The sequence below is a fragment of the Mastigoproctus giganteus genome, chromosome 9 (genome assembly GCF_048544385.1).
Source record: "Mastigoproctus giganteus isolate SK-2022 chromosome 9, ASM4854438v1, whole genome shotgun sequence".
Lineage (NCBI taxonomy): Eukaryota > Metazoa > Arthropoda > Arachnida > Uropygi > Thelyphonidae > Mastigoproctus > Mastigoproctus giganteus.
The window spans coordinates 65,995,605-66,067,693 of NC_143583.1; positions in this window are offsets into that span (position 1 = coordinate 65,995,605).

The window sequence follows — 72,089 nt, forward strand, 5'->3', positions numbered from 1 at the left end:
AAACGTAAGCCTTTCTTCGTAAGGGCAACCCTTTGTTCCATTCACTAATCTTGTTGCCCTTCTCTGTACTCGTTCCAGCAGCTCTACATCCTTCTTGAAATGAGGCCTCCAGACTTGTACAGAGTACCCAAGGTGTGGCCTGACCATTGCCTTATACAAGGGAATATTCACCTCCTTATCCCTGCTAGAAAAATTCCTGTATATCATTGACAAGACACCATGAGCTACTCTTGCAGCCCGTCTGCACTGCTCAGAGAACTTCATATTTGCCTGCACAATTACCTCCAGGTCCTTTTCATTCTCTACCACTGTCAGTGTAGTACCACAGAGTTGATATGTTGCTCTGGAGTTACTGTTTCCCATATGTAGTACTTTACATTTGTCAATGTTAAACTTCATTTGCCACTTCTCAGCCCATCTGCTCAACCTTTCCAGATCCTGTTGCAGCAGCATAGCGTCAGTAGTGTCCTTAACGACCCTGCCAACCTTTGTGTCGTCTGCAAACTTGGACATTAAGTTTGATATACCATCATCAATATCATTTATAAATACAGAAAACAACAATGGACCCAACAGTGAACCCTGAGGAACTCCACTAATAACATTAGTCCACGATGAGCAGTGTCCATTGATTACCACTCTCTGTCTTCTCCCTCTCAACCACCCCTTTATCCATAGCAGCAATTTTCCTCCAATGCCACACTGCTCCAATTTGTGCAGCAGTCTTCCATGTGCAACAGTATCAAAAGCCTTTCTAAGATCCCAGTATATAATATCAAAGTTATTCCCACCATCCAGTTCTTTTGTGACTACATCATAGTATCCAATCAAATTTGTCAGGCAAGACTTCCCCTTAACAAAACCATGCTGTGTCCGAGCTATAACTGAAGTCTTGTCTAGATGAACCTACAGTGCTTCTTTAACCGGTGCCTCCATTAATTTTCCTGGAACAGAAGTTAAACTCACAGGTCTATAATTACTTGTGTCAGCATTTGATCATTCTTTGTGAATTGGGGTCAAATTTGCACATCACCAGTGTATAGGTACTTCCCCTGAGTCCATAGAAGCTCTCATAATTATGGCTAAGAGTTTGCTTACTTCCTTTCTGTCTCCTTTAATATAACTGGATAGATCCTATCCACCCCAGGTGCCTTTCTTATGTTTATCCTCAACAATTTCTCCTCCACTTTCCTCTCAGTTATTACAAAATCATCTAGCTCACTGTCAGAATTTACTTCACCTCTGGTATTCCCCTCCCTGAATAACTCCTCATGTGTGAACGTAGACGCAAAATACTCGTTTAGTTTGTAAGCCACCTGAGCAGGATCATCAACAGTTGAACCATCTGATTCATCCAATGGACCAATCTGATTCATCCCCTTCCTTCTGGAGTTTACATAGTAAAGAACTCTTTGTTGTTTTTCTTTGCATCCTTTGCCAAAGTTTTCTCATAATCTGCCTTTACCTGCCTAACTTCCTTTGTGATTTGGTTATAGACCAGCTTATATCTATCATAGGCTTCTGTGTCACGTGTTAATTTATATGTACCCCATGCATTTTTCTTCTCTGCCACATGTCTCATTAGTTCATCTGACATCCATTTAGGCCTAAACCTGGAACAATATTTCTTAGTTGGTATGTAAAGCCTAGTACCTTACAAGATAAGTTCTTTGAATGCTTCCCATTTTGAATTTGCTGTTGGTAACATCATCAGTTGGTCCCACTGTATAGAATTTAAATACTGTCTCAATCCATTGTAATCGCCTTTACGAAAGCAAAAACCCTTCCCTTCAACCCTGATGGTAGTTACCTCTTTGAGTAAATCCCACTTCAGCACACTGTGATCACTGCCACCTAGTGGTTCATTTATCTGCAGATTCTTAATGCATGAAGAATCACTACTGATAATCAAATCAAGAGTATTACTCCCTCTAGTTGCCTCCCGAACATGCTGATGTAGAAAACAATCATCCAATAAATCCACAAAAGCCTTGCTAGTGTGTGAGTGACCAACCCCCAAATTCCAGTCAATATCTGGGAAATTAAAATCCCCCATTATAAGACTCTCTGATTTACTGGCCCACTCTATTTCCCTGTACAGTTCATTATTATACTCATCAGAGTCATTAGGCCTATAGCACACTCCTACTCTCAATTTTGATCTCCCAATGCTTATGTTACACCAAACTGACTCGACACTGCACTGTCCAGCGATGTCGACTGGCTTCACTTCCTTGGATTTTATGTGTTTCTTAACTAATGGCATAACCCCTCCTCCCTTCCTATCCTGTCTATCCTTTCTGTAAACATTGTACTCCCCAAATTCCAGTTCTGCATTCCTTATATCTGTGTGACACCACGTCTCTGATATCCCAACAATATCTGCCTTTGATGTATTGAGCAATACCTCAAAATTCACAAAATTTATTTACCAGACTCCTAGCATTATTGTACACGCAAGTATACATGCACCTGTTCCTATTCTTAGCTACCCTAACACAACCCATGTGTTTACTTGTACCGCAATGGCTCCCAGCAGTCTCTGACATATTCTGCATCTTGTTTTCCAGGCTTCTGCTCATTCCAATAGAAGCAGTGCAAGAATCACTTTCACCTCTGCCAGTGGCTACTGTTAATCTATTAGTCCTTGTATCCCCTCAATCTAGCAGTTTTCCGACCCACCTAACACTGCCTCGATAGTATCAGCAAATATTCTTGCACCCTTTCTATTTAAGTGTATCCCATCCCTGTAGAAGTAATCTCTCCTGTTAACAAGTACAGTCCAGGCTGAAAAAAATTCTACCCCTTGAGCCTTGCACAACCTTTCCAGGGTCGAATTGATCGACAAGGCTCTCATCGTATACTCCCTCCTATCGTGTCTGGGTAGAATTGCTAACACTTTCAAATTCAACCCTAATTCACGGCTTTTTTTTCAACAGTGACCGGTTGAAATAGAAAATAGCTAAGCTTTATCTGATGTTGTTATTGGTTGGGTTTTAGGAGCATTAGCCATGTTGCTTCTCGTATATTGTCTGTAAATTGCGTGTGTTCTGAGATTGATTTTCTGTTTACTGGACAGAAAACCACAGTTTTCGGGAGAAAAACCATGTTGCCCTCTCCTGAGACCGACTAACTCAGCCATGTTCTGAAACATACTCGTAAAAATTCCTCAAATCATCTACGAGATTCGAACTCAGGCCTTTTCTACCCAGTGTGGGAAGACAGCGATCCTGCCAACTGTGTTATTGAGGAGGGCAGATTTATCTGAGAATTTCTACTTGAAACAATAGTGACATTTGGAACTGTACAGAACGATCTAAAATTGACTTGCAATGAGCTAATAGGTACTGGGGAAAGATACTTTCGACACCACCTGTAAATAATGATATGATATGTGAATAATGATAAATTTATTTAAAGAATTAAAGAAAAGCTTTTTGTACAGTTTTCTGGCGCTATACATCTTACAAAGTGCGAGTTGGAGTTATGACTTTTGCAGCTTATTATAATATATCAGGTCTGTAGCCTTATTGGAGCAAAATTTGTTATTCAATATAGGAAAAATAAGGATATCTATTGCGTTTGATGGAACCTTCCTAGTTAGCCTTTTCAGAGTAGTCAGTTTGGAGCGTAGTGGTCCTGTTTCAAACTTCGCTGGAATGTCTCTGATGCTATGGGTTAGAAATGATACCAAGCAGATATGGCGCATCGAATCTAGACGTTAATAATTTTTCCAGGATCTTGATGATTATAAGTATATATAGATTATACTGACCGCTATATGTTTCTTCTCCATATTTACATACAGAATTCCTCTTAATACTCTGACGGACATACCACTATGCCATGTTTGCTTACTAGTCTAAGGGCCTTACCGATGACTTCATTCAACCACGTAAGTAATCAATGTTTTGTTTAAGAAGATGTATGTTTCAAGGCAATAAAATCAAAGTGATGAAGATGAAATTGCCAAAGTGTAAAAGCGACTAGCGCAACACATCTCAGAATGTTTTCCTTCACAAGTTTAACTTGTGAAAATTGGTTTTACTATTTCAATTCTGCTAGCTTTGGAACCAGCCCATAATTCGCCTTTATTCCTCCTATGAAACTGCCAGAGCTGTTTTGGAAGAAAGGCAGAGCATAACCCGGAGCTTCGGTTGTCTCGCTGGTGTTTAATTGGATTTAGGCCCATCGAAAGGTTTTATGTCACTGTGGACAGTGGTGTCCAAATTTTCTTCCACATACCAGTCCTATATAACCCTCGCTGCATGCCATGGAGCGTTTCCGTAATGACAGGGCTCCTTTCCTTAGTATTGCTACAGTGTATGTTGCGCATAATTGTACAAGTTCGCGATCGACTTCATCTTTTCAAGCGCTAATATCAACGGATCAGGTCCGAACCAGCTGCAACGGCCCCCATTCCACCCGACTACCTCCACCGGATGTCACGGTCGAACTGCATAGTCTCCCAGAAATTTCAACACTCAAACAGGACCATACAGTGAAACATCGATTGTGTGGTAAGATTCGTCACCTCTTCTGGCTATTCTAGAGTCCATAAATGTCCGGAACAACATTACAGTACTTGAAACGCTGTTTTGCATTGGAGGCTATGCTATTGGGTTTTTTGAGCAGTCCTTCCCAAGGGCTATGAAACTCCCTGCGAATGGTTGACGGTACTAATGGATATTCCTGTGGCTTCTTTGACTTATCCTTAATATTTTGCGCAGATGGCATGCGTGAATCACGAAAATACTCTTCTGTTTATGGTTGGTGGAACAAGTTCTATTCAGACGTTTTTTTTTTTTTTTTTTTTGTTTGTTTGTTGAGGTGTCATGCATAGTCTTCGGTCTTCGAATAACATCTGTTGCCTTGAATTTTAGAAGGTTCCGAGGTTCACAATTACATGCACAGACAGGTTACTGATATGGCATTCGACCACCATCTCACGTTGAAAGTCTCTAATTTCAAGTGACTTTCAACGTGGGATGGTGGGACGCAAGCTCAAGGGACTTCTGGCACATTACACAATACTTGTGGAGGATATCCAAATTCCTTTGGTCATATAGTGTAAATTGCTTCTCTTCTTTTCGGATATAACAAATGGTGTGCCCCATTATGTTGGGCCCATTGTTGTTTTGTGTATTTATCAATGATATCGATAAAGGTATATCAGGCTTAATGTCGAAGTTTGCAGATGATGCAAAGGTTGGCAGGGTTGTTAATGATACTAAAGACAGTATGCTACTGCACTGGATCTAGAAAAGTTAGACAGATGGGCTGAGAAGTTGTAACTGAAGTTTAGTATTGACAAATGCAAAGTACTCCATATGGGTAGCAGTAACCCAAGAGAAACGTAGCAACTGTGTGGTACTGTGCAGTCAGATATGAAGTTTTCTTAACAGTGCAGACAGGCTGCCAGAGCAGGTCATGGAGTTTTGTCAATGATATATAGGAATTTTGCTAGCAGAGACAAGGGGGTGATTATCCCTTTGTATAAGGCAATGGTCAGGCCACACCTTGAGTACTGCGTACAAGTTTGGAGGCCTCATTTTAGGAAGGATGTAGAGCTGTTGGAACGAGTACAGAGACGGGCAACAAGATTAGTGAGAGGAACAAAGGGGTGCGCTTACGGAGAAAGGCTTAAGTTCTGCAAGTTGCGGCATCTGGAGACTAGGCATCTGCAAGGTGATCTGATCGAGGTGTATGTCTTCAATGGTTTGAGCAGGCTCAATGCTATCCACGAGACCTGTCAACGAAGCATTCATTAATAAGCTGCAAGAGAGGTTTCAAAGTTTTGAGACTTCCAATGACCAAATTCCACATTGTACAGAAAAGCGGAGAGGAATTAGCGAGCACTTATATTTCCTTGTGATTGCCTAGTAGCACATGCAGAAAGTATTGATTCATTATCCATCGCATTCTATGCATTTTCGGGCATATTCTTTCAATGTGGTGGTGGAACCTGAGTTTGACATCAAAGATTATTTTCAAGCATATCATCTATTGCAATGTTTTCCTTGGATCATTGTAGTAATCTGCGATGGTTTCTGCTTCAAGAAGAAAATTATCTGTGGTTATTTGTTTGGATTTATCCTGAATAAGTGTTCAGTGAAGAGGTCCAGGGTGTCACTGAGGCACCCTGGACACCATCAAAAGACAAATTTCAATCTATTCAGCATGGGATGTCTGTAAAAAAAAAACATTACAAACAAACATATTTCATAAATCATAAAAGAATTAAGTAAACTGGACTTGGAAGGAAGCTTAACCTAAAATTACTACTGTATATATATTCCTGTACGTAGCATTAAGGAGTAATTTCCAGATTGAATGATTTCAACATATGCGATGAACGACGGGCTATGGATGTCAAGCTGCAGGACTGTGACCTTGAGAGGCACCTTAAGAAAATGCCATATATCTCTTTACCATATAAAATTCTTCACAGAATTTAAATAGTGCATCGCCCCTAACACTATCAAAAGAAGCCTGGATGTCAAAATATGTTATAGCTGTTTCTCCATTAGTTTCAAAGTCCCCAAGGATTCTGGAAGTTATAGAGCAGGTTGGTAGAGATGATCTTTTTTTTTATGGAATAATGTATTCGGGAAGGATGATTTGGAAGAAACTAAGAAGTGAAGATCCGTTGCAACGTTTTTTAATATGTAGTTTAATAATGTAGTCTGAAGACAGGATGTCCCTGCTCTAGTCCCAAGGGTTTGTGCAGAAATTTTGGAGAGAGGTTTGAATATTTAATTGAATTATTTCACTCTGGTGGGACATAGTGTTGAGCTAGAATATAACTATACAATATGAGCGAACCACTGAGCAGATATATAAATTCTTAAGAATAAACACTGGCATATTATCTAAATCAGTAGTTGCTGACAGTAAGAGTGAATTGATGGCTGCAGCCAGATTTTGCCGTGTCATTCACACAGATGACAGGATGTTCTCGTATTCAAAGCTTTCAGCTGTTGAAACGAAGATTTTCAGTTTGCACAGAACTTTGAAACGTGTTAAAAGCTAGTCTGCAGGATATACAGATCCAGGAAATTTTCTGATTCTATCTATGAACCCCAGGAGCTCACATCTGGTGAGTATGGGCTTGGCACACCCAGGATCCTGAGCTGGATATCATCATCCTTCTCTTCCTTGGTGATTTCCTTCTACTTCTGACTCTTGTTCTCTCTCTCTCTCTCTCTCTCTCTCTCTCTCTCTCTCTCTCTCTCTCTCTCTCTCTCAGGGTAACTCAGAAATTTATTTTTTTTGGCTGGTGCAGCAAAAGCCTCAGACTTCCTTGCACCATATGGCTAATGATAATAATGAAAGGATGCTTATCTTTGTCAATGGAGGTTTCATCTTATTGATTGGGATTTATTCTATTGATGGTTATGCTGGTTCTTGAAAAGCAAACTTCTCTTGGATATTGCCTAACGATTTCCATTTTTGGCACAGTTTGCTTAAATTAAAGTTTAAAAGAAGATTTATTTTTAAAAAGTAAAGCTTGAACTTTAAAAAAAAATTAAAAATTTCAAAGTTAAAAAAATAAACTTGAACTATAACGCATTTGATCTCGCTCAGATCTTAAAGCATCTATATTTTCAACAAAGTTTAGTCACGTTTGTAAATGGGCCGACTGCAACCTCCACATCTGTGTGTTCCATCACATGCCGAGGAATTACAGCAACACAGCTGCATTTATTGATGTCCAAAGTGTATAATCGCACAGGCAGTAATTTTTCTGGTCTTCCGTTGCTGGTCATACTGTCACAAGAAAACCATCAGTTCTGATTTGAATTTATGTAGACCCTATCCATGCCACGCTGGGAAGCGACTTACTCAATCCACCGTTTGACCAACCACTACCCATAGGCGAATTTCATCAGGTTCAGCAGTCTGCTGTTCTCTGAGATTGTACACTGAAAGGGCAGAATGGGCAACGCGATGCTCTCACCCCTCTCGCTAGTGGACGAACCCACCACTTGGCAGGTATATAGGTACACTGCATTCACGTAGACGGTAATTCGATGGTAGTATGGAAAAACGCCGTGAGTTAACAGACTTTGAAAGAAGGATGATAGTAGATGCCCGACGCATGGGTCAACCTATCGCGGAGGTACAGATATTGCCCTATTTCCGTTCCACAGTATCATGAGTGTGTCGGGAATACGCCATTTCCGGAATAACAACTCATCGTGGGCAGCGCTGTGGGCGGAGGAAGGTGGTGGATGAACATTGCTGTCCTCCTCCCCGACATCTGTTTCGCATTATTTCAGCCAACTGGAGAGTAACAGTGGCACAAATCACCGCCTAATTCAATGAGGGAGTAGCCAGAAACATTTCCACCAAGGCCATCAGGCAATCATTGTCCGCAATAGGTTATGGGAGCCGCCGATCTATCAGAGTCCCATTGCTAACATTACGACACAGGACTCTACACTTCAATTGCACGAAAGAACATCGGCACTGCTGGACCTTGGATGATTGGAGACGGGTCTCCTGGTCCGATTAATTCCGTTTCCAGTTATTACGAGCGGACGGGAAGATGCGTATCTGGCGGAAACCGCACGAAGATATGCACCCGTCATGGCAACAAGGAACTGTTCAGGCAGGAGAACGGTCGGTAATGGTCTGGAGCGTGTTCAACTGGCACTATTGGGACCTCTATTATGTCTAGACGCATCTCTGAACGGTCCAGGTTACGTGTCCATCCTTGCAGACCACCTGCATCCCTTCATGGTCACCGTGAACCCACAGGGCAAAGGACCCTTCTAGCAGGACAATGTGCCTTCCCACAGAGCCATGGTGACTAGAACATGGTTCGAAGAGCATTCCGCAGATTTTACCACCATGGAATGGCTTCCCCTTTCACCGGACGAACCCTGTGGAGCATCTTTGGGATGCTGTGGAAAGGTCAGTTCGAGCTTTGGATCATTCACCCAGGAATGCTACGGAATTATGGACAGCGGTGCAGCAAGCATGGATGGAAACACCTGTGGAACGCTTTTGTGAACTAGTGAACTCAATGCCTCGCCTTGTGACTGCCCTTATTCGGGTGAAAGTTCGGCCTACCTAGATAGGTATCCGATTAATTCTGTCCACTCAGTGTATATATATTTTTATTTTTAGTATGCACTGATCCGTTTTTCCATCGCTCCATTTTAAAGGTTGTCCTTCTTACTTTCATTTTATTTTTTTACTGTTTCGGCAATCATTTGCAGTCCTTGCTGAGCGCTGAATATTTTCTGTATTTGGTTTTTCAGAAGCGGTCTTGGTTTGTGATGCCGATGTCAATTACATTAAGCATTCATTTTGTTTGGTTTCGTGTTTCTTCCATGTTTTGCTTCAATTCATTTCTGATAATTTTAGCTTCTTGAAATGTTTATATTGCTATTATCAAGATTTTTTGTAGTTATTATCTTGGTCTGCTTTGTGGATTAATCGCCTCTGTGATTTGTTTTTCGTTAGAGTGATATCACAGTGTGAAAAATCGTCAATCCAATTTATTTTTTCTTCTTTAGTTTTTTTTTTTTAATCGTAATGATATCATGAGATAATTTTGGTAAAAATTTCTCTACAGTTTTCTCTAATGTTATAAATAGCTTTTGCCCGTGCGTCCCTACTTCTGTTCGGCGATAGCCTAATAATAATGTGTTGTATCTAAAAATTTGTGCCACAATCTGATGTAGTTGTGGATGCACAATCAGAACACCGTGCATTATTAACACCAAGGGAATAACTTGCATCATAACAAATAACAGACCGATTTTCAAAGTGATCTTCAAGATTTTCTCAAGTAGAAGCTTTATTGGAAGCTGGCAGAGACAGCCAAACAGGTGAAGGCATGTAATATGCCATGAGAACTTTTCTGGAGAGAGAGAGAGAGAGAGAGAATGTGCGATCCTTTTGCTGGAACTGACTTCAACTGCATTAGGCAAGTTACACACGAGCGAATGAAGGATTGGACAGAGAGATGTATTGGTACACTTGCTGCAGAGATCACGACAGCATGTAAGGGTGTTAAGCGTCAAAGCAACTAAGGCTATGAGATGAAAGTATATATATATATATATATATATATATACAGAAAAGAGGCAATGCAACCCTCTCCTGAGAGAGAGACTAACTCTGCCAAGTTGCGAAAGAAATCAGGTCTTTTCACTCGGTATGGAGAGAAAGGTGAGATATCCACCGTGCTGTTCGCAAGGGCTCATGAGAGAAAGATGGGAAATCGACTCACACGGACAGAGTAGGATCAAGTGAACTTCCGCGAGGGCGAGAATTTCGCTTAAAGGCAGTGTCATGTTGAGAGAACGAGAGTACCAGAGTCAAGGTCACCGGATGTGGAAGTTCTTTATATGGTCAGTAAGCTATCTGAGAGTCATTTGTAAGCAACTATCAATGGCGAAATGGAAGTGACTGGTAACGGCTATTTACAACGAAAATTATCTGATTAAAATGTAGTCAGGAACTCTTGTGGGACATCATAGGTTTCCTATAGACTAGACCATGCAATGGTATCTATATATGGATTATCTTGTTTCAGCATATATGGATTATCTTGTTTCATTGTTAAATCCAATCTGAGCTACGCCGTCATACCAATTCTCTTAAGTGGTTTTACCACTGTCTGTCACGCTTTTGCAGAAGTTTGGAAGTTGAAGTAACACGCCAGCAGCTTAATCATTAGGAAAACAAGTCGCCAAGTTGTAAACTTGCCTAATGGTTCAACCATTTCTGAGTGTATTTAAACTGTCCACGTAATAAAAGCCTCACTGCATCATCCTGTCGTAATTCCAGTCTCAGCGGTATTATTTTATCATGATTTCTGAGCACATCGTAACTTAGAGTGATGTGAGCCAGCAATGTTGATAAGTGAGAGAAGCGAACAGGCTTTCTTCTTCTTTCTTCTTAGCAGTGGACTGTTAAATCTCTATTTAAGTACTGTACAAGGAAACCACTACTCTACATTACCTGCTATTTCTTATCTTAAAGGTTTATAATTTCCTCTTCTGTCTTGTCTTGTTTGTTCTCTCTGTGTTCTAAATTAGGTTCATTTTCTCCCTCAAGCAACGTCCTGATTATCTTGTGTGGAAGTCAGACCAGACAAATGATTTAAAATGTTCCAGTTGATGACCGTTGACAGAACAAAAAAAAAGTGATATCGCGTGCCTCGGTACTAACCCCAGCTGCTATAGTATTAATGAGGGACCATATTCTAGGACGGAATGCGGGGAAAGGGTAAATTAATTGCAATATGCTGCTCATTAGTGATGTCCCTGGTTGAATTCACCTTGAAGTGAAAAAAGGTCGATTTGGAAGAGAGACAGAGAGAGAGAAAGAAAGAAAGAAAGAAAGAGAAAAATAAAACGAAAACAACAGGCAGATGCTGGTAGAAGCGAAAAACTGTGAGACGAATAGAAGTCTTAAGTATGTCACTGTTCTCGAATGTGCAATAAAAAAAAATTGGGATTCCTATGCTCGTCCGTCAACGACAGGACTTGCTCAAGGGGTTTGGAGATCGCTCTGCTCTCACAAATTATCAAGGGAGCATTCGCTTCTAGAATTCAAGTAAAGATATTTCGGCTTCGTTTGAAGTCGGGAAGCAGTTGTATTTTCTTCATAGACAGCTCCTTTCGGCCCCTAAATATTTCTGGAATCTGTTTCCCGAGATTTCAACCAGAGGTCGCTAATGAGACAATCAAAGGATTGCTGTGTGCAGGAATTTAGATTGAAAATTTGCCAGCCCCAGCAAAAACGTTTCCTTTGACCTAAACGACCTTTCTTTTTAAGATAATTACTTAAAGTAAACAGACCCATCATAGTCCTGGAGAACAGTTTTCATCAGATACTGAGTTGGCTGTTTGTATTCATCTTAACCTACAGGTTTCTCTTCTGCAAAGATGCTATAGTTGCTGTTACGATTCGAAGCACGTTTGTTATGACGACTTGTCGAGTTATCCTTATGTGAATGTGTTGTCGTAAATCTCATGAAATCTCTGCATTGCATGATTCGAAACCGTCAACTCTCGATGCAGTCGTCTGTTTAAAATAGACCTTATAAGCTTCTTGAATTAAAGTATGATTTATAAAAGTAATATTTAAGCTTAATGAACTTCTTTCAAACTATCAGTTAATGGATGAATTCACTAAACTATGCTTATGCTTTTCTTTGAATTTAAATAAAGAAAACAATATTTATGGTCAGTGTCGACTTAGAATATTTTTTAACAGATGTAGTTATCTTTATGGAGAAGAGTCACATCGTGTTTGAACAGCTTAGCTATACGTTAATTTGTCAGACTTAATCTGGTGATAAAATATTACAGATTCCAGGTGCTTGAAGCACGACATCATCCATGATGAAAAGTGTCATCCTAGAGACCAATATCCTTATTTGTATTATACACAAGAGCAAACGTGGTTGTTCAAACTGTTAGGAGGTTGAAAAACTTTCATAATTCATATTCAGCTGACTTGTCAATGTCTAGACGTCGTCTTCATTGATGGCGTTTGGAAAGTCAAACTTTAAAGATCTCTATCAGTCACTGGAACAAAAAATAATTGTATGAAGACTAATGCGCGTATTTATGTATGTGCGGGGGTGTCTGTTAAGCGCCAAAGCATCTAAGGCTACGAGGCGACAGTATATTGTGTTTGTAAGTGCATGTATTCTGTCGTCGATTTGCCTGTTTGCTGGATGAAAAACCCAAATTTTCGGGAGATAAAAATAGCTCATATATTTAACTGCGATCTCCGAAAAATCAGCTCACATACACCTTACAGATATATTCTAAAACGACTGATGCATGCAAAGTCGTTTTCGGTCTCCTTTGCAAGAATAAGAGACTTGAGATTCGTATCATTATAAAGACCTCTGCCTCCACGAAACCAGTCACGTATCTCGTAAAATACAAAAAGTCACTCGGACAATAAAAAAGGAATCCACACCAATACCAAAGAAGCAACTATCCACGTTAATGTGTAGCTCAATAATTCTGTCAGGAGCCCTACAGTCAATTATCAGAAAATTCATTGACCCGCAACATTGGATAATTATATGGGTCAATGGTAAGCTCGAATTCCCTTTCATTTCGATAAACGATCCAACCGATACAGCTATAAGTATTTAATCATGCAATATCTCTTTCTGTTTCCAAGAAGGCCGAGTGTCGTACAAAATTGGCCCGCCGGCACCATGCGAACTGCAGGTTAGGAACCCGAGGTTTAACCCTCTGAGCAGCATAAAGCGCAACCAACCAAGCGCGACTAGCCTGTTATGTTTTTGTTTTTCAAACAGGCCTGCTCTCGCTAGATAAAGCTGTACTCGATACAACCCAACGATTTAGAGAGAGGAAAAAAATAAAAAAAAAGTTTCGCGAACAGATTTATGACTGACAACCCTTTACTGGAAGGATAAGTAAGTGAGCATTCTCTCGGTTTTCATATTTATTTCGTTAGCAATATGTTGTGATAATGAAACGTGTTAGACATGGAATGAGTTTTGAGTTATGAATACGGTGTCATGCATGATAACAGCTACGATTTCCTGCTTTGATAAAGGCCAGTTGCGGATTTTATACACTGAAATTGCAGAATATTGGAGAATATTTTTCAATTGTATAAATTGGAGGAACACTAGTTTATGGGCTTCCCTGACGTTTGCCACTATTTACCGCTCTTGGGTCTAGATGATTGGCTAAGATCATTGGCTAGCACAATGGTTAAGGAATTTGCCACCATGTGGAAAATTCCTGGGTTCGAATTCTGTAAAAATTAAAGACATCTCCAAGTTTGAAGATTATACAAATGTCAATGATATATAGGAATTTTGCCAGCAGAGACAAGGAGGTGATTATCCCTTTGTATAAGGCAATCGTCAGGCCACGCCTTGAGCACTGCGTACAGGTCTGGAGGCCTCATTTTAGGAAGGATCTAGAGTTGCTAGACGAGTATAGAGAAGAGCAACAAGATTGGTGAGGGAAATGAAGGGATCCTCTTACCAAGGAAGGCTTAAGTTCTGCAAATTACAGCATCAGGAGACTAGGCACCTGCGAGGTGATCTGATTGAGGTGTATAAGGCCTTGAATGGGTTGAGCAGGCTCAATGCTGACGGGATACTTCCGCTTGCTCAGATTAAGAACCTGATGGGGCTTAGATTCAAATTTAGGAAAGACAGTTGTAGGATAGATGTGCGGAAGTTTGCCTTTAGCCAACAGGTAGTTGATTGCTGGAACAGACTTCCATTTGTTGTTGTGGAAGTTGATAGCCTAAATAAATTTAAGGCTGAACTAAACAAACATTTGGAGTGACCGGATGGGTGAAATGGGAAATTTTTTTTTTTTTTTTGGCTGATTCTGTATAAGCTTACTTTCTTGGATCATATGCCTCAATTAATGCTAATACTAATCTATTGGCTTTTTTTTTTCACACTGTGGCCGAGTTATTCGGTGTCTTGTGTGTTTCATTGGGTCTCCTTCTGTAACTCTTCTTCTGTAATCAGGCAATCCAATCATAGAATAAACGAAATTTGAAGACAGTTAATACTGACGCTTCATAGACATAACTTCCTCAGACCTATAACTAAAATAACCACTCAACTAACTGGTCCCTCATTTTGAAGAGGTTTTAGTGAATTTTTTTTCTTTTTAAATGATTATTCTCAAACAGATAGTTAAAGATGTTAAAGCAGCACAAACCTAATGGAGAAATAAACGATCCGTTATTTTATTTATTTTTCTTTAAACTCCAATTTTAAAAGAGTATCCAAAATTAGAAGTAAAAAGAATGAGATATATACAGTACAATGAAAGGAAATATAATGCGTCATAATCTGTTGACTCAAAAAAGTACTACCATTTTATATTTTTTATTAATCAGTTTGGATTGTTAAAGATAAGATAGACTTTTTTTATTTAAAAAAAGATAGACTCTAAATGTTTAAAAAAAATTGCACTAACTACTGGAGCTGATTATCGTATCATTCTATTTCTAGGTATTGACATTGATTCTAATTTACACTCACTTTACGATTGTTTGTTCATGAATATTGCACAATGAAATTAAAGCACGAATTGAATTGAGTTAAGTTATTATTTTTGGTTCCACTTTTCCAATAATTAGGAAAGCAAATTAGAAGGCAACGGACCTCTTCCCACCCAACCAGAAGACAGTCGAGGAGTTTTGGGAAATCTGTGGAGCAGCAAGGTTAGCCATAATGGGCATGCCCTCTGGATAGACCTATAGTTAAAGAAAACTAACGGTATACAAGAGATGATAGAATGGGCGATTAGGGAAGGAGTACAAGCGTTCATCAGCAAGTCTCACAACTAACGAACCCCAGGGTCAGATAACATCCACAACGTAGCCCAGTGGTCAGGAGCGAGAGTGCATAGCACGCGTTCCTTGAGTGGACCTGGGTTCAAGCCCGTGACTACTAAATTCGATAAATATTTGTATTGACGATTTATTGTAAACTCTACTGACTTGGTTGTCGTGCCGGAGTATAAACAGAAAAAAAAACTATTGGTACAAGATGTTCAGCTGCACTCACAGGCACATAGCAGAGCAGTTCACCCAGATGATAAGGCTCCCTGACACAGAGTCTGACTAAAGGAGTCACCTAGCTGAAGGCTAAGGACAGTGACATCACTAACCCGACGAAGTGCAGACCATTCACCTGTCTCTCAAATAATGCACAAGATCCTGCCAGCTGCATAACCAAGAAAATATCAGGCTACTTGGAGAGCCAGAATATCATGATTGAGCAGCAGAAGGGACGTAAACAGAAGAGCAAAGGCTGCTAGGAACAATTGACCATTGATGCGGCAGTTATGGAACAAGTCCACGAGAAGCAATGCAACTTACGCCTGGCGTACATCGACTATCGCAAGCTCTTTGACTCTGTGCCCCGGATAGAGCTGATAGATCACTGAACATATACAAAGCCAACCCACACTGACACGCCCGTAGAACAGAATAACGCACCACCCCTGCGAACTCCAACTGGGGTAGGATAACGCAAGCACTCCGGATGCAGGATTTCGAAGGCAAGATGGCCTGCTAACCCGATAAGTGTAGGATTCATCACAGAGTATATCTTTGGATTTTTTGCACATCTGACGACGTGGAAAAACTCCAATCTAGCAATTGTCATATCAGTTGTACTGTCCATCTCCAGTCCATTCAGGAACTTATGGAATTGTTAACGACTTCTTCATTCGGATGTCAAGCGGAGGTAGGATTCTCTCCAAACAGACATAATATACCAAACCAAGCCCTCGTGCGTAGCGAACACTTAGTAGCGTTCTTAATAGCACTTAGTTGAAAAAAATCTGAGTTCGAATCCTGTCAATGAAGCGAGGATTTTTATGGGCCTTTTTCACAACATGGCTGAGTTAGGCGACCTCAGATGAGAGGAGCATGGTTTTATCTCCCATTCAGTATCGAAGGAAGTAGGATTCCACTGTGCTCACCGCGAGACCACCATTTTGGGAAACTGCCAGCAAGACATCTTCCAATATTCCACTGAAATCGACTCAGGTCTTTTTGAAGGGAAAGTTAACAGAAATAAACACGCTTCATCGTGTTTCTTTATACTATTTAGCTTTCTTCTCCATCTACTCTTTCTCTCTCATCTCCTATTTCTTTTTTGCTCTTCAGATTCAGGAAGATATTGGCGTCAGTCCCAGTCTTTTGTTTATTAACCGCAATCCATCCTGCAAGTGGGTAATAGAGAGATTTCGCTGATCTTTTGCATACACACGAATAACAAAAACCCGGTTGAGTGGGGATGCGAATGAAGGATAGCGTATGAAAGTAAATAGTGTCAATTAGGTGGTGCTTGGAAATGTCAAAGAAGGGGATTTATGTGAGGAAAGAGATGCTGGCTTGAATAAGTACGTCAGTAAATAAAAGAAAGGGAGGATGCGAGATGGCTGAAATAGTAGCACCAGAAACACCCCACGGTAGGAGAGTCATTAGCGAATGGGGAGTGAGACGTACGCACTTAATTCATTAGTTCTAATGCGTAAATGGGAGTTCGTTTCATGACCTAGAATCCGGCCGTTCAAGGTGAAGGACAGAATGCCTATAGAGCTGTCACGCGCGCCATCAAAAAATACTCTTTACGAAGATATATGACCGTAAGAATATAAAACTTTCGTAGTTGCTCAGCACGGAAGGTCGAGCGGCACGCGACGCATGGAACCCTCTCATTACGCGGACTGCAACACGTGCTCCGCAGAAAAGATTGAGAGCTGCTGGCTTCATTGCGGGTAATGATGCTGAGGGAAGGAAGGCCCTGCCTCTGATTTTGTTGTTGATCGTCGATATCGCCAATGCCACTTCAGACTGTTGCATCTGTCAAAGTTAACGACACTTCGCAATGAATAGGTGCCTACTGCGCGCGAGAGACGAGAGGAAAAAAAGAAGAGAGGAAGAGCGAACAAGAACAACAAAAAAAAGGGATAAATTCCAAATTCCACCTAGTTATCATGCTCGGAGTAACTCCAGCCACGCGCTAGGCGACATGCCTTACCTCGTTTGCAGCCGGAGGTAAAAACTGTGAATGACCGCTGGACCTTGAACATGGGACATTCTTCGGTAGAGTTCTAGGCAAAGATGTAATCACAAATGGTGGACTCTGCAAAGAATCTAATTTTCAAATGATAGGCGAGACTTAATTTTTTAAATGATAGGCAACGAAATGTTTGCCCCTTACCTCTATGATTTCGTATTGATTTATTGGTATGTATTTAAGCGACACCGGATGTAACCCTATTGATCAACCAGCAGGGACATGTAATTAATTACTTTTATTTGTTTGCAACGCTATGGCTGGTATATGAATGGATAATTATGCGAGTTCGGCTGAATCTGCAAAATGTTGAATGGTTTCTAAAGTTCGTTGTCTCAATTTGTGAGATCTCAATTATTTTCATTTGAGCCGGTGAGAATCAGAGTGGTGGACTCTGCAAAGAATCTACCTTTCCATTTAAACCAAAGAAATGACTTTTGCCTCCTTTATTTTTCAAGTCAGTTAAGTCATTCGTTCCACTTGTGACTACCAAGGAGTAACACGTCATTATCGTACCGAATGAAAATTGGAAACTGTTCAGAAAGAGTGGTGTAAGTCAGTGTGCTAGGTTATGTTTACATCGTAAAAGGGCAGTTCTGATTTGGGAAATTACTTTTATGCACTACTGCTATTGTATTGCTCAAGTGTAGTTTTACTAGTATGAAAAACTCTTTCCTTTTCTCCTTGAGCAGAATTCTTTCTGAAAGTCTGTACAAGGAGACTCGTTAGGATTTTTAAATTCTGAATTCAAAAGCAAAATTTGGTTAACTTTGGAATAAAAATGTAATTAAAAGTGTCGTCGATTTTCACAAACCAGAAATTATATCCAATAAACCAAGCAGTCACGAAATTGAAGAAAAAGAATGTGATGGAACTCTTGCCATGTCTTCTTCCCGTGTACCAACCCCATGATGAACCAGAAGGTGAGGGGCCTTTAGATATGCATGAAGAAGAATAAGTTTGACTTATACTCTCTGATTCTCACCGATTGGGTTCATTCGCAGCAACACCAATAGCAGAAGTTATCGTACGAATCAGAAGAATAAAATACCGACTGAAATGTTCTTTGTTAGTAAACTACACAGTGATTCAAAATTCGTGCAACCCAAAATGAAAGAATTAATTTCTCTCATTTTGGCAGCCATACGCAGTCCTTACAAAACCATGTTGACACCACTACACGTCGGTAACATGAATCTCTCTTATACCGAGATTTAATACACCATTTGCTCCAATCGTCAATGGCGAACATGATTTTTAGTTTCAGCAAGACTGGGGCAACTTGTTACACATCCAATGAAACACGACAGTGCTGAGGGACTTTTCTGTGATCGACTTAATCTTAATCATGGCCCCTAAGATCTCTAGATTAGTAAGGAATGTTGAAATGTAAAGTGTATGTATAAAATAATACCGGTCACAGGAACGAAAGTCTCAAAGCATATTGTATACAGATGGCTTCCAGAAAGAGGAACCCAATGAGAAACGGACTCCTTGATTTGTGTTCCCTCACCTTCTCCCAGAGAGGGACAGAGAGAGAGAGCCCATCTAACTTGGAGCAGACAACATTAGCTTGGAGCCAAAACCACTGAGGAAATGTTTGCTCTACGGATCAGTAGAGATTCAGTATGGGAACTCATTGTCTGCCAGTTCTAATCTTTAAAGAATGTAGACCAAGCTGTCATCTCTCTAACTTTACAAAAAAAAAGGATCATTGTTGTGGTAATGGTCTGAAGTGGTAATAATGATGAACGGGTGCATTTTGACTGCTCATGGGTATAGGGATGAGATTCTTGAACCATATATGAGGTTAATCAACGGTGGCATGAGCTCTGAATTATACTTCATCAAAGCGTTTTGGATGCATGTTTGTTAGCGATACTGCATGCGCTTACCGCTTTCTTTCCAGTTTACTGCGAAGGGTAATAAAATATCAAGATGTAAGCTTTTTAAAAGTGCACAAATATCTGAATTAAAAAACAGAAAGGGGTTCTTAATGCAAATTTTACTGTAATATACTAAACGTGAAGTGCGAAATATGACTTTAAGAGAAAAAGGTTTCCACTTATACGACGAGTATATGATTAAGAGCACGAATTTTGAACTCAGAAAATAGAAGTCGACTTATATCCCATGATATACGATAAATTTTAAATGCGAAATTAAGTAATCGATGTGTTTTTAAGCAAGTTTTTATTTTTATTCAACAATAATAGTTGAAGCAGTAGTGTAGTGGATAAAAGAGTTTCGTGTGTGGTTTTATTATTTTGGGTAATACGTGACAAAAAACAGACGTAAATAATGAGGTCCCAAAAAAGTTGAATGACAACTTTTAAATAAATACCAATATTTTCTCTATTGGAGTAGGGCCTTTTATTTAAAGTGCTTTGTGCAATAGCGAGTAAACTCGTGGTGAATGGCGTCTACAAAATATGATCGATATAGTTAACTTAGTTTGCTCAATGCTATGTAGATGCCCTACAAGTACATTTATAGTTGTATTCGTGTAATCAATGAGGGTTCTTTTATGCCCAAGTTTTCTGCTTTCCTTTGTACCAAATCACTGAGTTATTAATTCGTGTCAGGTGCCATTAATGTTTAAAAGGCGCCACTTGCAAGGAAATTCATTCCGAACAAATGCTCAGTTTTCGTTAGGCTCGAAATTGATTTATAGATGGTGTTTCTCAAAGACTAATCAGCGCGCAAGCAACAGGCCCACAAATAATTGAACTTTGACTTCGTACGAGGACAGGCATGCTAAAGAAATACCCATGGATTAATGTACGGTGTTATTGAAATCGCATTTTCGTGATCGATCAGACATCCGCTGATTGGGTAACTGACGGTCTCTGATTGCTGTCGCGAGTGAGCCATTTCAATCATAAAATTTTTCCTTTCTCTCTCTCTTTAACCAGTGCACTCACGTGAGGATCATAAGATGGGCCACGATTTAGGGACAATTATGTCAAACTAGACTGATTTACAGCAACTCGTAAAGCGGATGTACAAGCAGTGGTTCACGTCATTAGGTTCGTCTCTTTGACTTACGGCACTGCTATTCAAAGCCCCGCCCTGTTATAAGGCAAAGAGATTGCTTTCTTTGAGAAGTGTCCTGACGCTGTACTCACTTTACGATTAGAAATGTTTAGGGCTTCATCGTATTATTTCCTTACAACGTCGCTAATATGCCAATCCTTTTAATCATAACAGATTTCGCATCCAAGACTGGATGCAAAGAGTTTTGAGAAATAGATTATCGTGTGGGGAGTGCGGTCTAAAAGGAGTGCGTTCTTTGTGCACAATATGAGTGGAGTGAAAGATATCGATTAATGATTAAGTTTGGGTATTATTTCAGTCTATTTACTTAAGAAAGTGCGATGAACCTCAATATGAAGCATAGCACCGCGCCAGAGACACAATTGACGAAGCGCACAGGAGATATAAATGATGGCGAATGTCATCTTGGTAAACATTGAGTCGTGTTCTTTGCATTTTGCTGCCAGTTGGGTAAGAGGAAAGAGGCTCAGAGACGGAAATCAGCGAATGTCCCATCATATTTAGCGAATGTTCCATCATATTCCAAATGTATTCAATGGGCGAAAGATCTGATGAATGTGCAAGAAAAGGAGCCGTGTCCACATGACGACTTTCCCTCTTGGGATAAGATAGCCGTATAGCGAGTTGGACAAGGCATGTTCTCTTTTCAAATAGCGTAAAAGGGCAGAAATCTTAGAATAGTTTCAACACAATGCCTTGCCGTCAACGAGCCATCAATAACGACCAGAGATGAATGGCTACAGTAACTGGTGGTTCCCTCTGTTATGTCTCCGGTTTCTGACAGGGTCTTATGCAAGCTAGATTACTTGCTCCCAGTGTGTCATCAGCCGCGCATTTTGCCATTACTAGATCCCAAACAAAAACGTGATTCGTCACTGAAGACCACACGATGCTGTTTTTGTCTCCAAGCAGTTCTTCCTTTGTATCACTGCAGACAATGACGATGATTGGTTGTAGTCAGATCCAAACGAGGCTACTGCCCTCGTGGATAGTACAGTTGGTAGAATCGCCGTTCACCCTACTCCGGACGGAAAATACCTGGGTTGGAGTCACGTCGATCACGCGAGAAGTTTTTTATGGGCTTTTTTTCACAATGTGGCTGAGTTTAGTCGATCTCAGGTGAGAGTTATATAGTTTTCTCCTGAAATCTCAGGTTTTTCTTCCAGTAAAACAAGAAAAACAACAAAACGATTACAGAACACGCGCAATTTACAAACATAATATGCACAGCACAATATGGCCTAAGTTGCTGATGCACCTAAAATCTTATAACAACAGACATAATATACTGATTCTTCGTGACCCTTGGTTGCCTAATAAAAAGCAGCAACGCTCCATGTATTTGGTTCCGGATGGCTGCCCGGTATGCCTTACGATCTGCGTGGTTTGCTCCTATTCAGGTCAATTTGGAATGCGAATAGACATCTAGTGATTCATAGAAGATTGTACGCAGAAGAGAATTTCTGGAAGCAATGAATGTTGACCTTCTGTATCTTGCTGATATGGAATCCACAAATTGCTGTGCCGATTCCGTAAGAATGGCCATCGCATTGATAGCAGGATTATACACCTATAACTTTAAATGTTCTCAGTCGAAATTATTGCTAATGATTTGATATCTGTAACTAATAAAGCGCCTGCTGATATAAAAGAGGATTCCGAGGTCATTTTGAATTGAAATCGAACTGAAGGAGTGTGTTGATGGTTTAACATGATATCATAAAATACAAAATTAACAGACCATGTCAAAAATGGTAAGGTGTAACTCGTGCAGCTTGTGATGAATGGAAAAAAAATTGGTATGGTGCTGTACCATAGAATAATGATTAAATCAGGAGACAGCGAGAATTTCGCACAGGCATAGGGACATTTATAAGGGTTGTATAAGAATTACAAAAAAGGTCACATTACAGAAGTTGATACAAGATGTTCGAAAATATGGTCACAAACCTCAGCACGGCTTATGATCCCCTTCAACGACTAAAATTGCAGGCGGATATAAGATTGTCTATAAAATTCCGTGACAACAAATCCCATTCCATTCTTCCACCAGCACAGACCTTAGCTCATAAAGTAACAGAGAAATTGGCCGTCACCGTGCAATGCGATGGCCAAGGATGTCCCACACATGTTCGATCGGATTTAAGTCTGATAATCGTGCTGGCCACGGCAGTCGTTGGATTTCTTCGGTTTCAAGATATTCCTCCATCACTTGAGCTCTATGTGCAGTGGCGTTGTCGTGCATAAAAAGAATATCTGGGAGAACCGCACCCCTAAAAAGTCACATTCTATACTTATTTTTGATATTGTGGAAACAAATCAGAAAGGGAACTAATGCTAGTCTTTTACTACAAAAAATTTCCAAAGTCATATCGCATTGGATGAAATGGCACAAGAATTTGTATTAAACAGAGGAATTAAATCAAGGAAAACAGGACAAGGAAATGTTATTTCAGAATATGGGACATCTTGAAACACCAACAGAGGATTTATGCTGGCTGGACCAGCTATAGATTCGGGAATACAGATTTGGTCATACAGCCAGGCAGTGCCAGCAAAACTATTAGGTCTGTGGCCACTACGCAGTCACTGGCCATGACTATAAAAAATGCACAAGTAGATCCACGCAACCAAAGTGTGCTACCTATAAATCGGCCAAAATGGACTTTCACCGTAGTCTAAGGTACCCCGATTGTCTCACCAATAAAAAATGGTTAAACAGCTTAAATTAAGAACCGATTATGGGCCTTAATTTAAATCAGCCCTGTAACAGGGCTTTAAAGTTTATCCAACTAAATGCTCAGAGAGCACGTACAGTTGTGGATCAAATTGAAATTAAAGACGAGGAAAACAATACAGACATTCTGGTATTCCAACAGCCCTATACTCATCGGGGGTAGGGTTCAAGGATATCCCTGAACGTTTAGAATAATATAATCGTCTCAGGCTACTTCATCAACAGCAATAGTAGCTAGAAATACTTCTCTTACTGCTCTCCCTTGTCAGTTTGTGCTCATATAATCAGTCAAACAGGATATTTTCGCATTATATTTCTCTATTTAAGGCCAGGAGAGGATATTAATTTCAGCATACACTACCTGCAAAATGCATCGACACAGTATTTTCAAATTCTAAGATAATAGTTTCAACGGATGCCAACTGTCGGTCAAGGCTCTGTCACAACCGAACAGAAGACAGACCAGGTACACATAATGGACAAATTCTAACAGATTTCATATTACCACAACCTTTCAGGTTTTAAATAGATCTCAAAACCTACCTACCTACAGTAGCACACTGTGCGAAAGCGATATAGATATAACCTTGGCCCCCACCTCTATATCCAGCAAAATAACAGATTGGTTGGTCCAACAAGCTTGGACTACTTCTGACCACAGAATTATAACTTTCACTTTAGGAAGACAAATAGACAATCAGTTACGGCCACCTCAATTATAATCAGATACAATTTAATGAACGTCAACTGGCAAATCTTCACAGATGAAATACAGAATCAACTACAGCAACAGCAGCCCCCAGATCCAACACAATTGTAAAAACTATGCTTCAAAAAGCATGTAACATAGCAATCCCTAAAAGAAAACCGAGAAAGAATGCTGTTCCCTGGTCGTGCCCTGAACTTGATATGCTCCGGCGAAAGATACACCAGGCCAGAAAGCACTTTCAGAGAGCAAGGGAAAATTGGCCCAAGAATGAAGTTAAGGCTCTCGGAGATTCCTATAGGATCTCAGAAACTCATACACTCCATTAATAAGGACTAAAAACAAGGAAGCTTGGGGTGATGTCCGTTAATTCTGACCCTTAGGGTGTGGTTTACAGGATTATCACGAACGAACTACTAAGAGTTGACGTAGTGAACTCCACAATTAAGGCAGATGGGACCCCAAGTCATAATTGGGCAGACTCTGTCAACAATATATTAGACTGCTTCTTCCAGATTGAGGACCGGGTACTAATCCAGGCTCAGAGTGATATTATAGCCAGCAATGTAAAATACAGTAATACGTCCATAGAACCATCCTTCACCTTAGATGAATTGAAACTAGCGCTACTAAAAACAAGAAACAACAAGTGTCCAGGACATGACCTAATTAAAACAGAAACCATTAAAAAGGTAGCAGAAATTTCCACTGAAATTTTATTACAGCTGTTTTACTATTGACTAAAAGAAGGAGAATTCCCATAAAAATGGAAACCGGCAATAATCAGGCTAATTCTAAAAAATCCCATAGAAAAAAAATCTTACAGAGCTATTGCTTTATTACCAGTCTTAGGAGAAACCATGGAACGCTTGCTCCTCCATAGAATTAACAGCTACTATGATGAAACAAATTTTAAATCTGAAAAACAATTTGGCTTTAAGTGGGGATCTTCCACATAAGATGCCATTCACTATATCTTATCGACTGTTAATAATTGTGATCAAATATACATGCTAGCAATATCTATAGATTTTTCTGGTGCATTTGACTCAATCTTGTGGCCAAGTATCCTTAGAAGACTCCTTCAGACAAATGTGATGCAAAATCTCTACCAATGTGTCAACAGCTAAGCTATCTTGACAACAGAACTGTAGCAGTACGCACACAGTTTTAAGATATTATACGCCCTGTAACAAAATATTACCCCCAGGGTTCTGTGCTGGGTCCATTCTTTTGGACTATAGTATTAGATGAATTCCTGACACAAGGTCTGAGCCTCCACTGACAAGGTTGCCTTTTCTGATAACCTTGTCTTGTTGGTCAAAGGGAATACAAGAGTGGTAGTGGAGGAAAGAGCCAATGCTGCCTTAAGAAAGCTGCAAGACTGGGCATGACCCACATACTAAAAATTTCGGCTGAAAAAACTAAATGTATACTACTAAAAGGAACACTAAATATACGTAGACTATAGTGATCAAAAGGTGCTACCTCAATGCACATGGTCCAAGAATTGAAGTACTTAGGCGTAATTTTGAATTCTAAACTTATATTAAAAGTCGTCATTTGACCTATATGGCCAAAAAAGTGCAAAACTATGCCGGAATGATTGCCAGAATCAGGCGAGCCGATTGGGGTCTCAAGTGCAGGACTCTGACACTCATCTACCGTGCAGTATTTTTAACTGTAATCTCCTATGGAGCTGGCGCCTTTGAATACTAAACAGTATTTAAAGACTAATTCTATTGATAATAACCAGAGAATGTTGCACACATTCCCAGCTTTACAGGTTTTGGCCGGAACTATATCACTACATCTGGAAATAGCAATGAAAGGGCCGAAATAATAAAACCCCAAAAAGGAATCGCCGTGGAATTCCTAGGAATTATCCTAAACCCTGCCAATGATATCAAGGTAGAAAGAAAACAAATTGCCATCCAATTACATCAAATATGGCAAACCGAATGGGAGTAAGAAACCAAAGGTGCTGTCGCCAGAAAGTTTCTACGACAGGTGGCTACGGTTAGCCCTAAGCCAACTAAGTGGTATGATCCAGGACTGTTTATAATCTATTTATTGACTGGTCATGGGTCTCTCAATGCCAAATTGGTTCCCCCCACCCAGAGAATGACAAGATTAACTTGATATAACCATCTGAAATGAAGAAACATACCAGACAAGACTGCAAAACTTGACTCCATTCCCCCTGTAGGCAATCGAACCATTTGTTCAAATACCCTAGAGGCAGGAAAACGACCTACGTGACTGAATGGGAATAAGGGCAGGCTGGTACTGCTTTCCCCCATCATAGCACCATGTCCTAAAAACTGACTTAGATAAACATACCTAAAGCGATCAAATAACCGATAGGACCACCAGGAGGCTACGTGGTATCTGGCGCCGGGGCTGCCTCTCAGCTGAAGAATAACAGTAAGCTGAGAGTCACTGTGGTATCCCTGTGTGAATGAGCAAGTAAAATAATAGGAAGCGAGTAGAAGCATGGCTGTGAGTAAATGATTTGGAAGACTGAGTACAGTCAGTTCTGCTTTAACACGCATTTTCGCAAGTCGAATTTGCTCCAACGCGGCTGGTATATTAGGGAACAAGGCGAGTGTAACGCAATTTTCGTGTTGGTTCATCCGCGATTTCGTCTGCGAGTAACACTAGGTGAACGCAAAACCTGGCACCAAGCTGAAAGTTGCGACCTGCGCAGCAATGCATACAAGTTTACGAAGCTCAAAAAATTTCAAATGTGTTAGAGCTATACACTGGTGTTCAAAGAAAGTGCATCACCTAGGAATTTCACATTTCTAACCCTTTTTCGCGATGGTATGTTACATTAATGACTAGCATCACAAATAGAAATATAAACAAAAGATATTTATTAATAGTTAAGGCAAAGCTAAGTAATATTTGACAGGTGCTCTCAAAATATAAAATGAGCATTTGCAACCTTTATACAACACTTTTGGTAAACACAACAATTATGGCTGAAATGTTATCAGAAGCACTCAGTTTGCTTCAGTTTATCATTTTAAATGGAAAATAAAATGAAAAGTTCACCAGATGCAAACTAATATTTAGTTGAACCGCCCCTGGCCCTGATAACAGCAGCATACCGTCGAGGCATTGATAAGATCAATTTCTGAAGATAATCAACTGATAGTTCGTGGTTCCAAATACGAATTATGGATCCCTGAAGTTCATGAAAGGTCTTTGGTTTCTTTCTGGCAACTGCAGATGCCACACAATATCAACAGTTCTCTATAGGATTCAGGTCCGGGCTATTTCCTGGCCTGGTAACAGTTGAAATGGACCATTCTTCCAACCATTTTTTCACCTGTAACAAATGTAAACACATTGCTGTCGAACCTCTAATGCAGAAATGAAGCTAAACTAACTACAGAAGTGCCTACTTACACTTTGCGCCCGATGACAAGAAGCAGAGTCGTCCTGAAAGATGCAGTTACTTGTCAAGTTGAAATGGTCTCTAATGGTTGGCACCAATTTGCCTTCCAATATATCTATTGGTATTTACGGAACCGTTTATAAACTGCAGGTGACCTACTCAGCGATACGAAATGCACCCCCATTTCATTTGGCTGGTAGTAAATTTCAATGTAGACACCATACAGTCTGGATGGTATTCTTCCCCACATCTACGGCGAATCGTTTGTCTTCCATCAGAGCCATGCAGGTTAAATTTCTTCTCATCCGAGAAAATAACTGACTTCCACTGCTCGGGGGTCCATTTGACATGCTCCTTACACCAAATTAATCGGGCCTTTTTTGTGCGAGGAGGGGCCTCTTCTTAGGACGACGGGCTACAAGTCCATTTTTGAAGAGGCATCTTCTGACTGTTACTGCACTTGCTACCACTCCTGAATGTTCTTCCCATTCTCTTTTCAGCTCAGACGAAAAAGCTTTACGGTTTTTAAGGCACAAGCGTTTCAAAACGCGGTCCTGTTTTGGTGTAGAGACTCATTTGCATCCGATTCCTTTTTGCCTATCATCAGAACCAGTATTCTTGAGTTTGGAAAGAAATCTACTCAGTGTCGACTGATTACAAGACACTCTATAAGCAGTATGACGGGAAGAATATCTTTCCTCAAGTAAAGCACAAATAGCACTCTTTCTTCGTGGCGCAAACTGCACGTAACTCGCCATCCTGATACAAGCAAGGAATGACTGCAACTCTTGCAGAGCGTGCTTATATAGCGTGCTTAAAATAACAGCTGATGCAATATTACGTCATCGCATACGTGTGTCAATCTTATCTGATGAAATCTGTAAGAAATATTGCCATATTATTCTGACGACAACTACAATTTTAAGCATTTTCTTTGAACAACAGTTTATTTCCCATTTACTGTAGTTGTATTGGTCAGAGACACACTGTTGTCATTCGCTATATTCACAAGTAACATATGATATTGTAGGCTCACCCAAGTTTTCAGGAACTCACATTTTTCTGTTCGAACAGAAATTTCGTGAGGCGTGATAGCGTGAGCAGAGGAGTACATTTCTGGAGGTCACTACCATAAAACAAAAAACATAATTTGCAGTTCCCGATTTCTTGAGCTTTTCTGTTAGTGTAATCAATTATAAACGGGTTGTAAACTCATCTTACTGCATTTGCGATAATACCGATAGCTGAAATTGTGTGAGTTTTCACGTTATTATGGTGAAATGTGTTTCCCCTTCTATGAAATATTCAATCATATAAAAAGCATAAATAAATTTTCTGAATCTTCTCTTCATTCCTATTTTTTAAGCTTCGTAATCTTGTCTCACTTGTGCAAGCCCTGTTATTTTTAATGCGCGAAATACCATAACGCGGAGATTTTTAGGAACACACGTACCGGGTTATAGCAAAACTGACTGTATTGTGGTGAACGTGAGTGACTGAATGATGCAATGAATGCGAGTACCTGAATTCTGTGGTGAATGTCACGGATTTGACGCGGTGATGAATATGAGTGGCTGACTGTTCTGGTGAAAGTGAGTGAGGTAAATGTGGATGCCTGAGCAGTTGTGGTGAATGTGAAAGACTAAACGTTGTGGGAAATATAAATGACTGAATATGTCTGAATGAAAATGGCTGAGTTCTGAGGTGAAGGAAACTGAGTTGAGTGAGTAAACAAATGAATGGATTTTCGAAAAAATCACTGTACATTACTAGATGAACGTTGAAGGGCACGAGTGAAAATAAGTGTGTGCTAGAGGTGGTTTAGTCTCCTTCCCCCCACACTGGGTGTCTCCTATCCCTCCCCTTCTCCCCTGGTGGCACCCCCAATACCCACTTTCAACTCCTACACTCTGGGCCAGGATGGGCATCCTGTACCAGGGATCCCCTTACTGTTCCCCTTTCAAATCAGACGGGTGCCTCAACTATCCCCCCTCTGTTTCCTACCCATTTTATCCCTCCCTCTTTCTATTTCCCAGTCATCTGCTTTTAAATCCACTTCTATCTATCTCCCCATTATTTCCAATACATTTCTTTTTGGGGGGAGGGCTCTCCTTGGACGCCTAGGCTACCTCAGGGTTCGCCCCGCTAGAGCTATTCTCTCTTAATGTGCCCTAGGCGTTAGTGGCTCTCCATAGGCCCCCAGGCTAAGTAGCCAGAAGAACAACACAACCCAAACTAATACCGCACAAAACATACACTAACACATACAATGGCCTTATACAGAGTATTGTATTCTACACAGGTAAAAACGCGAGTTGGGGGAAACCTCTGGTGCCGCCACACAAAAAAAAAAAAAAAAAAAAAATGTCACTATGCATTCCTGCGTGTCTTCCCACTTACTTTATAACCCATGGTACGAAACGAACACGTGATACTCTTACTGCAAGAGCGCTCCTGTTCAAGAAAGGAATATCTAAAGAATGGCTGCTTTAATAGGTACACCTAATGTCACAATTAACCGTTCAATGGAATACAGATTCATTGGTAAATGGAACAAAAAGGCTTACTTAATAATGTATTGGGTTCCTTTAGGGTTCTTCTAATGGCCTAGTTCTACCAAGACATATCCCTTAACCGGGAGAGGGACAGAGAGTCAATGAAAAAGGCGTTATTCTGCTATCGTCAATATCTTGATAAACTGATTTTATTTCAAGCCAATTTTAAATATAAGCATGATGTTTTGTATCTATCTAATGGGTGCGAAGGATTTAAAAGTTGCAATCATTAAATATTAAAGATTTTAAAATTAAAAGTTAAATAGGATTAAGAATGGGCAACAGACAATGGATTTCTAAACAGTCATAATGAAGCTGTATCAGTCCTTGAGCTAGTGTGCTACTTGCTGTCAATCCGGACAGTTCCATCTGTGAAATCATTTAAATTCACTGAGCGGTTTCGTCAAGATAGACATCGGACAGTTATGCCACTGCTACTACCATGCTCGCAGATCCAAATTGCATCCGGTTAGCAGCCTCCTATGTTTTAAAACGCTCTGTACGTGAACAGATTACACATCAACGTTGTTGCCTGCGTCATAGTCGACAGCTGGTGCAAAATTCAAACTACTTCTAAGAGCATTTTAAATAGTTTAAAACAGTCCATTGTGTTCTTATGTTAATTAACAATTTAAATTCATTGTGATAACCTAAAAGCCATTAGAAGTTGACCAAGGTCCCTGCCAACCGAATGGCATGATCTATTCACTTGTCAGTTACTTGGAAGTGCGAATATATCTACGGTTTCCTTGACCGACTCGAATTTATGTTGACCTTTGTAGTATGCTCGCAACGTTCCTTTGTTTTCAAGTTCTTTAAGTTACCGTCACAAAGTTTTTTCCCTCTCTTTTACTTGGTTTACAAATTCCAAGCATATTCATTACTAACTGAGCCATGCGCAACTGCTGCAGTCCACTCTAAAAAAAGCACAACGAATTTTACCACGATTTTGCATATTCGTGGTTGAAATAGCTTTTAAATTTTCTTTTTAATATGATAAATGGCAGAAAACGCAAGCTAGGGGAAAAAATTTTACTTTGAATTTCTTCTCACGTGCGAACTACATGCTTCATGTTACTCTCCTGTGTGAGTCTGCCACAGGAAGCCATCTTAGGTTAGCAGGATGTAGTAACTGTTTAGATAAACGGGTTTGATATTTTAATTAGATTAAACAAAGAGATTTTAAACAGCTATTTCCATTTGCAATTCCAGCTCGCTACATTTATGAACTGGTCGGAAGTTGTTGATACCGTAGGATTCATTTTTTAAGCGAATCAGCGACTTAGAATATACTGCTGGATGAAAAACTCTAGTTCCGGGAGAAAAATCCATACAGCCTTTGTCTGATAATGAATAACTGAGCCACGTTCTGAAAAAGACCCATAAGAATTTTCTCGTAATTGACCAGATTCGAACCCGGGTATTTTCTACGCGGTGGGGGATGGACAATGATTATACGCACTGTGCCACCTCACGTGATGGCTGGTCAAAAGTATCACAGAAAACATCGAAGAAAATATTCGAAGTATCTGAACTTTTTCAGATACTTTAAAAACCACGAATTTTATATTTTATTTTTGAGGATTATTTATCGCTAAACGTGAATTGGAATCCACACTGACCACAAATTCTCTTTAACAACTTGCAATTGTTATACTTGATGAAAATAAACTGCTCAATGTTGAAGTTTTTGACATCATAACGTTCAACAATTTCTTTCCTTTAAAAGTGCATTTACACTATTAAAAATTGGTGCAATAGTTTCTTTCGCTTTTTATTAAATAATAAGCTACCTTTGTATAATTAGTTTTGATTTTAAATTGCTCGATAGCAAAGATCCAATTGAAAATAAAGAAACAAATCTGTCTTTTTTTTGACGCGACGTGCTAAATTCTTAAACACGTCACCCGTGGCTTTTGACGTCACTCGTGCAGATGTTCTGCCACTTGTCTGGCTAGGTGATCAAATTATAGAATCTGGTCAAAGAGGTCGCGAAACTTTTCCACGTGATCGTAAGAGAAACCTTAGTTCATTTGAGTATTATAACTTTATTTTTTATTGTAATTATATTCATTTTCATTCAGATAATATTTGGTTTCCATGTACACCGAAAGGTATAAATGAATACATATTTCTTTTTGATTTCCAATAACGAAAAATTTAAAAAGGTGTAAGAAGGCTTGATCACATGATCTTTGTTTTCGACCATCGAAGCAGCCGTTGCTTGTGCATGGTACTTGAGCATATTTTTTGTATAGCACTAGCCAACAGAATAGTCCATCTTAACAGTGTGAGTAATTACGGAACACCCTTCATTTACATAAGAAAGCATATTGTATCTTTTGATTGAAAATTGAGTTCGAAGGATGGGAGTGGCCATGTACGGATCAATCAGTCAATAGGCCATACGCTGTCCACAACGTGTGATCCATTATCGCTACCATAATTGAACCAGGGACTCATCCTTTGTCTGCATGTTACACAGTCTTCTTTGTTAGCTGTCTCTGATATCACGTTTATATATATTTTATTTATTTGCCAAAAGAAGAATGATAAAATATCCAATTCGAAACGTCACATGGTCTATACACTATACATAGTATAGACAGCAAGATTAATTGTAATTTATGAAAAAAATCTTGTTTCATCCAACCCGTATGTGCGATTTTTAGGTTTATAAGTGAACAAATGTGTGCGAAGAGCGATGACCGAAGCACTTTCTCCTCAAAATGTTCAAGGCTACTCTGTGCCATCAATCCCGTCACGTCATCAACAGTTAACCTATCTCTTAAGGTCATCTAGTTATTCTGTAAAACTCAAATATCGGCATTCTTCGTAAAAAAACATTGTGGGAGACATAAAAGAGCGATCAGTCATCAACAGTGATAGATAGATAAAGATAGATAGAGATGGATTAGTTTTTGCTATTAATGCCAGTATGGAGAGAGCAATGGTTGCACTCAAATGCCCTGTCTATGTTCATCATATAAAATATCAAATTTTACATCCTTTGAAGTAACTAGTAATGCCTCTAGATTTTTCCAATTATGAAGCAAAATACTGTCTTAATATAATAAAAAGCATAACGAAAGGCTTAATATAATAAGAGAGAAAGCCTTCAGTTAGCAATTATTAGTTTTGAATGGCCTTGTGCATTTTTTGTTGGTCACCAGTGTATTTTAGTGTACTGCAACGACTATTATCGTTGGACGATTATCATAACTCGAACTGTTTCAAGATACCGGTCTATCCACCTTAATTGCGTTTATCGCGAGCTGAGGACATTAGTGGTAATAGTACAAAGTATTATTAGAAAGTTAAACTCCTGAAGTCCTTTTATCATTTGTGTACAACTAATAGTTTCGTTAACTACTTTATTCTAATATCCTCTTTTTAATGAGCATTAATGGAGATTTCAAATCAGACAATAAAGATCTCGACTCCCTCAGTATGGGACACATATTGGCGGATTCTATCTCCAGGCCTGCAGAACCAACACTGGTAAACATGGAAACTGCAATGGAAAACTGCAACCAGTCTTTATTCATGGGAAAATGAATTCCATATAGATTGATCTTCTAGACAAGTCTGATCTGCCACAGCGTAGGAAGATTTGATGACATGGAGGGCAAAAACTTAATCATCCTACCCATAGCTCCCACCTGAACCTCAATAAACACCTTTGCGATGAACTGGAAGATCAGTTAGATCAACGTGCCAACAGTCAGTAGCTCTGTGTCGTTGTTGTAATGGGGTCTGCCATGGGCAGGGTGAGGTTGGTATTTTGTTGGAAGAGGCTAAAGGTCAAAAAGGACTATACTGCGACTCCAAACCTTTCGAATCCGTTTACTGATACTCCTATACAGTAGTCTGCTGTAATGACTGAACAATCTCTGGACATATTGTGAAAAGCGAGATTGGAATAATAGCGTACCTTCGTATAACATTGTTTATTACAGAGACATTATCTTGATGAATGGGTTAATTAAAGTTCTTCATGTTTATAAAGAAATAGTATGAAGTTATAAATCAGCAACGCAGATGTTATGTTTTGATCGTGATTCAATTTAGCATTGGAAACGAATGAGAATCATAATTATAAATGAAAGCCGTAGGAAAAAAAAATTAATGTAATTAAATACTTAAAATTCAAACGAATAAAACAAAAGCAAAAAAAATGAACTCTTTCTGCTTAGGCATTCTCTGTGTGCATCTCTGCTTGCGTTTAATGTAATACATATTTAGTGACGTCGTGCAGAATCTAACATGCGACTTACAGCTTGCACTACCAGCACGCCGTTCTATTATTGTTCTATTCAAGAGGTCACCTCAAATAACGATGCTAATTAAGAACATTATCTGACGTATAAAGGAATAAGAATTAAATTCGATTATATTCTGAGCTAACGATTTTTACTCAATTTCCCCACCAATCAAACAATAATCTCGCTGCTTGATTTATACACCGTGTTATCGGAGATGATCAGGTAACGAGGCTGTAAATCCCGCCGAGAGGTTTCCGTTCCTCCTGGCTAGTTTCAGTAATATTATTTGCTAAGTTTGCCTGGCTCAGATAACTCTAATTAAATGTATCGAGGTTGATGACACAGTCCAGATCTATGCGATACGATCGTTAATTCGTATACCCTTCCCCTTTCACCTTAACAGCCTTTTGTTAGCCATCTCTGTGTTTCAGCTGGACCATTTAACCTACTTGGGTATGAACCAGATTTGGCTCCTCTCAGTTTTCGAGTCGAGACCTATCGGAAAGCGAACGTGCGTCCTTCCTTTGATTGATTGCAACCAGATTACGAAAAGGTACATTGTAGCAGCATTTCGTTAATACTGATTATATTTTACTCACTGGTCATAAAAAAATAAAGACAAGGACTGCATTTTAATTAGATTTTATGACTTGTGTCACTTGCTACTGACAATTTATAGGCAAGATTGCAACACGCTTGTTATCTGTTTTTTTGTTTCTGTTTAAATATATTTTATGATTAAGTAATCTGCTTCGCTTCAATTTTTGTTTTGTAAGCTTGAGTTATTACCAACGTATACGAAATTCTAAAGGTGTATCAAGTATCGCTGTATCTTCAAATAACTTCGTGATTCCCACATGTTGTATTTCGTGATAACGTCTTCAGAGAATATTTGATCAACTGAAGATAAGCGAAGATTATTTAATCATAACAACTACGTAGTTCTCAAAGCTTAAATATGATTGTGATGAATGTAGGCCTGTCTATCTATACAAGACATCTATTGGTACAGTTGTGGAGTTACTGTATTTGATTTACCCTACCTGTTGGATCTTCTTTTTCTTTCTTATAGCATATTACACCTCCTACATTTGATCTACAGTTCTGCAGAAAACTGGCAAATTTAAGTATCTGCCTCTATGAGATATACATTATCCTACCAAAACTATCCGGACACCTCTCCCCTCCCAATGTAACACTTTTTGCTTCCACTTTATCAACTTTCTGTCACGGACACTTCACGAACATCTGCAACTCCAAACAGTAGCAGTTCTGCACAATAATCTCATATCATACCAACAAGGTCTCACGTAGTTTGCAGATAAGTGTAGCCCATCGTTCTTAGACCACAGAACAGCGGAAAGAAGTCTTAAAGGGAGATCAGTCGCATTACGCAGTCTTCAGATCCTTTGGGGAACTGCTTCGGAACGTCATCTACCATAACGAAGTCTAGAAGAGGAAGGTTCCTTGCGCGAAGCTGCTTCTCGTGATTCGTACTTCGACTGTTGGTGGTAGTGCAAAAATTCATCAATGTTGAGTCGTACATGATATTGTGTACAATTCTCTGGTCCGCATGCTTGTATCTCCATGGAATTAGGCCCTCTCGGTTCCAGAGAACGATGCCCATCCCATACAGCGAGCAGTATAAAAACCTCTTTGACAAAAACGAAGTCCAATACCTCGCACGCCTGGACAGCCCAAAGTCCAGACACGAATCCGATCGAAACACCTTTGGAATGAAATGAACTGCTGAATCATGTTGCAGCTAGTACGTCCCCACCCCCTTACAGCTGAACTGGCAACTGCGATGAGTTGACACAAATTACTGCTGTCTGCAGCAAGAAAGGTTTTCAAATGTCCGATAAATGCCGGACATATCCCACTTTTTTCTCTTCTTTTTTTCTTACGGGAAAATGTATTTATGGCTTCCATTCATATTTTATACCGATTGCTATAGCGCGTCTATTAAATGTGATTGAAAAGCTGATACGAAGGTAGGAAAGGTCTTTCAACGATCACTTCCACAGTGTTTGCCTGTCCACTTGACTACGTTTCATTTCTTTTCTATCTTAAGGAATGTACATGAAAGATCATGAATGTACATAAGTGTACATGAAAGATCCACTAAATGAGTCACTTCTTAATACCAAAACAGTGACTGATGCAACAGAATGTATTTCTCACCACATGTTTATTACAGTGTAATGAATGCCATAAACCAAAGCGCCACCACCGGCTAACTTTTGAATTCTTGAAAATAAACTGCTGTATTTATTGGGTGAGAAACACGATGAAGTCCGAGAACTGAATCATTAGTTGTCCAAAATATTTCATTTCTTTGTTGATAACGGAAATTTTAAAAATATTCATACGACATTAAATGGAATTTATGTAAATTTTCCATAAAGTTTTGTCAAATCATAAATTATTCTCTAAATGCAACAAGCTAGATACAAAATTTAAATAAATTAATTAATAAGTATTATAAGTCTTAAATGGATAACAGATATTAAAAGTATTCTATAATTATATAAAGTGTTACGTTCTATTGTATAATGGAATATTACATCCTCTGACCTGAGGATTTCTCCTTAGGACAGCTGACTGTCTCTTGGAAGAAATAAAGATTCACAAGGCTGCGATATCCAGCCACAAGAAACCGAAACCTTATCACCTGAAGGCTTTGTAACAGATTTAGAATAAACAAACAGGCGCCAGAATTCAACTTCTAATCCCCTCCCATTTCTTGTCATAATCTGTTCATTCGTTCATCATTTAGTTTTCAAGCCATTAATAATCGCAGTTAAATGTAAAAATATTAGCATAACACATTAAGCGTTTTCTTCATCACCTGAAGTATCCGAATATACGAATCATTAATGATATCTTCTGTACGTTTATCTTGAAGAGTTAAAACACTATTGCAATACCGAAGTGTTTTGTTATAAGAATGCATTTAAGAGTTGAAGCAATTGGGGTCAACACACGGTTTTCCTTTTTCTTTTTTATAAATATTTTAAAGGACGTACCCTGATGAATAGATAAAAAGAAGATGCAGAGCTTTCTCAAGAACATGACAAGCTACGAGGGCAGATGGCTGATGCTTACGGCCTTCTGGCCACCATTTATTACAGTTACCTATCAGCGCGGTTCTCCAGACAGCACGCGAGTCGCTCGTGTCCTACCACCTGGCCTTCGGCCATTTGTTGGTCCACTGATATACAGCTCTCGGCCGTAGATAACTGGGAGGTCTTTTTTGCGTTGTTCTTTTTTTTTATTATTATTTTGTTTTTATTAAATGCTTGATAAATAGCCACGTGAACAATGACACGCATGCTTTCTGATTACATACTTTCCATATGAAGCCGATGCATATTGATGCTGGAGACTTGGGTAGAGTTTAATACAAGGCCTCTTACCCACCGAAAAGACAATTCGGATTCTTCAGTGTCCATCAAATTTAACCTGTCATACTGTTGAGATTTCATCTGGAAATGCATTGTTCTTTAAACTGTTTTTGTCTTGATAGATTTTGATTTATTGATTAATTAACATTAATAAAGAACGACTTGTTTCTCTTTGGCTTTTGGAATTCCGTTTATGTTCCTTAATCTATTATGGAAGAGTTTTCAGTTGGTCCTTACCATACTCCTGCTACAGTATAGAAAGAGTGGAAATGTCCAGAAAGAGAATCGTAGACTAGTGACTCAAGAATCAATAGCTTGGCAGATGCTATTGACTGAAAATTGGTATAGTTTACTCCATTTTTAATGAATTTAGTTGGAACCACGTGCAAATTTGGACACGATTAAGCAATTAAGACAGAAGTGTCGCCATTTTCAGAATGTACCGTTCCTGTTTCGTGTGTCATTATCCACTTTCACTGTCATTTAACAGACTGCGACCATTTATTTTTGTCCAGTGCAATCTCTTTGTTGGATCTTATCTGACAAATCTGAACTCCATAGAAAAATGAACTCGCTAATTCGTTGGCCTTGCCACCGATAAAATTAAAAACAAAATCCAGTTTGTGGAGAACACCAATACCACAGTTATTTTTACTTTCAGGCGACGCATGGCAAGAGTTCAAAGTAAGCCGTGGTCAGTAATTAAAGTGATAGTCCACGAAATTGCGTGGGAAATGAACAGTTGAAGATGATTAATTTTAGTGACAGATCTTTTTTTTTGGTCCTGAATTAAAGTGACTTCATCCTCGTTTAAAACACGATTGATTACTATTTATTAACCTTTTTTACGTAGTATGTAATTTATTAACTCCTACGTTCTGTATTCTGTTGAAGGAAAGTGTTTTAAAGAAAACAAAATCATAGATATTGTGGTTTCGAGTCTACTGAGTTGCCATGGAGATGACACCTTGTGGAGAAAAGTTCAGCCATTGTGCTTTGAAGTTCGCTTCAAGGAGAGAATTAAAATTACAGGTCCCTCCAGGTTGTTTGCAATTTATTTCGTGCTACATTAGGGTTATCTGACTTCCCAAGATGTTGATAAACCGGTGGTTGCTAATTATGTAGTTTAAAAAAAGGTTCCAGATCTTATGGGAGGAAATGATCAATAATTATACACGCATAACGCACCTTTAAAAAAAAATGGTAGTGCATCTGAAACCGGCTCTTAAAAATGGATGATAATACCATCATTGGGAGCAGCTTCGAAGATAAAATTCTTTATGATCCGATGCTTTATAACCTAGATGGTTAAACCTTTTTTTTTTCTAGAATGCATAAACTGATTTCTAGGTTGCATGTTCACAAATTAAAATTAAGTGCTTGCTAGGCTGTACACGTGTTTTTTAAGTACAAAGGAGTGTTATGGAGATTGGGATAAGAATTGGAGCTTTTTTTTTTCACTCTCACAACTTAATGTAAACATGATATTCTTGTTGAGGCACCCCACGAAAATTATGGACCCTCCTTAAAGAATTAAGCATATTTTTCTTAGTTTTTAACCTTGATCTTCTTCGAAGATAAAAGACATTTTCTAATCTTTGTAAAAAGGGGGGAAATAACTTAGTATTAATGAAATGGTTAGTTTTGAACGAGAAAGAGTTTTGGTCGTTGTTGAAAATGTTGCCGAGATTGTAAAACACGTTATGAGACACTAAAGAGTGTCAGGGCTGGCCATAAAGGCAGCAGAGCATTAGACACTAATCCTATCGTGCATTAATTTAAGTGCCTATTAAGGCTTAACACGCATAAAATGGCAGATAGAATCGCTAGGTAATTCCTCGTATAATTAAGTCAAGGATGCCAATACATTACCGCATGTAAGAAAGGACTGAAAACGATATCAGGCAATAAAATGAAAAATTGTTTCTAAGTTCTCTTTATAAGACGGGGGGGCCCCTGCCTAGACCCATTTGCGGCTGGAGTTCAAGTGCGAAATGGCAGTATTCCAGTCCAGACAATTTATCAGAAAACCGTGAAGTATAAAACTAAAGCAAAAACACTTCTGGAAAGTTTTTTAAGTCTTATCGCTGTAACTTTATACCTTAACATTAAAATCGGCTTGTTCGTGAAGCAGCTGTTGGTTCGGCTTGTTTTCAATTGGGTCAAAAGAAACTATTGCCAGAAGCGTCAGTGTATGACGTGTGGAAATTGTCAACATTCTAAACGTCGGGTTTGTTTTTTGTGGTAAGAAAACCGGGTTTCTTGATGAAAAATGCACTTTCTTTAAATGTATTTCAAAACAAGCTATTCGGGTACCGCCATCTCACCCACCTGTTTACGATATTGAAAAGGGTTTTGCCCATACACATCGTGAGGGCACGATACAAATTAAAATGTGTCCATTTCTTCTTGTGAGATTCATGTATACACCCAAGTTTGAATTAACTTAGGATCATGATAACATTTATATTTATTTACAGATGATGTGCGGATATGTATTAAGGTAGATGAGTACAGATGGAATGAAAACAATTATAATTATTTACAAGTTGATTAACAGAATAGAATGACAGCACCAATGTTGTCCAATAGTTTCCCATATAAGTTGAAGTATATTCTGAGAACGTGTATTACAGCAGATAATGCCAATATCATGAGCTTCTTTTATAACAAGGAATAAAATGTCTACCTACGCTTTACTACTGAGTGCATACTGAGGGCACGTTGGGGCTCGTGGATCTGCCAAATATGCAAATGGTGGAGTGTGATGGAAAGCAATGCTCAGCTAGATTGGACTGCATTGCTTTTCAAATATCTTTAGGAAAGTTCAACAGGTGGCTATTGGCCTGAAGTCCTTTGGTCCTTTCGCGTTCTTCGATTTGGGCACAGGCCTCACATAGCAGTTGTTTCATATCCTTGGTATAAATCAACTACAGCTTGCATTATTCATTATTCATTCGAAATCCGATTGAAGAGATGCAAGAGAGAGAGAGAGAGAGAGAGAGAGAGAGAGAGAGAGAGAGAGAGAGAAGCCCACGCGGGTAGCACAATTGGAATAATCACTGTCCTCCTCACACCAGGTGGAAAGACCTGAGCTCGGATCCCGTAACTGAATTAGTTGGTCTCAGGCGAGGACGGCATGGATTTTAATTCCCAGGAATTCTGATTTTTCGTCCATCAAATCGATGGACGAAAAGGGGTAATCGGCCACAGAACACACGCAGTTTACAGCCATATTATGTAGGGCGCAATGTCGCCCTTGTCACTGATGCGCCTAAAATTCTACTACCACTATTGCAAGAGAGGGAGAGAGGGAGAGAATCAACGATTAATGTGGTGTGTACTTTTATCAAGAATTACGGAAATCGTCTAGTCCCACCGTAGCCTTATTTGGTAGAGTATTGATGATATTCTTCAGGTCCGATGATTAATCATGAGTTTTTAAATTCCATTCAGTGGGACCAACTGACAATGTTACCAACAGCAAATTCTAACTTCAGGGAAGTAATCATAGAAGCTACTAGACTTTTCATACCAACAAATAAATACTTTTCAACTCTTAGATCCAAATGTATGTCAAATGAACTATTGAGACACAGCGGCAGAGAAAAAAACTGCATGGGATGCATATAAATTATCGGGTGATTCAGAAGCCTATAGTACCGAAGCCTAAATTAGAGTGTAATCAAGTCACAAAGGAGGTTACGCGAGCGAAGGCAGATTATGAGAAGTTTCTGACAAAGGATGACAAAGAAAAGCAGCAAAGTCTTTGTGGTGGCCGGTTATTTATTTTATTTTTTTATTTATCTATTTTTTTTTAACTGGCTATACGCCAATCGTTGTACCATCCCTGGTTTACTCGACGGTGGTAGTCGTTCAGCCACATATGTTTATTTACTTATTACTTTTTTCTTTAAAATAAATGACTTCTACCTACTGAAGTCCATGGTGGACACAAATCTCAACTCTGACTGAAATTTTAAAATTCCAAATTCTAGGGTCTGTAAAGCGGTAAGTTAGCAGAGCATGAAGCCGACACAAAATTTACATAAATATAACAAATTTTAATGAGCCTTATATAAAAAATTTACATAAATATAACAAATTTTAATGAGCCTTATATAAAAAATTTACAATTTATACATACAGATTCCAAATTGAATACAAGAATTTTCTCTATTTCATACGTATATGTATATATAAGGCAAATTGGTGAGATGGTATAGAGAATTTAAGTCACGCGGCAGGCGCTCCCATGTGAGCACCATTGGCCTTGCTCTCTGTAGGGATATCCCGCACTCAGAAGAGTCCCAGCAGCGTAGATCCCGTAACCACAATAGGGGGCCAGAATAGTCCTACCCCAGAGTGGGATTTGCATGAGAGCTTGGTTGCATTTCCTGCCCTTTGTGGGTGCTAGCATTTATTCTACCCCTCTTGGGGTTTGCAATGGTGGTGGAGGGTTCGGGTCAGGCCTGTCATGGGTGTGATAAACCAGTCTGGTAGTAGGAACTGCCTGTGCAGATTGTGTGAAGGCTGTATAAGATGCTTCATCGTTTATGACGATATGCTCCTGGTGGCTGGGTTGGACTGTATCTCGGTGAAGAGTCGTAGGCGGTGATCATCATATGAGGGGCACTCGTGAATGACGTGTGTCCAGAACTCCACATCTCCACAGTGGCAGTAACAGTTTTCGATACCGAGTGCTGTTAACTTTTGCTGGAATGGGCCGTGGGCAGAAAGTAGAAATTCACCTGCAGTGAATATCAGGTAAATTCATCTGCGATGAATACCACGGAGAAGGCTTGGGATAAGTAAGGTCGATTGCGGGGAAGAACTTCTTAATTATTTCTCCTTTATTTGTTGCATTCCAGGAATCCTGCCATAGACGCTATAGGTGGCTAGCGATATTCCTTTTTTCTTGCTTGTGGTCATTTGTGAGATCCAGATGCAAATCCAGTAGTTGGTTGGGAATGCCTTTCTTGTGGCGCTGGTAGAGGCCTCTTTTGACTAATTCCGGGTAGATGGGCATGCATCCTGCGATGGCGTGCAGTTCACGGTTGCTGACTGTGCGGCACGCCCTGGTAACAGATAGAAACATAAATCGCTGAACTGAATCGAGTTTACCCCTGTTTCGCTCTAGTATTATTCTAGTGCACCATATGGTGGCTCCATAGCAAACAATCGGTACGAATACCGCTTTTTAAATTAGAGAGATGTGCTTCAGAACCCAGTCAGCCCGGCTTATGCATCTGATCATGGCTGCGTATTTTCTTATTTTAACGGCAAGATACTTCAGATGAAGATGAAAGGTGAGATTTGCATCTATGTGTATTTAACTTTAGTATATAAGGGGATTGGTATGTTGTTTATCTTGATGACTAGGGATCTGCGTATTTGAAGCTTCCCTTTCAACAGGATGGACTTCGTTTTTTCACCCGAGATGGATTGTTAGTGCAGTGAGGCTCAATTCTGTAGCCGGCTGAGAGCTTGATTTGTTTTCACTTCCAGTCCAGTTCATCGGCGAAGGCCAGGGTTAAGACCCCGCCGAGATCCATCCTCAAGAACTCATCCAGGAAAATTGACGATAGGAATGGTTCCAGGACAGAGCCCTGCGAGCAACCCCGGGTAACACATCTGGAGACTCTTTGATATTTGGTTAGAGTTTGGATCGATCTGTTATTGAGATAGGATTTCATACTTTCATAGAGATTGTAAGAAACTCCAGCCAGCCGCAGCCTCCTAATCACACTGGGCCACCACAGCTGGTTGAAGGCGCTGGCGAAGTCCACCATAATGGCTAGGGTGTACTTGTGCTCTGTTTCATTGACTTGGGAGATGAGCTTATCGATGGCGTCCTCAGTGCTGAGACCAGTCTTGAAGTCAAACTGCAGTGCTGAGGCAAGTTGTTTTCCAGAACAACAGTCAGTAAAGCAGAAGAAGAGGACTCGTTCTTGAGGTTTAGCAAGAACTGAGAGCAGTACTATTGGCCTGTAGAAGGTAGGAAGATGAATCAGCTTTTTAGGGTTTTTAAGTATTAACTTGAGCATAGCTTCAATCCAAGGAGCAGGGAAGGAGCCGTCAGCCAAGCATCTATTGAAGAGAATAAGTAAGGTGGCAGGATAAAGTTCTGCAATTTCTTAATCAGATCAATTTCAAGGAGGTCAGAGCTAGGGATCTTCCTTTTCTTTTGTCTTTGCTAGGGTAAGGTTCATTTCTGCGATGGTAAATGTTTCTTCTGTGTTGTCCGATGCATAGGCTTCATTGCTGCCTACTATTTGAGTTTGTTCTAGGGCTAACTGTGTGTTGTCCGGAGGGAAGAGGGCATCAAGAATTTAGAGTGAAAAAATATTATTTAGAGTCAATGAAGCTTCACCAGCTGACTCTAAATATTATTTAGAGTCAGCTGGTGAAGGTTCCATCAGGTTTCTGAAAGGAGTCGATGATTTCTTCCCTTATCAGTTTATTGATTACAATGTGGAAGACTATTCCCGATAGGTTGCTGTTTCCAGTGGAGGCTACCAGAGTCCTCCTTGATTCTCTCTTGCTTCTGCGAATTTCAAGTGATAAGCTTCCCGCGTAGCGTCCACTTCCTGGGGCAAGATAGGCACGCACCCTTTAGAATGCTTTCCGAGCGAGGTGGACCAGGTTTCCTAACCAAAACCAAACCCATCTCTTGATCATTTTCTTGTTTTCTTGTTTATTCACATTCTAGCATTACAACCGTTTGATGTATGCCTATCGCCGCCAAAAGTAGCTATTTTCGTGTTTACACTAATTTCTACAAGCGTCGCCCCTAACTTGACACAATGACACAATGGTGTGGTGTTTCGACAAAATACAATACGCCAGACAGTCCCATCACTTGATGTATTCGTCGAGCTTTGCGGCATACATCAAACGTTTCTAATTAACTGTATTTAGCGGTCCCATTGTTTCCCCGCTTCTAGTGACCCTTTTCTCGCTTGTTTGCAAATTTCCAGTCTTTCCCTAATACGGGCCACCCTCAAGTTTACTCTCAGTTCACCCTCTTTGAACTACTTGTTACTTCTTGTTCCCACCTAACTGCTATTTAATTCACATGTTTATAACCTCCCTATTTCTAATCCTAAATAATCAAACCTTAATATTTACAATATTCAAATTTAATATTCATAACTTAATAATTCCCAATTTTATCTCCCTTCATGAATTCATTTCAAATAAATAACATTCTCATTATATTTGTAAGAGTCTACTCTTACAGCTTCTATGCTTATGTCAACAGTACAAAGAAAGGATTGAATCACATTGGGCTACTTGATGTTTATGGGTTAACCAAAGAACTGGATGAAAAAATAATTTCGATACCATATACTTGGATTTTAGGAAGGCTTTTGATACTGTCGCACATAAAAGATTGCTGTATAAACTGAACCAAAGTGGCATTAAGGGCAAGTTACCGCTATGGATAAAGGGACGGTTAAGAGGAAGAAGATATAGTTTAGTTATCAGTGGGCAGTGCCCACTAATCTCTGCCAACCCTTTGGCCGATCTCACCATGTGAGTTTGCGGTCTTTGGACCCTTTCAAGAAGATCAATGTCTCTTTTTTTTTTTTACTATACTTGAAATTTTTATCTATACTTGAACACAGTATTACAAATATGTTGTGTTAACCCCCTGCCTTCTGCCCTGTAGCCACCCAGCAATCCATCATAGATTTTTTCCAGTAATCTGAATAGTTCCAGCTTATACAATGGCCTCTCATTAGGGACTGAGTCAAATTCCTTGCTAAAATCCAAATAAACTATGTTGAAATTGTTTCCTACATCCAGATCATGAGTAACTGTGTTAAAATAGCATACTAAGTAAGTTAAATATGATTTTCCAACGGTGTTATGCGTTATTCAGAATGCCATATTTATCTAGATGTCCCTGGTTTTCACCCTTAATCGTTATTTCTAAGAATCCCCCTACCATTGGAGTTAGACAAACCGGTTTGTAGTTACCAACTTCATAACGCCATATCACCAATACTTAAACGCAGTTTATGTATTGGTGATATCTCTCCTGATTCCAAAGATGCCCTCATAATTAACTTCAAAGGTTTGGGGGGCCTCCCTCTACTGAGTATATGCTATCAACTCCAGGAGCCTTACTTGCTTTTATGCTGGAAAGTTCTTGAACTAAACAGTCATCTGTATTTTCGAAATCACTAATTTCATATGACTCAGCCTCACTTGCACAGTCTCTTCTCAGCATGAAGGCTCTTTCTACAGTAAACACGGATGCGAAGTACCTGTTTAATTCGTCCGAACATCAGCTGGGCTGTCTAAGACTTTCCCAGTGCACAAGGATCCTATCTGATTTGTTTTTTTTTTCTTCCTTGTATTCGCATACATGAAAAATTCCTTGTCCCCGTTCTATGGTCTCTTAGCCATTGCTTTCTCGTAGTCTTGGCCTCTCTAACCTTATCTGTGGTACTGCTACAGTTCAATTTGTAGCTGTTGTAAGCTTCAGTACAATTCAACGCTCTGTAATTGTCCCACGCTAACTTTTTCTTTGCTCTGTTTAACTGGCTAGTTCTGCATTCGTCCATTACTACATCCTCCTGCTGCAATATTTTCTTATTTGTATCTATGCGTTCATAGTGTTGCTAATAGGAGTATAAAGCCAACTCAGCGTATATTTATGTTACACCGTTAATTTATCGTATGAAAATTATTAAACTATGAAGAAGTTTTTGAAAATATAACAGATTTCACCCGCCTTATGGTTAACTGGTTGATAGCTCTATTGACTAAGCCAGGGAAGCTCAATGCAATTTTAGTAGACTGCTGTATATATTGTGTAATACGAGGTCGTTCAAAAAGTGCATTTTAAGTATGATAGACGTTATGAATAATCTTTATTCCCATCGCTGCAGGTCTCCAAGGGTTTATATTGAAGTAACTTAGTATACATTGTATATAAGTAAATAGAAAAATAGATAGTTACATGTAATATAAATATATTATATTTGAGAATATGACGGGTTGTCCATCCACCGCTGGAGGTGATGCCAGATGGAAAGCAGCAAGTGTAGAATGGATCAGTCCTACAGTTATGATGATGAGTGCGCTGGGAAACTTGCGGTGTGGAGCATAAAGCACCTGTACGGTGCGTTGGTAGCGAACAAATGGAGGTCAGCATCGATCTTGGATTCTGTCAAGATAAAATAATTCTGTTGAAATACACAATTAATCTTGGCGTTGATCATGACTTTTCAGCAGGGGGCATGCGCCATTAACATACACTGCCCTACCATTAATATCCGGACTCCACTGATGGGGAAACAGGTCCTATGCATGCAACATGTCACAGAACCTGCTTTAAATGTGCACACTGGGTTTCGAAAAGACAATTGCAAAAGTAGGCATGTAGGCTGACACGTTCAACAAAATTACCTCAACAGTTCAACAGAATTGATCACCTCAACAAATGCTAGACGCCGATTAACATGGTGTAAGGAACGCGAATCCTGGACTGTAAAACAGTGGAAAACAATCCTATGGACAGACGAGTCGAGGTTCGCACTCTACCAGTCTGATGGCCTTTCCTGGGTGTGGCGAATGCCAGGGGAACAGTTCCTTCCTGATTGTATTCTCCCAACAATGAAGTTTGGTGGAGGCAATGTCATGGTATGGGGCTCCTTTCATGGTTTGGCTTGGGCCCATTAGTCGTTATCGACAAAACGTGAATGCTGTGCAATACCAGGATAGCCTGGACAATTACGCACTTCCAACATTATGGCAATACTTCGGGGAAGACCCATACCTGTATCAGCAAGACAACGCGCCATGCCATACTGCTCGGGTGGTAACATAGTGGTTTGAGGACATGGGTGGGGAAAAGTTGGATTGGCTAGCCCAGAGTGCTGATCTGAACCCTATTGAGCATCTTTGGAATGTATTGGATCGTCGAGTACGTGCACATCAAGATCGCCCAAAGAAAAAGGCCGAACTGATGGCTGCGTTAAAGGCCGAGTGGAGGAACATATCATCTGACATTTATAAAAAGCTGGTTGAGAGTATGCCGTGAAGATTGAAGGCCGTCATAAAAGCAAAAGGTTTCAGCACAAAATATTAAATGACACAATAAAAGCTCTTTTTTTTTTTTTTTTTAATCTAAAGACAGGTGTCCGGATATTAATGGTAGGGCACAGTACGTTCCATATATTGGGCTCCGATATAATGCCAGTGACCATTTTCGCAGTGAATACTAGTCTTCAGTCTTCAACCAGTTTTGGTAGAATCATTATCCCCAGTTCTTGTGCTATTACTGTTGTCCGTTGTAGAGGGAGGAGATTAAATTTGTGTGTGGCCCATTTTACCATCTAGTGTTCCTCGGAATAAATCAGCTTCACATTGGTCTGGGCACCCGAAGCTCAGATTTCAGCTCCATACAAGATTCCGGCATAGAGGAAGATGTTATGTATTTACAAGCCTTAAGGACCTAGAGGAGTCGGCATTTCGCTAGCCAGTACATCCAACGGAATTTAGTATGTGTTTTTTCGATGTGATTTCACAATCACATTGAAAAAACACATACTAAATTCCGTCGTCTGAGATTCTCCATTATTTTTCAGTGCGAAAATAACCTGGACCAATTTGGATGAGTTAATGAAGAGCCTGAACCATTAAAGATACTTTTTGAGTTCTCTAAGAATTTCACGGCTGTTAATTTTTATATCTGTCACTTTGTCTCCAGGATCGATTTTAGTTAGTATCTTTCGATCCTTGGCATAGCACATGATTGGGTCTGCTCTCAATGAAGGGTGCGATGATGGCTGTGAATAAATTTTCAGAAAGTACCCCACTTGTGGTACTCCTGCGGTGATGGTTCTTGAGTCCCCGAAGAGAATCTCACTGCTTAGGACTGCGGAATACGCCACAGCATCTCCTACTCCCTTTGTCTATCTTGAGCGTCTATTCTGAAATCCACAAGTCCGCATCACCTTTGCCAAACTATTCTCTTTCTTGATATCAATTTTCAATACTCTCCAGTTATTTTTTTTAATGACTCATTGTGTCATCTGCTTCACAATCATATTTTAATTAAGGTGCAGAGATAAAATAAAAAAAGAAAAATTTTTGAAAAAATTAACACTTAAAACGAATGCAGATTATTTACAGGTAAGGGCTCTTAAGGTACAGAAAACATGTCATTTTTAAACAGCAACTACTCTACCATCCAAAGAACAATATGATAACTCGAAAAAAGACAGTCTCTATCCTACAAAACAGAACCATGTCTTCTCCATTTATGATTTTCCTCTGCATCTAATTGACTCATCATCCCCTGCATCATTTGACCCTTCTCGAACTACCACAGATCTACAAGTTCCCAAGTTCCCGGCCTTTAAAAGAAAAAAACATCTCTGTGAATTTTGACATCTCCTACCCATGTGATCTGTTTTGTACATAGTCATCCCAAAGGTTTTCCAAATTAACAGATGCCTAAATACCTGGTAAATTACCTCAGCACTACTGACACTTCATCATACTTGCAGAACTCCCCAACTCGTTTAATTTGTCAGCGAGATAATCCCTCCATTCCTATATGACTTATTAGCGCTTCAAACACCCTAAGCTCACTTTCTTTATGCCTGTCAACCTCGTGTAAACTTTCCCCTTGTAGCGTCAACTGAGAAACCTGTTCCATAGCCGATTTCACTTCTATCTGAGGCTTGAACCCTTATCTTCATCCCTGAAAATTTGTTTGACATTCGATGGCATCCGGTCAGTATCACACCCTCTCACAACCAATGCAATTTGGTCCGATTCATTTCCATTTTTGGCTCTCAATAAGAAAACGCAAGAATCAGTTTAAGACATTCGAAGATCAATAATCCCAGTAGTGTGTCAATGAAATCAGTTCTCACGATCTCTCTCTATTACTAAGTCCACCACCCGCGGTGTAAATATCGATGAAAGAACTTTCGAAGTAACTCATGACAAATAACGTTAATCAATTTTCTGGTCTGCATGCCAAAACGCACCTTCAAATACTAGTTTAAAAAAATCGGCCGATGATTACATTAAAATCCCAGCATGACACTGACCCACGGAGGTCAGAATGGAATTAAAATTCCATTTCGATTCTCACTGTGGGCCGCAATAGAATTACGAAGCAGTTACTCAACTACAGGAATAAAAACAGAAAACCCTCATCAAGGCATCTTCTTTAGCATAGCTGTTGCATAATTTTGCTTGAACCTCATGACTACTTCTGTTTTAATTTACTGAGCATGCTTTCTTGTACAATGTGACAGAAGAAATTCCTTTCCTTCCACAACATTGTAAGTTTAACTGTTTAACTTGTTTCGATCCCATCCAGATGGAACAAACTTTTATGGGCTTATTTTCACAGTATGGTCGACTTAATCGGTCTCCTACAAGCGTTTCGAAGATTTTTCTCTCCGAAAATCGGGTTTTCATCCTGAAAAACAGAGAATAAATCACGGAATACGCGCAATTTACAATCTAATTTCAGAATCAAATTATAAATAGTCCTAATCAGGCCTAAATTAACACGGCGTCTAAGATCTCAAGATAGGAATGCATCTTTACGTACTTAGACACACAGACGTTAGTCGACTGTCGATTTATTGCATGTCCAGATGCCCTCATGGGAATGTGTCTGAGCGTGTAGCACAGTGGCATCCTCGCCATCCTCCCCACACCGGGTGGAAAAGGCCCCGGTTCGAATCCAGTCTATGACGCATGGAACTTTAATGAGCTTTTTTCACTCCGTGGCTGAGTTAGTCGGTCTCAGGCGAGGACAGTGTGGTTTTTTTCTCCCAGAAACCGGGTTTTTCATCCAGCGACAGAGAATATGGATTTTCATCCAGTTATCTTTGGAAAATTTATTTCCAAACTGCCTCTGATAATTGCCATTCTACTGCATACTCGGTTTTACACACGTTTTTTTCTTAAACAATGTGTTCTGCATTTTTGTTTGCGGTTTCCAGGGTATCCCCCAATCTCCTACCGCCTTAAACTAAAGCAAACAAACAATTACATTAGGGTCACACGGAAAGTTAATTCATATACCCATATATATAATGTATTGTGTCTGTAAATTGCGTGTGTTGTTTTGTTTTGTCGATTTGCCTGTTTTGCTGGACGAAAAAAAACTCCAGTTTCTGGGGGGCGGCTTGCTATCTACGCCTCCCGCGCAGACACTGTCTTAAACAGTCAAAATTTCCTTAACTTTTGCATATGAATGCATTTAACCACAGGTATAAATCCTTAATATATTTATTTAGTACCAGTGAAACGCGAATTTATGGAAATGTTGTTTCTTTCAATCTGTCAGCTCGCCTCTCTATTTCTGGGAATTTATGACATAACCGAATTAGATGGAGTTGTAGAAATTCTTCAAATCCTAAAATGTGTCTGGTCGTTAATGGAATTGGATTACAAGATAGATAAAGTCGATTGATCCCTTGGTGGATGAATCCATTTCGCTGTCGGTTATCATAGGACAAAGAATGCGTCTCAGTCAGGCGATAAAAAAATCCAAAAGTTATTTTTGTTTTGTTTTTTTTCATTAAACCAACTTCGACAAAAAAAGCATGGGAGAGGGTGATAGGATGGTATTCACCTTTTCAAAAGAGTTGAAAGCCGGCGATGGTTTTGTTCCTTGTGTCCAATGAATATATATAAATAAATTTATTTATATATCAGTTATGTAAGGCGATTATCAGACCGTGAATGGCATCAACAAATCTTTTGAGTGTCCCATTCACCTGGTCTTGAAGTGAATATCTAATGATTTTTTCTCTTCTTCGTTCATCAGTGGAATTCGATTGCTATATCTTCGTGGTTACTGCGCTGGTGTCCACCTCGTGCGGAGTACTGTCATCGAATGTTCACTCGACCGAAGGAAGTCAGTTTAATTATTTCGTTTTGTTCAGCGAGCCAGTCTTAGAAGACATTGTAAGAATATGTAATGGATTTGCGGTCCTGCTTTAACCCTCACTAATGTCGCATTGAGAAAAAAATTTAAAATAAAAAGGAAGGATAGCAGGATGATGATAGGTCTATGGTGAGGCGTATCATTGGTAGGTCAGGCGTGTCTGGACGTTCGTAACATATTACAGATCGACGTGCGCCAGGACAGACTCGCACCCATCTTTTAGACGATCAGCCGCTGTCGTTGGTTAATCGAATGGCCAAAAAAAGAAGAAGAAGAGTGTGCTTAACCTACTCCCATGCACGCGACCAACACGTGTGCACATTCTAGAGACGAGGAACGACCTGGCGAAGCACGCAGGTGTAGCATTTCGAACATTGCCACCTCTTGAGATTGCGAGAGTCACGCGATTCAAGCAGAGAATTATTGTACAGAAGCGGATCTGGTTTGTTTAGAAATAGTGTTGAAAATATGTTCTTCTTACGTAGCAAATGGTGTTATTATAATTTCGGGTGGTGGAAGGGGGAGGAAGAATTTGAGGGTCATTATGCACTCATCATGTTGTGATGAAATTCCCGAGATAAATAAAATTGCAAACATTTCTCTACCAAGTTTAGTAAATGTGCATTGCTAGCCAATAAGATTGCAATTTATTTTTAATAGGCTACATCATCGATGTAGATTATATTTTTAATTAACAGAATTAAAAGATAATGGGCTGGTTAAGAAATAATCGTTTTCCGTCCAAAGCACTGAAACGCAAGAGTTGAAGGACTATCGATTGATAGTCCTTCAAAGGACTAAGGACCAAAGGACTAAGATAACTTATTAAGAAAAAAAGGATTTTTTCAAAGCTGATTACCTCCATGATAGTATAGTTAGTTTGCTACTTGACACTCATTTAAAGTAGCCTTGGTTTGGATTTCGTTAGAGAGTGAAAGAATTCTTAAAAGCTTTTTCAATCAAAACTCTGATTAGCGGATCTCAGGCGGAGGGAGTAGGCATCCCACTCTCTTTCCCTCTGAGTTATTCCTGGATTTTCAGCCCACACAGCAGGCAGATCGGCTTAGAAAGCCTTCGTGGTAGTCCTTGCCCACCCGCCTTCCCAAATCTGGTAGAAAAGACCTGATATTGAGTCCAATCAATGACGTGCGGAATTTTAATGGGCCTTTTTCACAACGTGGCTGAGTTAGTCGGTCTCATGGAAGGGTAGCATGGTTTTTTCTTCTGGAAACTCGAATTTTTTTATCCAGGAAACAGAAAATCGACCACAGAACACACGTAATGTACAGACAGTATACACGGAGTAATATAGCTTAATCACTGCTGTTCCTAAAACTCCACAAGAACAACAACGACTCGTAATCCCACATGTTATTATTATTTTCTTTTCAGATGCGTCAGAAACTTAAGTCATATTGTGTCATTGGGTCATAGAGTCACCATCCTCGAAAATAATAAGAAAAACATTGATGAACCAAAACTGTTAAGCAATTATACTTCACAAGAAAATATATTACAGACATAAAACTGTCTCTTTTAAATTTACCTAGCGATCAACCTTAATGAGGTGAGAGATCACCGGCATCGAAAACAAAAAAAAAAAAAAACTTCGTCATTTCGTATTTCAACAAAAATTCTTTAGTTTGCGGCATCCTGCATTCGTGTAGCATTACATTAGAGTTCGTGGTAATGGTCTTCAAAGAATGTGTCGAACCAGGTGCAAGCCCAAAGCGATCTGCTATCAGAACCACTTAATTTTGCCGATGAAACTGAATAATGAAAAATCATCTTCACTTCATTCATCTTTCAACAAAGTTTGAGTTGGTGATAAGTGAAGAAAAGTCGACCGAAGTCTGCTCTTCTTTTCTGTGCAGTTTCCTCCATTAAGGAGTTGCTATTAATCACACTGGGTAGATCTTACTGTCCATCGGAGACATTTATATCTCCGTTCTTCAACTGCTCGATTATCGCGATGATTGATTTCGTTGCCAGATAAGACGCAGACGTTTTCACGCGCAAGGTTCGAATGGGCTTCGTATTGGGCGTTACCTGAGTATACTAGGAGGGATGGTATCCCGGGGGGCACCCAGGGAGATGCAAGTAGCTTCCGAGGACTGTCGCTTTTGTTTTATGATCGTCAATTTGATCATTATTTAATTTCCATCCTTCTAAGGGATATAAGAAAAGGGGGTGTGACAGTCCCCTCTCTCCCCCCCATATTCTAGCTCCGACCACTACTCATCTCTCGATTTATTCTCACTATAACTTTCATGAGCCAGATCTTAACCAGCAGATTTGGGTTGTCTACTTAAAAAAACATAATTAAGTACGGCTAATAACTCTAAGTTCAAGTAATTTTTAATTATTTTTTTAGACCGATAAGGAATGAAAACAGTACGCATGCTTGGAGGGTAATGATGGTACGAGTAATTGTTATCTTTTATTAAATGGGTCCCAACAATTAATTTGGTAATATTTTATTAATGTTAAGAGCAGCTGATAAGAGCGATCCTTAATCTGAATTTTTCGAAAGGGGGAAGGGAGATTTATAAACATTAGACGCTCTAGTTGCTTCGAATTCAGAGGATACTCTGAGGGAGTCTCCCCTTCTCTCCAAAGTCTACAGTTATTGTTACTGCGAAAAAGTTTGGTCTATTGTTTAGGGAAACTCTACAAGGTTTTCAGGGTTTTTCATCCAGCTGGATGAAAAACTCTACCAATATTTTAGTTCCAGCGATTACTTTTGAATAAATCAAAACCTTCAACTCCTGCCACTTACTTACCATAACCAGCCTGGTTGTCTTCTTCCCTGTACTCTCTCCCTCTCGTTTTCCTTCTCTTTCTATCTCTCTCTTTCTCTCAGAGACAGACACACACACACTCCATCTTTAATTTTTGTTATTATCTTGTCTCGGGTATCAGACCCTATGTGGTTATTTCATTCGCCTTACATCATGACTACGAAAGGGCGAAAGCTAATTTATTACTCTTTTGACCCAAAGTGAACCCGAAAGATTATCTCGTTGAATTTCATCCTAAAATAGCAAACCACTATTTTCAAGATTTTACTCGATATAATTAAGTTATTTTTGAGAGGCGATGGATAAAAAAAAAAAGAAAACTTACTGCTTAATAAACCGCGTGTAAACAGTATAATAAATGTATAACTCGTTTAACACCAGATGGTGTTATTAACGGCCATATTTTTAAAGTTTATCGGACGCATCTTATTGATGTTCTGACTTAGATTGGATGCTGTAAATGTTCTTATAATTTAAATACGCTGTATGCAAAACTGTAACAGCTTCATCGGTAACAGTGACCAGGATGTAACTATAGCCGTCCAGGGGGAAAGATCCGTGTCGACCTCACTTGACGGCACTTATGGGGTGCTTCCTAGAATCGATGAGAGAAAGCGATTTTTATCTCCATTTTATCTTGTTCACCTAATTAGCACACTAGCTTAGAAACCCAGTTTGTCTGCCGTAGGGCCGTTTGGAGAAACTGAGGTGCAGTTATGGAACCTTTTTTTTCTCTTTTCATTGTCTAATTTTCAAAGCTCGGGACCCAGACGTACACCGCGCAGGTGGTGTTTCTTAAACAACTTTTTAGGGAGTTAAGCGTCTATATTGCGCCATCTCGTGGCGGAATTACTAATGTTAATTAGAGATTTTCCACAGGGTGCAGTGACACCTTGATCGGTTCACTCATTGAGATCCTGCTAGGAATTTGAATGCGGCCATCCCATATTAGGAAACTTTGATTGTTTTTGCGACTTGGAGAAGGTTCAAGATCACAAAACAGCTGCCGATTTCAATTTAATGTACTATATGTACTTGGGAATTTAGTACCGGACAATTTTCAGGGAATACATGAGTACGATAGTTGGTGCAGAGAACAAAAGTAGAAGAGATAAATGAGAGAAAGACAAAGTTAGTTTAGAGTCAGTAAAAGGATGCTGACTAGATGGAGCGTGTGTCCGAACTGGTTTGGAAGATAGAGGCGGAATTACAGATGTTATTTCGGAAGAACAGCTGCCATGTAATTATCTTTAGAAAAATAATTCAGCAAAAACTGAATGTCTGTGGGATAGAAAGTGGAGTGTCTACGTGTACAACATCGATTATAGGACAGAAAAGGATCGAAGTTAGAATTCATCCAGGCATACCGATGTACTATTGTCTGAAATCTGAGCGTTGCTGAATTGGGGTTTTGAAGGACTGAAGTTAACTACGTTCTCCGACTTCACTGTCATGAATTGGTGGTGGATACTCAAGTAAATTTTGTTGTGTAGGCAGAGCATGGTTTTCGAACTGGACAGTGAAGTGCTGTTTCTGTCATCAGCAAAACTGTGGATAGGATTTCCAGTCAATGAAAGAACGTCATTAATACGATGGAGAGTCAAATGAAAGCGAAATTGATTTCAATAAGATTATTTTTCAAAAAGATTCCATCACAGTTTAGGTCGTTATCCATACGTACACCAGATTTTTATATTTTGCTCATAAAAGTCTGGCGGCTATTTATATCCTCCAAAATCATGAAAATCGAAATGTGACAAGTTCAAGATGTACGGCGGTGCAGAGCTGGATGGGTTTCATAGTGTATTAGGCTTCGGGCGACCCTGTGGGTTGCCCAGACAGAGTTCTTTCCCTCTATTGTACTGCCTGGCCTGCCTCCACGGGGTTAGAGACAGCAACTTGGGGTCCCACAAGGGGTGCCAAGGCTAAACGGCCAGAAGAACAACACAACCCTGCACTCACACACATATATTCTAACCTTTACAGGGAAATGTATACATCACAGAGTACTACGCGTAGTTGGGGGAGGCTTCCGGTGGCGCCAGACAATAAACACTAAGTCATTAAGTATGTTGAGCTGCCTGTGGTCACTCACTGTTACATACAGTTGGCAATGTATACCATTTCCACACTTCAATGAATATCTGCAGGAGATACGTCCTCCGCTGTAAGAAACCGAAAAACACTGACCCGCCACCCATGGTGGCGCGTCATTTAAATTGAGACAATCGAATTCGAACTCTCGTTTTCATTTGACTCGTATAACCAACCGTCTACATGTCCATTGTATTTTCTGTGCGTGTAATCATGGCTCCTTGGGAGGCAGTGTTTGGTACTTTAAAGGCAAGCGAAATCTCATGAGGAGATTAACAAGTCTTCACAGCGCTCCCGCGGTATTGTGAAGACTGCTCCCATGGAGCACGTTTTGTACATAAAGACGGAGATTTAATGATCCACTGTGATTAACTGCATCCTTCTGATAAAGTTTACAAGCTGCTGTGAAGAATTTATACTTTGTAGAAGGAATTGTTGACAGTTTTGCCAAAATCTTTTTTTTTTCTTTCTCTTTATTTATTTATTATTTTTTTTTTTTTTTGTTAATTTAGAATTCATTCATTCTACTGTATTGAAAATTTCATTATTTAAAATATTTATAATTATAAATTGCAGAAAGACCCAACTAAGTAGCAAGCAGACTACACTGAGTGGCCACTTTATTAAGTACGCCTACCTTTCCGTGAAATGGAGTGTTCCTTCAGTAACAGCATCGTGTATTCGTAGCATGCAGTACAAAGCACTTCAGCAGATATGTAGGGATGCTGTATGCGTGCAGTTAAATGCAAGAATAGGTAAAGACGAACGACTTAAGTGATTTGAACGTGGCTGAGGAAAAGCAAGAGACTTGTTCTGTTGGATTTTATAGAATTTTAGACGCATTACCAACTTAGACCATATGTTTTCTGTTTGTTTCTACATGTTCCTGCATGTTTTCTGTGGCCGATTTACTGTTTGCTGGACGAAAGACCCGAGTTTCCTGGAGAGAAAAAAAATTCAGCCGACTAACTCAGCCACGTTGTGAAAAAGGCCCATGAAAATTCCACCCGATGCGGGGAGAACGGCGATTCTATCAACTGTGCTATCCACAAGGGCCAAAAAAATGATATGCGGTTACAGAGGGATCAGGAACAACACCAATTCTGGACAGTGAAGGATTGGGAAAACGTTCTCTGGTCTGACGAATCTCGATTCGTGCAGTTTCACTCTGATCAGAGGACCATCATATGGCAAAATATGCATGAGACCATGGACCAATCCTGCTAGTTGTCAGCAAATCAGGCTGATGGTGGTTGTGCAAATCAGTGTGATGGTGTGAGGAGTATTTTCGTGGTGCACAATGGGTCCTCTTGTAGTGGAAAGCAACTACGCCATATATTGTTCGTTTTACTGTTTTATATATTATTCGTTGTTAATAATTTCTTTATTACACTTTCATTAAATGACGTTTAAATTAAGGATATATGCAGAGTAAAATAATAGACACAATTTGATGATTACGTCAGTGATATTAACACTAAAGAGTAAAAGCTAACGTGCTTCATCCATTGTTGCCTATGAATAAATGTGTGCAAAAAATTTATAATAGGAGAATTAAAATTGGAAATTTGTAAAATTAAAATCTGAAATAGGAGGTTCTGATAATTTACTGAGAATTATAAGATCTATTTTTATAATATTAATGCAGACTCAGTGAATGCAGAGTAGTTTCTGGATGATACCAAAAATGTTGAAAATACCACAAAACTGTGAAAGATGCCAAGAGCGGCTCTTTCTGCTAAGTCCTTTTATTGTTGAGGATATTCGGGACACTGCAGAATTTTGTCAAAACTGGATTCGATCCAGTATACAGCGACATTAACATAAACGCCAAACTGTGCTAGTTCGTGTGGCAGCTCTGGGTCACGAGGATGCGATTATCCCTGCAATATTCCCCAGAAAACTTTCCGATGATAAGGAGCTGTTCGGTGTTTAATGCGGGCTGGGCCTCGGGCGGTGTGGAACAGCGGTGAGTGTTCACAAGTCGGGAGGCGGGATAGCACACGTTTTCTCTGGAGTGTTTGTTATTTGTCTTGACCTTCCAGATTCTGGAATGCCCGTTAATCTAATTACTCTCGCTGCCTGAGATTAGGGGTTTCGCTCGAAATTCAATTTCTCATTGGCAGAGAAGAGCGATGGTCAGGTAGATAGAGAGGACGCGGCTACCTGGGCACAGGGTCCTCCGCGATACAGGGAAATATGGTAGGCATGTTCAGAGGCGTCCCAACATCGTCACTTCGTTCTAAATAGCCTCCACGCGCTTCCTTCGCTTTTTAATACGGAATCGAGGAAGCCGTAATAAATTTTTTTGGAGAACGCGACCTTTATCTCTGTTTTTCGCGGTCATTCAATGCGCAGCCCTTTGCAGCCACATTAATTAATGTCGGAAGGAGTGAGAAATTGCTGGCATCCATCGTTCGTTTAATGGAGCACGGATGGGCAGCCAGGGAGTTGATCGAGGTCTCATCTTCGACTGCCATCAAATAATTAAGGCACTCATGAGCAGAGGGAGCTTCAAGGTTATTCTTGAACTACACAGAGGGAGAGAGTGAGTACATAACTCTATGAGAGCAGTGGTTTGGAGTAATTATATCTTGTTTGAACAAATGACAAGAACAAATAAATCTTGGACTATTGTAATTGTAATAAGTCTTACACTTAGCTGATCTCTCTCTCTCTCTCTCTCTCTCTCTCTCTCTCTCTCTCTCTCTCTCCCCTGTCTGCTTCTATCTCACTCTCTCATTCTATCTCTTCTGTACACTCGTCTCTTTTCTTTCTTTATCTCTCATCATCCTCTCTCACTCTCTTTAAGAGACACGGGTTTCATTCTTAAGTTATACTGTTTGCAAGGTTTTTAATTCTTTTGAAAACCCGGTTTTTTTTCATCCCATAAATTGATTCTTAATTTGATGCAAGAGATTTTTTTTAATACTCTCTCTCTCTCTCTCTCTCTCTCTCTCTCTCTCTCTCTCTCTCTCTCTCTCTCTCTCTCTCTCTCTCTCTCTCTCTCTCTCCATGATATCCGTTACGTACGATTTAGTGGATGTCGTTCTCTTTTAACGTAGGTGGCTTCGCTTTTGTTTTCATTTTTGTATTCCATTCTTCCTTCTTCGTTCTTTCTCCCGCCCTCTTTATCCATCCTACTTAATTCCAGCGTCTGAAAACGCTGCAAGAGATCCCCAAATAAAGTATAAGGGTGATCAGTAGCTGCTGATGTACATCCATCCCGAACCCTAATCAAACGTGCTTGATGTCAGTTATTTTCCCCCGCTACCTCTGCACATAATGAGCACTAAGAGCTTGTCTGTAAGACAGATAAATATCTCGGTCGTGACTCCCTCGTATCCTGGATCCTGCAACTGATAACATGTTGACATTATTCCCGGCACATTTCTTGGTTTTCCTTACACATACAGGCTCCAAAATGCAACATTTAGAAGCGTTAGGTTTGTGTTTTATATGTTTGTTATTTATAAGTAAACTATATTAATTTGTGGCCAGACTATCGAAATTAGGACCGCCCTCATTAAAATAAAAGTTCTACTTCATAGAAAAGGCGTGTTTTATGAATAAACTGGGTACAAAGTAGACAAGTACCGAAAAAATTAGTCATTCACAGCATCAGTTTGCAGTATAGCAGAGATACGCATATTCTGATACAATGTAGGAAGAATATTCATCTATTTATTCATCGTACACAAACGCATACATTACCTGAAAAGCCAGGAAGGTTCTAAATTTGTTTTTTCCCCCTTCTTTCTTTTAATTTTTAATAACGAGGCATCCAACGCCGTCATCCAAGGCAGAAAAAAAGTATTAAAAGAGAGAGTCGCATTAAAAAACTAGGAGCAACCTTGAAATTAGGTTTCTTTGCAACAAGCTGTACTAAGCGAGAGACGCCCAGTGCGGTGGTCTCATCCAGAAGAACAACCTGTTATTTGTACGTTGGGTCAATTTGTTGCGGTGCCGAGACGGTCAGTTAACGTCCATTACAACATCGATATTTTTCACACTGCACTTGTGACAGCCGTGCACATTCTCATTAGTCGCCCAATTTCCCACGCTTTACCAGTCAAAATATTAATCCAAGATCTAACGACCCTTCAGGGCACAACAGTAGACTGTAAGTAGCTTCCACCAACATTTATAAGGCGGGCATCTTTCCAAAGCAATTACTACGCCAACACTTTGTGGTGTTGAGTGAGGAAACAAATCCTGTTAGCGAAGTGGAGTTCTTTTGATCAACACGTTGGCGCCCAAAGGTGGTCATTATGTAGTTCATCTGTTTCCTGCTTACCAAATAGAGGTGGGCGGGAATTTAGCGGCCAATAGTTCATTAATAACACGTGCAATCATTTTTTTGTACTTCTTCTGAAAATCAGGTCTTACAACACCAATTTTTCAAAATATTTTCCCTTCTCGATTTTGAATCCTTCTTATGGATTCGATTGGTTCGCTCTTCTAAACAATATGATTCCTTCCAGCAATAACTGTTTTTCTTTCAAGTGCTTGAACTCAATATTATAATTTCTTTAATTATAATATAATTTTAAAAATGAAGTACTGGGACTGGTTACAGATTTTAGATATGCGACATGACGATCGATTTCTTAAAAATTAAGATTCCATCTCAGACTACTTAGGCATCATTTAAAGACATCCCTGGAGCTAGTAATCAGTCCAGGTTCGATCCATCTTGTAATATACATCGGCTATAAACTTGTGTCGTTCTACGTGAAAGTTTTAGAAAATTAGGTGAATTATTCTTGATTTTCGTGACCTTAGCATACATTAAAGTCAAGTAAATTCGTCACTTCAAAAATTGAGTTCAGTTTCGTCAAATAAACGATCCAATATATTCCTATGTCACGTGTCAACACCTTGCGGACTGCATAGTATAAAAAACACTATTAGCTTATGGTCCTAAAAGGGCAAGCATCTTAAAATTATTATTAAAAATTTAAATTGTTTGCGTTATAGAAAGATAAATCTAATTTTAACAAAAAAAGTTGTAGCGTTAGAGAAAATTCATTTATTAACAAAATAAACATAACATAAATAGCCAAAATATCAGTTTCTTCTTTTTCTAAGAGTCATTTCCTTTTCGGTATGTCTTAAACTAGATTTTAGAATTTTAAATGACACAGAGACCTACTAATTCGTGAAAACGACACCGGGGGGCGCACTCTTAGAGGTGGTGAGAAGAAAGAACTTTCGCATATATCACGCTCAGTCTGATTTTCTAGGCGGTGTATTTTACACCCCCACCCCACCCCACCCACCCCCCCATTTTTTCCCCAGACAGGAGTGAGACAATACCCTAATTTAGCACCAAAAGAAAATGATTAGTGAAACTTTTCTTTACGATGCACCAAAATACAGTTGCCTACAGCGGCTCCTCTCCCTCAGCCATTCACAAGTTTTATCTCCCCCCTTTAGTCTCCTCCCCCAGCGAAGATCACTACAGAGCAGCAGGCGTCAAGCAATCATGTCTAAACGATGCCGTTGAAAGTCGGTAATTAAGATCTATTAGCAGACTAGGAGGTCACTCGTGCCGTTTCTTGAGGTCACGGGGAAACGGTAACTTCAGTAAAATCCAAGTGAGGCCCTCCGAGTCACATCATGCTTCCCATACATCACCGACCCCCGTAACCGGAACACGGGCAGCTGTTGGCAGGTAATCTTCCTGCACACTCTCTCTCTCCCTTAGTTGCTCCAATGCGTGCGAAGGAACCTCACGTTCTTCTGGCAAAGGGGGTCTTCTTTACATTTGCTGATACGACACGCTCTCTTCATCCCTCCCTACAACTACGAAATCACAATAGCGCGTGTCAAAATATGCCCTGTTTATAGCCACGCTGGGTGAACCTCCGACATAGTAAATCACCATGGAGAGCGCAGTAAGAAGTCATGACATTGGATTATCGTCCGAAAGCTGGTAGACACGTACGCACATGACTTTCATCAGCAGAAAGTACAGTAAAAGACAAGCAGGTACTACTGCATAAAGAGACTGGAAGAAGGAAAAGAAAAACGAATTAAATAAAAAGAGTCAAAAATACTAGAGATTTTTATGCATAGAAAGCATTTAATTATAGTAGTCATTGTTTCGGTGTGCAATGCATGGTCAGGTACCAAATAATCTCACTAGGTGATAGTCAACGGTTACTCTCGATTACCAGAGTGACGTCATTTATTGCGTCGTCTTTTGTTTGCTTCTGGTAATCCGAAACATTACTTGCTGTAACAATTCATAATTAATTGACTCTTGTTTATTTCGTTCTCTTAAAGATACCACGACAGACACCACCTCCCTTTTTTTTTTTAAATTAATTCAGCAACGACCTCTTCGGGTGGAATGGTAATCAACAGCACTGGGTCAGCCTTTATTAACTGGGCCAGCGAATTCCTACAGCAATTTCAAAGAAAGAATATTTTATAGCGCACGATATTCGATTTTATCTTGTGATTCTTTCTGATTGGAAAGTTACCCATCTTTCTTCAAAGGCAGAGCAGATTCTTTTAGCAGGTGAGTACGAGTATGTCATCCCATTTCCTGTCCAGAGTTTAGTGTACACGATGCTCAGATAACGTGCGTTTGCTTCGAACGTGATTGTTCTCTGAAAGCAGAGCATCTCTGGCTACATGGCAATGGATGCAGTTTCGTATAACGATGTCACGTAGCGAAAAAAGCGAAAACAAAAAGAAAAAAGTTGATTAACTCAAGTGGCATGAATGGCAGTGAGTTCAATACATCTTTATCAGAGATAGCTATCTTGGCGCGCATACGGACATCGTACTCAGCCTCATAAGATGAGATCCGATCATTCTATCAACTGCACAGCTCCTATCTGCAATCTTCCCTTTAAATGAACGAGAAGCAAGTGCTGGTTGTCGGCTTGGACCTTGGTGTTGCCACTTTCTTTCTACTACTAATGATCTATCGCAGCCATGGGGTCCGCCCCATTAAGGCCGTTACGGGCTGCGCCACTGATTGCCTGGCGGGAATAATTAAATTAGCGATTTTACTCCCTTTGAGCCGAAGTCTGTCTTAAATTCGGCAAAAGGGCATCCATCAGAATTAGTGACTGGTTTACTAACAAAGGAGGGCGTCAGTCATAATTATAATTACTAACGAGATAAGAAAATGGACTTGTGGAATTAACTGAATAGAGCTCGCGCTGGAAATAATGGTTTTCCATTTGAATATTGGCAAACAGACCTCTTATTGTCCAAGAGTGACTTCTTTCTCGCGTTATGTGCAAACAGTGGCACTTTGGCTGTCTTTATCGATTAAATCAATGACTTCTGTGTATTCTCGCCAGAGGGCAGCACATTCATTGCTGTAGGGTGGGGTGAGCAACAATGGTAGATTTTTACGTGCCGTTCAAAAAGAGTTCAGAGGCCAAGTAGTTGTCTATAAGTTATGGAATCTGTTAATTTGCAATTGGACTTCGGTGTTTTATCATTAGGCAACTGATAGTAAGAATAATTATAATTGAGACAACCATTCGTCAATTGAGTTATTATTATTATTATTACTTTTTCTCCTTACCGGTTTTTCCCACCCCATGACGGGTAATAGTGCCATGTGCATGGAGTGGTTGGTTGTGTTCGGTTACTACTATTATTATTATTAGTTCTGGTCGAGGAAGTCTCTGACAATCCTACAGTATTCACGATCGCGACATTTTGGAGTTCCATATGGAGGTTCTTTGGACCATTCCGTTGATTGGCACGGTGATCACAATTGTCATTACTTGTTCCATATGCCACATTTCTTTGAGTTCCTGTCTGAGGTCTGTACTTCCTGATCTTTTTATCGTATGTTTTCTGGAGGTTGCTGGTGTTGGGCACCGCTAATCGCATCATGTACCGATCAGGTGGGTAGTCATTTCCTTCTTGTTGATGATGGTTATTGTTCTGTTGTGCGAGGTCGTCTTGTCCGTTATTATGGCACGGTCCCAATATAGTTTGTGAGGACAGTGTCTAGTACAGCCTAGGGTTCGTACGTGTAATACGGTATACTTTCTGTGATCAACTGGTATTTTTGCGCTAGCTTCTGATCCTGGCGACCTGGTCGTGTCTGTGAGTGTACTCCATCTGGATGATCATCCTGCATCCGTGGCGATGTGCTGGATTGTTTCTGGGGCTTGGCATCATCAACATGTGTCATCTGTCAGTCCGGAGTCCTTGGCGATGTATTTCCTAACTATCATCCTAAGCTGAATGCAGGTGTTCTCGTCCTTTGAGTTCCTTATATTGATTGCCTGGTCTTGGATGGAAACATGAGTCCTTCCGTCATGGGGAAGAGCATCCCGCTCATGAGCCATGGTTTGGAAACCATTGATCTATGCAGTCTCGATTACTATTATTATTTTTATAAGTTTATTACACCCTGTTACGACCATCGACAAAGAGTGTTTTTATAAACTGAGGTTTTGTAAAAACTTTCATTTTGACTGGAAATTTAAGATTTAATTTTGAACTACATTGGATATGAAAAAAGTTAACCGTGAGCATGATTAAAATTATTATATTATACTTGATTTAAATATTTAAATGATTTTACATTAATAATAAATTGATATTTATAATTAACGTGACATTATACATCGTTTAAAATTGTATTATTTAATTTTGTTTTAAAAAATGTTTACTTCATAAGATACAATAATATACAGTAATCTTTCATAGTTTTCTCTTCTCTATCCATCCGAAAAAGGAGAAATATCGTAGTTCCGGATGTTCTAGGTATAGAAGTTTCTCTGTAGCCATAAATTTTCAAAGACTTCTTTGGTATGATTTTCTTGGCAGAGTTTTTCAGGTTTGAAGGTTTTATAATGTTTGAGGGATAGAATGCGATTGCAGTTTCTTTCCTGCAACTCTTCTTTGTTTATCTCCGGGTCTTATTATCCAGTCTTTGGCTTTCTGTGAGTCCAGTCCTCCATTTAAAAACTGTACCAGTGTCAAGTTATTGCTTGTGATTATCATTTGCCTTTAGGGCATTTGGATTTATCTATTGAGATAAAGTAGCATTCGCCAGTTGACGCCAATGCCTCCCTTCGTTGGTGAACGGGACATCCTTTTGTCCAGCTGGTCCAGGATAACTGAGGACGCCTTCCGCGGTCCCGTGGAATCAATGCCACTGCGGATATTGGTGAAATGCGGCCCAACATGCAATATTAGATAAATAGTCATAATGTCAATCAATTATATTGAATTAACGTGAAATTAAATGTAATTGAAATGTTGCGGCCGACATCCATTCTGACGACAAACCGCAGACAGAATGTTCAATGGTAGGTTTGTCTGTTTCTGTCTGTGGCGAAACCTGTGCTTACAGATTGCAGCCGTTATCCTAAGTTAGGAGTAAATAAGAGATCACCTCCCATTCTTGAACTCTCCATCCACAGGAACAATGACTTCATAAAGAACGTTATAAGCTATAACAGAAAAACCAATTGTGACACAAGTAATAGTTTTTGTTTTGCGAGGAAAATAGATCCTTTCAATTCTATGCTACAGGTGAATACTTAGGAGTGTCTCTTCCATGCTCCAGATATTGGTTGAGTAGACCAGAATCCCAAATTTGATAGTCCTCCACGTCTTCTATCTTCATCAACACAAACGTACCAAATTGGAAGTGAGAGTGTATCTCAGTTTCGTGATAATTATTATATGTTTATTTGCCCACGAACGTGAATCACTGATGGATGGCTGAGTGCTGAGTGTCAGAAGGTTATGTTGTTCAGAGTCTGAAGCGTGAAGTATTACATACACATCGGATTAATTACATATAGAGTACATGGGGACTCGACCCAAGAAAATTTATACAAAAGTTTAAAAGGGTAGGCGTACCTAAGAAAGTGGCCACTTTATTGCTCTTGTTTTTTACTCAAGTTTGTCGTTGAACGTTTAACGTTAATTCTGTGATCGATTTGTTGCCCTTGTTGGTAGCATAGTTGGTAAAATCCCCGTCCTTCCTACACCAGGTGGAAAAGATCTGAGTTCGAGTGGATGGCGTGAGGAATTTTTATGGGCCTTTTTCACAACGTGGATGAGTTAGTCAGTCTCAGGCGAGGTTAGCATGTTTTTTTTTTTCTCTCCCGGAAACAGGTTTTTGTCCAGCAAAACCGACCTCACAACACACACAATTTTCAGACAATATACATGGAGAAATATGGGCTTAGTCGCCCATGCTTCTAAAATCCCATAACAACAACAACAACAACAACAACAACAACAACATGGTCAAGTTTTCTGCTTTCTGGATGAAAAACCCGGGAGAAAAACCATGCAACCCTCACCTATGATAAAAGCACATAAACTTTTCCACCGAGGATTTGTGAGAGAACGATTTTTATATTTTGCTGCCTACGAGCCCCGTTTAATACATTCGGGTTGAAAAAACTAGGGATCAAATTTTAATAGAATCAGATAAGAAAATAAAATTCTGAATTGTTTGTTCCTGAGGGCCAATTCGTTTTATAAATCTCAATGTTTTGTGAGATTGTGAAGGAATATAATTGACGTGACTTTGTAACGAGCAATTATAAGAATATTACTCCTAAGTCTTTTATACGATTACGTGCTACACTGTCAATTGCATCAAATACAGAAATATTTAACTTCCTAGGATCCTTTGAAGGTTAGAACTTTGCATTTTATCGCTATTAACTTTTAAATTGCTTTTATCTGCCCAGGTATTAAATTTATTAAGTGTGGCTCCTATGGTCTGTCTTTGGTCAGAGTATAACAAGAGGCGTAAATCTTTATATCATCAGCATGTATCAGGGATTTTAATTTTAATATTCTAAGGTAAACCGATTTCGATAAGGCCGTTAACATGTAGGATAAGAATTTCATGATTTCAGCGTACTGGAGACACTTCTCTCAATAATTTTGCTGCATTTTCTTTTTTTTCTTTTTTTTTCAGTTTCCTTTATTCACTCCGTTTGATTTACTGTTATTAACTTCAATGAACACATTTCCTCCCGTAGTGAACACCCATCGAAATGTTCGCAGTCAACTGAACACAATAAAAACCTCAAACGCGATAGTAAACAAGGTCTTAGGTCACAGGCAGAGCTCGCTCATCGCACATGCTGTGGCAGTTGTTTGTTATCCACTGCGATGGCCCAAGCAGATGTTGCTGGCTAACGAGGACATTTAAATTTCTTTGGCAATTTTAGGGAACCAGGAAGACGGATACAGAATGCTGCCTGCCGCTTATAAGTCGCTAAGCATTAGCGGAAAGCGTACGGTGGAGGTAACCTTGGTATATGGACGTGCGTAACATTAAATCAATCCCCGTACCACCCCACAACCCGCCGGGCCCTGATCCACGGGTGAAGTTCCTAATGTCCAGAGTTCCGTTACTTGAGTAATAAATTTGACACTTATTGAGAGAAATTGGATGGCCTTCTTAATCGAACCCCGTTACATTGGTGGGTCGTAGGTAGGTTTTTTTCGTCTTCTTTATTTCCCAACCACCATGGCCTAATAGCAGTCGACAATTATTTCTAGGGAAGGCTGATGTATCATCATGGATACTCTATTCGACCTCATACCGTAAGGTTAATTGCCAGACGAACTTCCTACCAGAACCGTCCCGGCCTGCTGTAGCCTCTATCAAGGATAAAAGGGGGCATATATTTTGTATACTATGGTTTTAATTGGTCCGATGACATAAGAGATAGGCTTAATTCGTTGCGATACTATCTGATGGAGGCTATTAAGTTCCCTTTTATTCTCTATCATCTTGGAAGATCCCAGACACTCATTATCCTTCGCACTCTGCAAACAAAAAATTGATTGTGAAATTCTAAATTTAATTTGCCTATTTATTATCCAACTTGTTTTTCAATCTGCTACTCGAAGATTAATAATGGTTCGAGATGGAGATAAACTCCCACTTGGTTCTCCAGGAATAGATTATGGAAGTCCCATAACTACCTCAGTCAGCGCTAATGTTCTCACCGCCAGTTTTAAGCGCTCAACCCTTCGTTCTTTACTTACGCCAGAACTACGAAATTTTAATAATCAATTCTCAATCGCTGTCTAATCGATCAAACCCAATAATAGGAAAATGTGCAACATTTCAGTCAGTGCCAAACTTCTGAATATCTGCGATACAGATAATAAAAATCTGTCCCAATTATATAAAAAAATTCCGAATAACTCTGTATATGCACGTATAGTATGCTCCAAAGTAGAAGATCATAAAGTAAGCTGCTTCCTCGTTGAATATTAGTAACCATGTGGTAATATATCCTATGCCAGATTAATTTTCATCCGTATCACAAAAATTTTGATCATGGCAGACGTAAGGCTTTTCATTGTCCAGAAGTTAATGGACAATGGTGAAATAATTTGCAAATAGGTGATACAAGCCATGATCTGGCATCTGTTAAGTCATTTTTATGAACAATAGACCTTGTGGGAACTTATTGGTAAAGTGTGTTATTTCTGAAATATGCAAATTAGATCAGCATACCTGAACACGTTTATCCACCAGAGAATATTGTAGATCTTAATAAGGGGTATGACTACCCAGACAGCCAGGAAATGCTCATAGCGGGCTCTCATGCTGTTAATGAAACTATTCCAGAGTTCTAGTGGGTCTTAAGTCCACCCTTCCAGGAGAGCATTTCGTAACTTTAGTAAGATTCTAGTGTGGTGTGTTTGTGTCAATCGACAATGCAGATATGGCTGTGAGACGTCAGTATATGCAGATATGTTGAACATTTCAGTTTGCGCATCTCATCAAATTCTGCACTGTTTTGGATTATAGAAATGAACGATATAAACTAAAATACAAAACATGCCCTGAGGTGTCCATATACTGTACCTGTAAATCGCATGATTCTATTGTCGGTTTGTCTATTTTTTTTGGGTGAAAAACAGGAGTTTCGAGAGGAAAAACTTCACCAAAGACTGATTAATCACATTGTATACTGATTAAAGGTAAAATGCAGCCATTATCAATCCACTGCAGGATAGAAACCTCCTCAACGATTCATGTTGAGGGATATAGACTAAATCAGCCTCGCTAGTTTAGTGCGGTTTGGCAGATCGACCTTATTTAGCAGTCAGGGGCTTGAACCTCGGTGTTGTACTCAAAGAGCGAGTGCTATTACACTTCCGCCCTTGACCACTCGGCTACAAAAGCCGCTGATTAATCAGCATTAAAAATTTGGATATCATAATATTAAAAACGATAAAGTTCAGTCCGATTTTACTATCAGATCCAAGAAATCCAGCTCGTGAGGTCCAGATGATAAATAGTCAAAACTTTAAAATAAGTGAAATAATTGAAATATCTTATATATTCAAATATTGCACTTGTATTTCCATTTCACTTAACGTACACTCAGTAATATTCATCTAACTGTCCCGGCTCAACTGCAACGACAGGGATCAGAGATATTTTTTTTTTATAAATATAGAGATGTAAAGAATAACAGAATTAGAGAATATAGAATTATATGTGAATGCCCTGCCCTTAGTTTTCCTGGAGGGAAACTGTATTGTGTGTACAATACAATTCATACAGCCTTACGTGTCACATTTCTCACTGTTAATTATTATTTTTTTTAAATAAAATATCTAATGATAGGACAGAGACTTTCAGAATAAATATAGTAAAAGAAAGCAAGTTTAGGAATGTTTGAAGGGCTGCAAGAGATCTCCGTTCGTTTCTCTGTATGAAATATGTACCATCTCGAAAAGTTAATTTAAATAACGAAGTTAATAGTTTCTCTGGATGTTCATCAGTCAGAAGTTATTTGTCATGCCTAGTAATTACAGGGCGTCCCGGATGTCATCTGTGTTTGAAATGAGGATGAAAGGAGAGATAAATCAAACATTCTGACGTCATATATTTCAGAGAAGCCAACAACAGAACAAACAGAAAATGCGTTCAATCATTCACCCACCAAATTCGCATTCTGATCACAACACAGGCAGCAGTGGGTGAGGATTATCGCCGAAATAGTTTCTTCATGTGGTCATCGGGTTTCTCTTCGACAACGTAAGATTTGTGTTCCCCCCTCTCCCATGATAACTATTTTGCCTGTCAGAATGACCATTTAAATGTACTCTGCACATTACAAAAACTAAATCGGTACCAGTCTTCTCCTTGTCTGTCGAAATCCATTTTTCTAACTGACTTTTATTAAAATTTAACTTCATTCTGTGAATGCAAAAGAATTAGTTATTTTCTCTAAAGCAGCCACTAAACGTAGAACACTCTCCAACGGTTTATATCACCTTTTGATGGAAATATTTCTCCATTTCGTCAACAGAAAAGTTTTTATTAAGCACCTAATGTCTATTTCCAAGGACTACTCCACACACTCCTTGCAAATTCGCACCACAGTTGTTCTACTGGAATAAGATCGTAGCTCTAGGAGGAACAGTCTATCTAAAATCACTTTACTCAAGAAGATTACAATTATTATTATTACTGCTGCTCGAGGAAATCCTCCACTGTCCTACAGGTGTTCAGGATCGCGGTTTTCTGGAGTTCCAACTAAGTGTTCACTGGAAGGTCTACGGCTGCTAAGTTCTTGTGGGGGCTGTTTTGCAAAATGGCAGCAGTTGACACGGTGATCGAGATGGTCATTACTTGTTCCGTATGTTGCTTTTCTTTAACTTCCTGTCTTAGGTCTGTGTACTTCCTGATCATTTTCTCTTAGGTTTTCTGGAGGTTGATGGTGTTGGGAACTCCTATGTCGATTAGGTAGGTAGCCATTTCCTTCTTCTTGATGACGCTTGTCTCCTCTGGAGTGTCTTCTTTACCCACCTTTCTAGTTTCGTTTGTGCCCTCTGGGCGGGAGGGGACTCATCGCTTAGGTTGAGTGGGGTATGCTGCTTGTTTATCTTACTTATGGCCTGGTAGAGCGCTGCTGTGTTTTCTGGAAGTAATCCGTTAGGTTAGCTATCGCTGTTTTTTGTTGCTCACTAAGGTTTACCAGTCCCCTTCCTCCCACTTTCCGAGTCAGTCTTTCGTCCCACTTTCCGAGTCAGTCTCTCCATGGCCGGCTTCGGGTGGTGTTGGTGGCTCTTGGTCATCATTGTCCTTGTCTTTCTCATGATATCCTCCAGCTCGGTGTTAGTCCAACTGCTTTCATTATCCCCAGGTATTTGTAGGTCTCTCCCGCTGTCGTGGCTTCGATCTCTTTACCAGTGTGCAGCTGGTAGTTTTGGCCGACTAATTTCCCCTGATGCAGTCCGTGGGTCTTGCATTTGTCTACACCAAATTCTATTCTGATATCATTGCTGAATTCTACGGTTTATTAATTCTGGAGTAGTTGCTGGAGTTGCTTCTCGGTTGCCGCGTAGAGCCTGTTGTTGTTGCTGTTGTTTGTAGTTTTGTGGCACAAAAGCTGCTCCGGCTATATTGCTTCTCGCGTAGAGCTTGATGTCATCCATCTACAAGAGGCGGGAGAGGATTTGCAGATTTTTTCCTTCCTTCTTTGAGGTTACATCCGTACTTGCTGTTGTTGAGCATAGCGTATAGCGGATTCAGGAC